Source organism: Gigantopelta aegis, chromosome 7, assembly GCF_016097555.1.
Source record: "Gigantopelta aegis isolate Gae_Host chromosome 7, Gae_host_genome, whole genome shotgun sequence".
In the NCBI taxonomy this organism is placed as follows: domain Eukaryota; kingdom Metazoa; phylum Mollusca; class Gastropoda; order Neomphalida; family Peltospiridae; genus Gigantopelta; species Gigantopelta aegis.
In genome coordinates, this window is record NC_054705.1 from 17,602,709 (window position 1) to 17,674,797 (window position 72,089).

Sequence of the window (72,089 nt, forward strand, 5' to 3'; positions counted from 1 at the left end):
ATAGCATCAATAAATTCACAGCAATCATAAACAATTCTTATACAATATCAAGGGCTGATAACTGGTTATCATATGACTACTGACAAAAGTAATCCACTATTATATCTATATATATATATATATATATATCTATCTATATCTATATATCTATAAATATATATACATATATACATACATACATGTTTTAATCATGCATTATAATATATTTGGAAATTCAAATTTTCATTCAGACATTGTTAAAACCACTTAAACGTGAACATTAAATTAAACCAGCACTTATGACTCGAAAATCGAAGGTCCGGAATAAATTGCTTTTCTAAAATTGTGTTAACAGTAATTTCGACCAAAATAAATTAGCAATATCAACATGTGATGAGGCGAGCAGTTTTTCACCCACGCAAAAATTGTTTTGTGCGATCACACGCGAGTGAGAGCAATGGCTTGCATCAAACCATACACTGTTTAAAACAATAAATAAATGTATTAAGTCCGAACCAAATTGTTAACTACAATAAATTACTCTTGTACTGTTAATTACCGTTAGATTTCCCCCAAACATTACAGTGACACAGATTTCACATACGAGACTTTAACGATGTCACGGATATCGACTTCGAATAGGGCAAAATACATGCAGTTTTTTGCTGTCTGCCATTTTGCTTGTTTTTGGAATACTAATCAAGAGGGGTGGATTGACATGACGTAATCTAACAATGTCATGACATGTGCTAAGTTATAACGTAGTCATCATAACATCAGATTAATTAAGTCACATACTTCGGAGGCGTCGACCTTTCTTGAAGAGTATTTTTAAAAAAAGCAAAATGGTAGACAGCGGAAAAATCGCATGTGTTTTGTCCATTTCTGTCCCATACTCGATCACTAACCATGCCAGAGATTGGGTGCGGGAGAGACGTGTCTGAACCTTAACTGGATAGAGGCACATTAATAGAGTTTACAATTACAAGTGTTTTGTCCCAGTAGATTTGTAAAAAGTTGATATGGTTTCAGTCTAATATGTGGAATCCATGTCAATGCAATGTGGGTTTTTTCATAATTTATTTTGGAACAAAAAGTGGATAAAATCTAACAGTAATTAAAGGTAGGATAGTAATTTATCGTAGCTGTAAAAAATATGGTTCGGACTTTAGATGAAAATATTAACGTTGAGTAAAACCTAAAAATTACGACTGTTACAACTCTGTGTGTTGGTGTTGATGGACGTCGGGTACTTTCCCTGTGTTCGGGTCGGGTGAGGGTTTGATGAATATTCCTTCGGCAGCTTGCCAGTAGTTCATCTCAGTTGGAGAAGGATATCCGCTTATCTCCCTTTGACCATGGATCGGACGCCCAAACGAGTCACCAGAAACGTGTAGATAGCTGTATATAAAAAAAAAAGAAGAGTAAATTTGTGACACGTGAAGAACAAACTTGCCGTTACATGTATATGAAACAGTGTTTGAGATTAAAAAATTTGGGCAGTATCCCATTTGGATACTAACATTTAAAAATCTGGTATCCCACCTGAGAATTTAGTATTCCACTTAAATGAAATTCATAAATAACATCGTAACAAATTTGGATGACAGTGTCCTTGTTCCCAGTCTATTGCTATGCCGCAATCGAAATCGCGGAATTCAAGAAATTCGCAAGCAAACAGAATTGGCAAAAAGATTTGCTGCATCTATTTTTGCGTAATACTGACGTAAATTAATATTTAGCAGTAATCTATAAGTGTTTCTGACATTACTAATGATAAACCTGCCTGCATCAATTTTCTGCAGATGTGGAATCAATATCCCAAATAAAATTTGAAGGGAGGAAATATCCAACAAAAACAATAGCGACGTAGCAGTTCTCAATCTATTGCTACGCCGCTATTGTTCCAGTGTAGCATTAGACTGGGTACGAGTTAGGGGAGCTGAAAAATACCAACAGTAAATGAGGACTTCAATTGTTTCAGCGAAAAATAAAAATGCAGGATTAAAATAGCAACAACAGCATTACATGGTATCCTGCTGGTATACTGAGTTCTTGAAGTCTAGTATCCAAAATTAATTCTGGTATCCCCGGGATATCAGGAAACCATTAATCTCGAACACTGTGAAAGGTCAGGTCTATTTATAATCTTGAACAATTTTTCATGACACATTGCGGAAGTGCCAATGGAGATCAATCCTGCTAATAAAAAATATATGAACTACTGGAAATAAGACAGCGTGGAGTGAAGGGATGATTTGGTATATGAACTACTGGAAATAAGACAGCGTGGAGTGAAGGGATGATTTGGTATATGAACTACTGGAAATAAGACAGCGTGGAGTGAAGGGATGATTTGGTATATGAACTACTGGAAATAAGACAGCGTGGAGTGAAGGGATGATTTGGTATATGAACTACTGGAAATAAGACAGCATGGAGTGAAGGGATGATTTGGTATAGTGTGTGAAAAATTAGGATCTCTTGAGTTTGTTTTGTTTCACACAACCACTAGAGCACATTGATTAATTAATCATCGGCTATTTAGTATTTCATTAGTGGAAACCCGCTACATTTTTCTTAATGCAGCAACGGAACTTTTATATGCACTTTTCCCACAGAAGGAAAGCACATACCACAGCCTTTGACTAGCTGTGGTGCACTGGTTGGAATGAGAAAAAAACAATAACTTGAATGGATCCATCGAGGTGGTTCGATCCTGTGACACAAGCACTTCAAGCGAGCACTCAACCGACTGAGGTAAATCCCACCTCCTAGGATATCTGAGATGTATTTCAGAGAATTATGGATTTAAAATATAACCACAAGCTAAATAGAAGATGAGATAATTGTACATAACGTGACTCTTTAAAGGCATTTTGTATACAATTTAATTTCACCTGCTAGTTCTAAATACTGAACTACGTTTTGCAGGCCACTATTACAAGCCCTGCACTTGAGCTACAATCTGACGAGAGAAACAAAAGCACTTACTGTCCAGTTACAACGTTCTTTATTCGGACTTTCTCTGATCGAAGCCAGTGCTGCCCAGGGCAAACTATAACCCAGTTGTCACCTGAAAAAAAGAACATCATAAATTTAAAATTAATCAATTGGTAACCCTGTCAAACCTGCTACTGGTCTGATCAAATTCCAAGGATGATAATATTAACAAATATCAGTTCTACACTGACAGGTTATGTTTATAATCAAATTATATATTATATTATTATTTATCCTATAACTTACCCATGATATCCATGTCATAAACCCATGTGATAATTTACTTTATTAACCCGGTTAATAATGGTATGCAAATTTGCAAGGTCTCTAGGTAATGTGTTGCTGTGGATGGGTCATTTGCTTACAAGCCAACCAGACCCGTGTACCTGAGCGTAACGTTTTCAAAGATTTGTTTAAAATGCTTGACGTCAAACTAATCTGTGCTAATCGTGATAATGTCATATTACCGATGGTTGCGACTTTAGTACTGTGATTTATAAAATTTTATTAAAATGTTAATTTAGAAGTGTTATAGGATAAATAGAATTCACTACTGGTGTTTTTTAATATGTAAAATATCAACCTCATCTAGTTAATCGGTATTTGTCGAGGCCTAATACCGATTAACATAGACTCGGTTGATATTTTCCATATTAAAAAATACTCGTGATGAATCCTCTATATATATTTTTTTAGTATCAACCAAATTTCATTACCCTTTAAGGACATTTTTTATGACCTATTTGTTAGGATTTTTCTGCGATCATCAATATAATCTAATTATGGTGCAATGTTTAGACACAAATTATATTGTTTTAAATGGGGGGGGGGGGGGGGGGGGAGGGATTATTATTACACAGCTTTCATCCTGTCCATTGTAAAATTAGCCAATTGGTAATTTTATTATAAAGTGGATACAATATTTAGTCTTTAATAATAATAATAATGTTTGTTTAATGACACCACTAGAGCATATTGATTTATTAATAATCAGCTATTAACTGTTTAACCATATGGTCATTTTGACATTAGTCTTAGAAAGGAAACCTGCCACATTTTTCCATTAGTAGCAATGGATCTTTTATATGCACCATCCCAGACAGGATAGCACATACAACGGCCTTTGATTTACCAGTTATAGTGCACTGGCTGGAACAAAAAATAGCCCAATGGCCCATCGACAGGGATCGATCCCACCCGTCTTTGTTTAATAAAATGATCTCTAAATTAACCATTTTTGAATAATTTACAAGAAAATACTCTACATACATTTGAAAATTGGCTCAAAAAATAACTTCCCTGATTAAACCAATTTTAATTTTTCATATGGCCATGACCCAAGCCAAAATGCATCGACTTTTCAGTCGTGAAAAATTACAATTTTGCAAATTGTATGACTTTTCAGGAATTCCATGACGCTCGAATGAACCCTATTTAAGGTAGACAATTTTCATTCTGACAAAGATTGTCTATTTTTCACAGTAAACCTACCTTCATCACCTTCTCCTTCTTCCCCAAATGCGCTCACCTCCAGGTTACGAGACAGCGGAGACTGGAAATGGTGGCTGTGTAAGTTACGTCGTGTGGACAGGTGCATCAGTCGAATTGTCTGACCACATTTGATCGGAACCCTACAAAAAAAAAGACACAAGAATTCTGTGGAAATTAGAACGTCCTGCCTTCCCTACATTTGTTCAGTGCACTGTGATCAACATTTGTAGGCTCAACTATGAACCAAGTTTCAATGACTTAAGATTTAAAGCAAATGTAAACCATCACCAGAAAAGTAATACATATATCTTGTGTTTTAACTACAATTTTTATTTTATCATTCATGAATATCCAGTAAACGAATGCAAATATTTATCATTTCTGCTACTTTAATATTTATTTCAAGACAGTTTTATTGCAAATTACTTTGCAGTCATTTGTTATGAGTCATTTGTTATGAATGATGACCGGCCTCGGTGGCGTCGTGGCAGGCCATCGGTCTACAGGCTGGTAGGTACTGGGTTCGGATCCCAGTCGAGGCATGGAATTTTTAATCCAGATACCGACTCCAAACCCTGAGTGAGTGCTCCGCAAGGCTCAATGGGTAGGTGTAAACCACTTGCACCGACCAGTGATCCAGAACTGGTTCAACAAAGGTCATGGTTTGTGCTATCCTGCCTGTGGGAGGCGCAAATAAAAGATCCCTTGCTGCCTGTCATAAAAGAGTAGCCTATGTGGCGACAGCAGGTTTTCCTCTAAAAAAATCTGTGTGGTCCTTAACCATATGTCTGACGCCATATAACCGTAAATAAAATGTGTTGAGTGCATCGTTAAATAAAACATTTCTTTCTTTCTTTTATTATGAATGAAGGGGCGGGATGTAACCCAGTGGTAAAGCATCCACTTGATACACGGTCGGTCTGGGATCGGTCCCCATCGGCGGGCCCACTGGGCTATTTCTCATTTCAGTGCACCACGACTGGTATATCAAAGGCCGTGGTATGTGCTATCCTGTCTGTGGGATGGTACATATAAAAGATCCTTTGCTACTAATGGAAAAATGTAGTGGATTTCCTCTCTGAGACCATATGTCAAAATTACCAAATGTTTTACCTTCTTTTTTAGCCTATGATTAATAAATCAATGTGCTCTAGTGGTGTCATCAAACAGAAACAAAGTTTAACTTCAATTCACTTCACAAAGTCTACCTACCCTCTCATACAGCTTGCTCCGGTCTTTGCCCGGATATGCCAGTAACTGTTGTGATCATCAGACGTTTCCACTCCAGTTACAGACTGAATAAAACAATAAAATAAACTCATTAAAAAGATTTATTTCCAATATACAGGCCCTAATCTAGAATTAAAAACAAAGAAGAAATAACTTCTCCCTTCCAAAAAGAAACGGGAGACATTTGATACAAATAGGCAAAGTGAACATTTATCCATACATTTCGTCATGTTCTGTCTTAATTTTGAAAAGTCTCAAATTATACCCTCTGTTTGAATCTTATTTTGCCATCAATATTCCTACTTCCAGAAATAAATTAATTAAATATTTTCAATACTAATGTGGTAGTATTAAATATCTGATAATTTTTAACATATTTCTGGGGCAATAAACTATTTATAATTAAAACAAAATAATAATAACAATACCTGATAATTAATATTGGTATGTTCTATGTTGAGATTGTTGCCGTTGACAAAATGCTGACCATTATCAATTTTGAGCCAACTTACAACACTTTTAAACCAGTAACGTTTGCAACAACTAAACAGAAAATTAAAAATTAAATAATATTACCCATTCAACCAACAATGATTAATTTTTCGTCAGCAGGGAAAAAATGCCATCGATAAAGCAACTGACCAATGGCAATTCATATTGCAGCTACTGCAATTGCAGTCTGTGGCTCCATTAAGTTCGAACAGTGTATTCATTTCTGACAAGAGGTTTTTTCCAACCTAACGTAGCCCCATAACTGGTATATCTTTTACACTATCTATGGAAAAAAACAACGTGATGCAGCCCATTAGTTTTGCATACCATAGTTTGGCACCCAGTAGCCGATGTATTTTTCGTGCTTGGGTGTCGTTAAACATCTATTCTAATCTATGTGATGCAGATTGTCATTATTTTTTAAAGGCCGATGTTTGAAAATAATGACTTGCCGATACAGAAATCATGTTTATTAATATCACCTGTTGCCCACTTCCGGATCCATATTTAACATCATGTGAGTGCAAACGAACTCGGTTGTGAGTGTTCATCAACTTCAGCACGGAATTACATGTCACATAGTCATACTGGAACTCTATAAAATAAAATATCTATAAGTACACAGTGACTGCCATGATTAAATATTTATAATAAAACTCAACTAAAGTAATGAAAAACAAATGGTTTAAAAAGTACATGTAATGAATAGCCCTAGAAACTGACAGATGTGCAACAGTGCATGACCAGTAATCATTATAAGCTCCTCTAAGGATTGATTTTCTTGAGACTTGTATCAGAAAAACCATGTACAAAAGGAAGGAAGGAAATGTTTTATTTAACGACACACTCAACACATTTTATTTACGGTTATATGGTGTCAAACATATATGGTGAAGAACCACACAGATAATGAGAGAGGAAACCTGCTGTCACCACTCCATGGGCTACTCTTTTCGATTAGCAGCAAGGGATCTTTTATATGCACCATCCCACAGACAGGGTAGTGTACATGCCATGGCCTTTTATATATCAGTCGTGGTGCACTGGCTGGACCGAGAAATAGCCCAATGGGCCCACCGACGGGGATCGATCCCATACCAACCACGCATCGAGTGAGTGCTTTACCACTGGGCTACATCCCGCCCTTTTTAAGGTATCAATGCTTTTTTAAAAATGACAATAAATTTAACACGTGCAGAAAAAACCCAAAAGCCATTTATTTCAACTTATTTTCGTGCTTATATCCAATTAAGGTTCAAGAATGCTGTCCTGGGCACACAACTCGGCTATCTTGGCTGTCTGTCCAGGACAGAGGGTTAGTTGTTAGTGGTTAGTGAGAGAGAAGAGGGTGTAGTGGTTTGGGAACCAGACGATTCGCCCCCCCAGCCAGTTCGCCCCACTTTGTGCCAGTTCGCCCCCACCCCAAATGCATAGATATATTTAGATATGACAGGAAATCGAAACTGATATTTTTTAAAGAGAAAGAACAGCTATGACAGATTTCGCAAAGACAAATAAAAAAAACTAAATCAGGTAAGTATAATTGGTTTAAACACGTTCTTAAAATGAAAGGTGAAACATAATTTAACTTACGTGGGGGAGGTGAGTTTGAGGTGGGCAGGATTTAAAATAAACCCAATCAGTAAATACGTAAGAGAAGAAGGAACGGTATTCACAAGTTATCGCGCTATACATATATCAGCGTAATCATGGCAGTGTTTGAGATTAACGGTATCCCGATATCCTGGGGATACCAGAATTTGATTTTGGATACCCGACTTCAAGAACCCAGTATCCCACCAGGTTGCCATATAATACTAAATTCTCAGGTGGGATACCAGATTTTGAAATGTTAGTATCCAACTGGGATACTGGCCAAACATTTTAATCTCGAACACTGCATGGTACTTTGATGTCGGTTGAAGGTGTTTGTCGCTTTGATTCGTAATGACAATGTGGCCTCATCTTGGTATTCACTGTAGCCTTTGTTCTACCTGTAATTGTCATAACAAGTTTGAAACACACACACACCTGCGGTCAAGTGAACCGTAATAGTGCATTAATTACTTAATCCTTCGAAAACAAGGATGAACTTAGGTTATATTTAAACAAACCCAAGCCAATTGAGTAATTGAGATTAAGTTTCTTAACGATGCGAAATGGCATAAAACCCGTATCCCTGGCGAATGTAATTCATTAGCACTAGTGAATTTTATTGCAAAATGGCGGAATCTTGCATCACATGCCTTTGCACTGTGCGCCCACGCCAGGAAGCTCTTCAATGTGACACTTGCAACAGATGGAATCACCGAGTTTGCGGGACAGGTAAACTTTCTTTTTATTTACATGTCTTGTGATCAATATATATATTAATATATATATTTATTTATTATTTTAATGTTAGAATATATTAATAATTAAATGCTGAAATGCTCCATAACATAACATAATTTTTCCTACATATAAACAGATATCTGTATACATGCGGTTTTAATAAATAAAATGCCGCATCAAATTCGCTATAATGGTTCTGTATCGTTAGCTAATACAACATATTACTAAATGTTACAATATACAATTTATGTTATTTTATTTGATCAATTCCATCATTTCCATAGGAGTGTCAAGGATTATATACAGAGAGGTAGTCCGTGGAATACACCAGACAGACTGGTGGTGTAATGAATGCGGTGTTCCCGACGATGCTTCCCGCGATGACGGTGACAACAAGCAATGGCGCTGAATTTCCTTCCCGCGGAACACATCCGCCCTGCATTCAGGAAGCTCCGCGAGAGAGTGGGTACGGCTCCAGCCCTGAATAATCTTCTCGAATACATACAAGGGACATGGCTGAACAGTGAGATGTGTTTCAGCAGCCCATAAGAACTAATAACGACGTGGAGGGGTGGCACAGATGCCTGAACGTAAAGTCTGGCGATACAAAGGTAACTATTGGATTCAATGACAGTTACACAAGTTTGTCCATATATTGCTAGCTATATTATTATTATTATTATTGTTGTTTAACGACACCCCAGAACAAGGTAACATTATTGATAAAACTACTCTTTTGTAGTGGACTCTTGTTATACACCTTTTTATTTTATTTTTTCAGCAATCACTGTACACATTGATTGAGCTGCTACATAAGGAGGCAGCTCTCTTGCCACTACACGCAAGGATGGTTTCTGGGGGAAACAAAAATGCAGAATAAGAAAGGCGGGAAACAGTTTGGAGGGGAAATTATTCCAGCTTTGGGATGACTACGAGCAGGAGATCATGTCGGCCAGTCGTCTTCTCAAGGAATGTGCAAAACTCTAAGGATTATGAAAACAATATCTGTGATGAACTTCAAAAACGTTTCTAGTGTGGTTCTCTCCTTTGTTCTGTTAATGTAGTGCTCAATATGTTTAACGTCATTTTTATGTCAAGTAATGACGTCATTGTTGTCTCCTATTCAGTGCCTCCACATCTGTATTGTTTGTAATAAATATTATATTTGAAGTTAGTGCTGAAAGGAAAGAAAGGTGCAATTATTTTAATAAAGAAAATTTATTTATATTAATATTATTGCGTTATGTTTTTTTTTTTACCTATAGTCTGTTCCAGCCCCCTCAAAAAAACGTGGTTAAACTTAAAAACAAAAGTAACTGTTTTGAAAAATATATGCTGGAAACAATTTGGGGGTGAACTGGCACATCGTGGGGGCGAACTGACAGATTATTCGGGGGCGAACTGACTGGGGGCGAAATGGCTGGGGGGGGGGGGGGGGGGGGGGCGAAACGTCAAGGATCCTAGTGGTTTTACACCTACCCACCGAGTCATTAAAACTTGCTGTACCTACTAGCCTTATGTCTGAAAGCTTAACCACGTCAACACCGAGACTGGTCCCCAAATAACAACAAGGCCCACGGAAAAAAAAAACATAATAAAGAAAGAAAAACAATACCACAAGAAATACTAATATTGTTTTTCCAGGTTATGCCATTTTCAATTTTTCCAGGTTTCAGGGGTGGATTATGGGGGGGGGGGGCCTGTTGCACGGACCCCCTACAGACCCCTCCCCCCCTTACCTAAAGCATAATCTACCCCTGGGTTTGATTTATATCTCAAAACTGCCATAACGGTTTGAAAGTCAGCCATAAACATTTGTAACTAGTTCATATTTTAAGTTAACAAAACAAAGATTATCAGTTTATTTTCAAATTTTTTATAAGCAACAGTTCTTGTAGCGTTGCTGAGCTAGTTCTGGGTGTGAAAAGAAAAACTTTCACCAAATTATCGATTAATTCCAAAAATTGCACAAACCAAACATGATTTTCAACAAATTATAAACCATTACATGCATTTCTTTTGCTAAATTGAAATAAAATTCACAGAAAGAGTTCTGAATTCCCCCCCCCCCCCCTTATTAATGTGTTATATTCATAAGCCTAACCCTAACCTTGTATATTTTTTAGTGTGTGTGTGTGTGGGAGGGAGGGGGGGGGGTAAGGAATTATTGCCAACACTGCTCCTCCAGCCTTCCCCTACAACATATCAATAAGGGGAGGGCTGGAGGTGACTCGAGGGCCACTGACTGGGTGTGGGATACATATACTAACCCAAACCCTGCCCTCACCAAGTGCCGTCTTTATTTCAAGAAAGTCATATTTTGTTCTCATCAGGATAAATATGTGACTTCCTATTTGGAGCTTAAATAAGCGATTTGTCTTTATACCAGGAAGACATTTTCCTATTTCGATAAAGAGATAATATCGAAAACAAGTAAAATCAGATACACAAGTGAACAACATATGACTCTGCAAGGAAAAAATGACAAATTGTCAATGGCTTAAAAGTGACTGTTGATAAATAATGGGACACTTAAACAATATTAAAACCTTTTGTAGAAATCTGTGCTAGCATTCCCAAGAAGAGAAGAAAAGAAAAAACTTGATGCAGACGCTCCATCACAAACGACGCCATGCTTTCTCGACACGTCAGTGATAAAGCCCGTTCGGCATTCTTCGGCAAATTTACGAACCATACCGGAGTGCTCGTAATTGGCCGAGCTATCCCGAATGTCACAAAAACAAAATAGTCCGGGAGCAGTGCGAGTACAAAAGGTCTCAGATATGAAATATGTAGGTGTGGGCTGTGGTACCCCTAAACGTTATGGACAATCTTAAGTGGCATCTCCTGTACACATCCGAGGGGCTGCCCCTCAAAATACCCCAAATTTTGAGTTTAATTAGCATGGTTGAGTACACCAATGGATGTTGGTACACCTGCCAAAAAATAACCGCAGATATATCAATATAACCGCTATTTACCAGATACTTGGCCCTCAGATATGTGCAGTACTACCAGGATTCCATGCATTCACCGATAGTGACTACACTGGATCATTTGTTCGCAAGAGAAAGTTGAGACCATTTGCTAAGATGGAAAAGAATAGAGAGGTACATAAAGCATTTGAAGATATGGCGATTGAAGCAGAACTCAGTCATATCACAAAATACCCTCCAAACATTTACCGCTAGCATCTATGGAACAGTCGGTCTGGGATTGTTTCCCCGTCGGTGGGCCCATTGGGCTATTTCCCGTTCCAGACAGTGCACCACGACTGGTATAGCAAAGGCCGTGGTATGTACTACCCTGTCTGTGGGATAGTGCATATAAAAGATCCCTTGCTGCTAATCGAAAAGAGTAGCCCATGGAGTGGCGACAGCGCGTTTCCTCTGAAAATCTGTGTGGTCCTTAGCCATATGTCTGACGCCATATAACCGTAAATAAAATTTGTTGAGTGCGTCGTTAAATAAAACATTTCTTTCTTTCTTTCTTTCTTTTTTTCTTCTATGGAGCAAAGGATACAAGCAAGACAACACTCAATGCCTTTCGATACAAGACATTTGAAAAGGATTATGGCCTTTGTAAAACCTTTATTACATTATTTATTGCTAAACCTGTGAACTGATATTCAAAAGTTTGAACATTTGTGAATACTAGTATATTTCATTTTTAAAATGGAAAGAAGGAAATATTTTATTTAACTGATGATGATGTTACTATTTTACTATACATGAAAGGGAAGAGCACGCTGGCAAACCAGGTGGGGTACCACGACATTTTTCTTGCCGTCAACAAGGTCTGATTTTCGAGCCACAACGACAAATAAAGATGGCAACTGCGGCACTCGGGCGGGATTTAGCTTAGGAAATGTTTTATTTAACGACGCACTCAACACATTTTATTTACGGTTATATGGCGTCTTTTAAAATGGTGTAGAGAGATAAAATGCTACATGTATTAATATATATGTATATTTAAAATTATTTGCTTTATATATCGGTTTAAAATACAGTATATGAATTTATTTGCACACAATTACAGGCCTAAACCGTTACACAATTATTACCAAGCGATCAGATTTTGCAGTTGTTTGATTTCTTATGGACGTTCATGTGCACCTCGAAGTTTGCGATGTGTGAGAAGCGGTATCCAACTCGGTAGAACTCCCTCGGTGGACCCCTTGGTTTTCACCCGTCCCAACCAGTGACCACGACTGTAAATCAAAGGTAGGCCTATGCGCTGTCTTATTTGGGAGAACGTGCATATGAAAGGTCCTTACTGCGAATGGAAAGTGTAGAGGGTTTCCATGGAAGACATTGATTGTGTCAGAATGATCAAATGTTTGACATTCAATAGCCGATATAATTAATCAGTGTGCTCTAGTCAGTGGATTAGGTGTTTGGTATTACTATTTACATACTATGATAATACCATTAAATAAAGTGTGTACACATTCTATAATAATCAATTTGTTCTAAGTTGTAGCGTTAAACACGATGTATAGCAATACCGGCTGGAATATCGCATTTATCTCTAATACGAATTAAAGCGGTCATGAAACCTAACATGTAGCCTATATAACCAACAAATTATAAAACATAATAAAAGCACATTAAGTAGGTGATGAAAGGAAAGTTATTTCATAAGCGTCGGAAAATAACCAGCAACTAGGGGGGAGGGGGTATATATTAATTTTGAACTGGTTTCACCCCCGCCCACATTTCCAGCCACTTACTCCGCTTACAGAACCTAGTATACTTTGTTTTTCCAATCTGAATGCCATTTGTAATACTAATAACTCGTTTTAGTTATAGTCTTCTAATTCACATCCATTGAGTGCTTTCGATATAAGCAAAGAATGTTAGTTGATATATTGCTTTATATACTCTTCAAAAAAGAAAAGAAAAAAAGACCCACTTGACATTGATTTTCAAAGTTTAATTAAAAAAAAAAACCTGGCAGACCTGATACAAGCAACCAAAGATCAAGACGCCATGGGAAGGGGATTACTCTGTACATGTCCGAAACAGTATCTCTGGGAATATGAAACATGTAAGCAGGCATATGTGTGACATAGGGGTGGGCAAAATGTCAGTATCGGTTATGACCACCACGAGCTCTGACGACAGCTTGACAACGGCGACGCATGGAACCAATCAAACGTTGCACAACACGTTGTGGAATATTCTGCCACTCATGCTGCAGTGCCGTAAGAAGTTCAATTTGTACATACAATAATGGCGACTGTAATTTTCAATAAATAAATAAAGTGCACTTTTGTAAAAAAAAAAACCGATTGAATAAACTAAAATGTTTGCAAAGAAAAAGAAATAGCAGTAATCGATGATTTAACAGTATTCATTATTAACATTTGGGACAGCCCAACTGGTTAGTAATAACAATATAATAGTAAAACTAACCACGAGATAAAGTTTTCTTAGTCAAGTTGTTGTGTCTGTGACCAACCTCGGTGGCGTCATGGTTAGGCCATCGATCTACAGGCTGGTAGGTAATGGGTTCGGATCCCAGTCGAGGCATGAGATTTTTAATCCAGATACCGACTGCAAACCCCGAGTGAGTGCTCCGCAAGGCTCAATGGGTAGGTGTAAACCACTTGCACCGACCAGCGATCCATAACTTGTTCAACAAAGGCCATGGTTTGTGCTATCCTGCCTGTGGGAAACGCAAATAAAAGATCCCTTGCAGCCTGTCGTAAAAGAGTAGCCTATGTGGCGATAGCGGGTTTCCTCTAAAAAAAACCAGTGTCAGAATGACCATATGTTTGACGTTCAATAGCCGATGATAAGATAAAAAAATCAATGTGCTCTAGTGGCGTCGTTAAATAAAACAAACGTTTTTGGGTTTTTTGTTGTGTCTGTTTAATGTATTTGTGAACATGCACACATACACACACATACACACACACAAATATACATACACACATACACACACACACACACACATACACACACACACACACACACACACAGACGCGCACACACACACACACACACATACACATATACACACACGCACACACGCGCACACAGAGACGCGCACAGACACATACACACACACAGAGACGCACACACACACACACACACACACACAGACGCACACACAGACATACATACACACATACACACACACATACACATATACACACGCACACACACACGCACACACAGACGCGAACAGACACACACACACAGAGACGCACACACACACACACAGACGCACACACAGACGCACACATACACATACATACACACATACACACACACACACACACACACACACACACAGACACACACACACACACACACACACACACACACACACACACACACACACACACACACACACACAGACACAGACACACACACACACTTCGGTTATCTAGGGCTGTCTAGGACAGTGGGGGTAGTGGTGGGGTGAGAGAGATTCTCTGCTCTGTCACTAATCCAATAGTCCATTAAGGTTTAAGCACGCTATACTGGACACATGTCAGCTATCTGGGGCTATATAGCACAGTGGGAGGTAGTACTTTGGTGTTAGTGAGATTCTCCGCTCTAACAATAGTCCATTAAGGTTTAAGCACGCTATCCTGGACAATAGTCCTATATTGGGAAGGTGTTAAGCTCCGCTATCCTAAGGTTTAAGCACACTGGACACACACTACTGGGGCCACACACACACACACACACACAACACACAGGTTTAACACGCACACACATGTCAGCTATCTGGGGCTATCTAGGACAGTGGGAGGTAGTAGTGTTAGTTGATTTAGTGAGAATCTCCATTAAGGTTTAAGCACGCTATCCTCCCACCCACACACACAATCCAATAGTCACATTAAGAGCTATCAAGCACTAGGCAGTGAGAGGTAGTCTAGGACACACACATCTAACAATATCTAGGGCTGTCTAGGACAGTGTGGATAGTACTTAGTTGTTACTGAGATTCTCCGCTCTAACACTAGTCCAATAGTCCATTAAGGTTTAAGCACACTCTCCTGGACATACACGCACGCGCGCACGCACTTAAGCTATCTGGGGTTATCTGTCCAGGATAGTGGGAGGTAGTAGTTAGTGAAAAGGCTGAATACCTTACACCAGTTGATACCCGGATACGAACCCAATACCTACCAGTCTTAAGTCTTAACCACTACACCACTGAGGTCGATAATAATGTGGGTTTATTAATTTAAATACAGTCATGTCTCGGGCATTTCTTGTGACGTCACACCCCACGCCATCCATAGCGTACCCACGCTAAGTGAGGTCATTATGTGTCTGAACATGATTTGGGATGACTCATGGCCATCGCCGTATATGGGCACGTTTCAAACCTTTCCCTCCCCGGATGTACAGAGTTGTCAAACCCATTAACCCAGTCCTCCACGTCGTGTAATTTCCCCCCGGATGTTCGCCAGCTGTCGACTTCGGCACCGTTTCCCATTATAGACCCCCAACAGCTAGCAAACCCAGTAAACCCACGCTATCTTGCCATCTGATAGTCATTAACGACTTCCGCATCATATGTTTCCTATATCCACAGCTGCAAAGCTCACAAGTCTGACCAACATCCGGTGTGTCCTGACAGAGAGGCCGGGTTCCCACGCCCATCCCACAGCTGCCAAAGTCATTAACCTAGTTAGGTCAGCGTCATGACGCTTCGAGAGGTCAGCTTTCCCACGTGACGTCACACCCCACGCTTAGAGGTCAACGTCCTGTTGGAATTTTCCTCTCATATTTTTGTGTGCAGCTGCCAAAACCATAGCGTAACCACGCTACCTCGGGGATCGTCATCATATATGGTCATGTCTCAATGCGTCCTGAGTTTTGTCCCCTGGAATTTTCCACCCTGAAGCTCCCCGTTACTAAGGCTCACATCTGGTTCTCATTATACACATAAAGAGAGGCCCTACTCAACCAGTTCCTGTCAAAAACCATTAACCCCGTTAGCAAACTTAGAGGTCAGGGCCCATATTTTCGAAGCTATCTTAGTCGTACGAAATCCTATAATCATAGTAGGGTGTGACGTCACTACAGCGCACGCCATAGTGACGTCATAGCTTACGACGATTTTACGATTTCGTAGGCTAAGATTGCTTCGTAAATATGGACCCAGGTTTCTACGCACGCACCTGCCTCTTTTATCGTAACCCGATACCCCCTCTTTGAGTCATTAACGACATCTGCGCCATCTGTTTCCTGTACATCAAAGGACACCCCCCCCCCCCCCCCCCGACAGCTGCATAATCAGATAACACCTCCATAAGTCATGGGCCATTAACGACTCCAGTTTCCTGTATAGACCATGACAGCTGCCAAATCCATTCACTCCGGTCACCGAGGTCAGTTGACAGCTCCCAAAGTCATTAACCCCGTTAGAGTAGCGTCCCCACGCTAAAAGGTCACCCCACTGCCATAGCCATTAACCCAGAGGTCCATGTCAAGGTTTGCGTCTCCATGCCATGACGTCATTAGGCCACGCCTGCCCCACGCTTAGAGGTCAGTATCCCCAAGTGACCCGGGCTCAACAGACCCACCTACTACTAAGGGAAAGCGGACTCTTTCCATGGTACCACGAATAAGAGCGGTCTCCTCTTGGTAACAAGAATGGGACCTATCCCATTGTCATTCAAACTGCACAATGTGTAATGATCGACCCCTGAAAACATGTGCCGACCAAACCTGTGATCCACCCTCACCTCCCAGATCCCGCCAAATGAGGGTCTCTATAGCCACTCACCTCTAAGTTATTACACCACTCACATATTTAAATTATTAGGCTCTATAGCCACTCACCTCCAAATTATAACACCACTGACATATTTAAATTATTAGGCTCTATAGCCACTCACCACTGAATTTATGAAAACATTAAAATGGAAATACATTTCCCGAATCACATCAAACATCACGAAAGTCGCACGAATGGAATTAAAACATGCTGCATTCCCCAAGTCAGATAAGAGGGTGCCATCGTAGCGAAACAGATTGCTCAGAAAACGTAATGTTAGGATATGTAATAAAATAACCCCCATTACTGAATACACACTTATCTATCACCTTGTTGACACGTTTTCGAACTTGTCAGTTGTAACAGCAGAAACGGTACCATGCCAATAAAGGCGGGGTGGGTGGGGCGGGGTGGGGGGGTGGGGGGTTGGCATGTGGCACCAGATGATACGCACCCCCGGGAGTAGAGCTATTAGGCGGTAAAATGAACATTTGATATTGTCAATCAACTCTGCTGCTTTGACTGAGGTTACATCCTTGGAGCCTAAATGTACAAGAACGTACTCTGGCGTAGGATGATAATAAACTAAATTTTGGACATAGCTATCAAATTTCCTGTCAACGCATACCTCTCTTACATTTCCAGAACACCTTGATCAAACTGTGACAGCGAAGCAGCAAAGCGACCTGCCCAGTCAGTTATTGAGGACCCTACAATCCATATGTTCGATTCATTCCCTGTAAACCTTAAATGAATAGTAAACAAACAAATGATCCAATTCAAGGGTTAAGTGAAAACAGTAATCAACAGGCAATACGTACCTTATTGCCCCTGCCTAGGCGTTACATGGTGAACTATAGATGTACATTGATAATGTTGGGTAATATGTTAAATAATAGTCATGTATTTATCATAGTTGTTTAACCTTCACTGAATCATTTACTTTGGTATGTAACGCGTTGGAAAGTGGCAATCTAATGTACCTTTAAAAAGATTAACCTTTCCAACGACCCCATGTTTTAATTGTTTCACCGAGAATTCCCCGCAATGCGCACTCAGTTGCTGCACCAAGTTTTTGAATGTGTGTGATCTGAAATTTCCCGTGTGAATTCGGCAAAATTTTAATACTTTTTGCAGAGCTGCGGAAAACTGGTACCTTGTAAGTGGTGATCTATCAAAATGGACATAAAGCTGTGGATTTTCAGCCCCTTTGCGCTTCCCAAGGAAGCTATGCAAGGCTAAAGCCGGGCACACCAAAGTATTTTCTCCAGTGTCTATTTTGAGGGTGGTGGAATATCTCCTTTGGTCCATTTTTGATTCCATTACACGGCTTAGAATCAAATTTATGTATATATGGTGATGGCCTTTAATTGAAATGTCACTTAATTTTAATGGTCTTGTGTATATATGAGTTTTTGCTTCTTATAGTTAATTACCCCACCGTTAGAAATCCATGAAACGCCAATGTAAACCCGATTTGAATAAAGCTGCTTTGTAAACTGATGAGCAAACTTTGGGAAGGACTGTTGTCAACTGTTGTAATATAGCAAGAGTTATGGGGGATTTAACATCTTTTTGGTGTGACTGTCGCCGTAAACCCTCTGAGAGTGTTGTAATAACAAAAACGTTAGTATGGAATATTTGTAAAAGTTAGATAACCCAGATATATATGTTGTAATTAACTGTGGCAGGCGAGAAACCTTGTAAGGAAAGGTATGCAATGTAATTCACTAAGCAATCGACAGGAGCAGGCAAAAAATCTGTAACTTATAACATTTCACAAATGCCTGAAAATGTTTCAGTGCAGTGTTATAAGTTTTTCATGTTGTATCAGCCATAGAAAGTCTGAGTAATCGCTCAGCCTCTGATTTCAAATGTTCCATACTTCACATGTAATTGGTGTTGGTAAAAATCCTGTGTGTGGGGCAATTTCCTTGAATTTCTTGAACTGTGAACGAGAAAAAGAATCCGGTAATAAGTTCTGTTTCCCCGGAATATGTATCGCCGTAAACAAAATATTATGTTTAAGGGTAAGCAAGACAAAGCGACGGACTAGTGACATTGTCTGAGGGGCATAATATGTGTCTTGTTTATTATACAGCCCACTGCTTTATTATCAGTGTTAAAGGCAATTCTCTTATTATCAGATATGGAATGCCAACAAAACTGGAAATAATTCTAGAAATGCAAAATCACGCAAAATTCAGGACTACCAAAATTCAGGTCACTTACTATGAGCCCAGGACCTGGGGTAATAAATGCCAAAACCACCAGATGCATCACCTGCATTATCAGTAAAAAAAAATATCTATCATTTTATTATCAACCCAAAGTGGATCCATCATGATTATAGCTTTCCACAAAATGGAGCCACATCTCCAAATCACTTTTTATATTAGCTGTAATCCTAATTATATGGTGATGTTTCTTAATACCCTTTGTTGCATCAATTAGGCATCTACAAAAAGACCTACTAGGAGAAACAACTTGACATGTAAAATTCAACAGTCCTAACAAAGATTGGATTTCTTTTAAAGACATTTTTTTTCTTGTATAAATGTAACTTAATTCTTGTTGTAGTTGTTCCAAGTTTAACTTAGGAAGCCTCAATACTGAGTGTATCGCGTCAATTTCTGTGCCAAGAAAAACAAGGTATGTCGTTGGGCCAAATGTTTTTTCAAATGCTAGCAGCACTCCCAGATCTTGACAGGTGACAATAAATGATTCTACGCCGTTTGACATTGGGCTGTGTTTGCCTGGCCAAGCAAAAAGGAAGTCATCGAGATAATGCTGAATGTCCTTGCTGTTAGATCGCTGTTCAACACACCAATGGATAGCGGTTGAAACGTTTTCAAAAAGGGCACAACAAATAGCTGCACCCATGGTCAGACACTTGTCAAAATAATATTCATTCTGAAATTTAAAACCAAATAAATCAAAGTCCCCTGGCCAAATAGGAAGAAGTCTAAATGCAGATTTTATGTCTGATTTTGCGAGCAATGTGCTTGGACCTAATGCCTGAATCATGCGTACTACTTAATCGATGGTAGAATAGGTAACTGAACAATAACTGTTAGGGGCCGTCCATAATTTTCAACATTTTCACAAGTGTACAAAGAGTACACTTTGACCCCTCCCCCTCCTAAAAGTGTACATCCCCAAAATGAAAAATGTTGATCGACATTTTTCATTTTCAAAAAAGGTCTACGCTGGCCCCTTATCGACCCCCCCCCCCCCCCCCCCCGTACGGTTTGTGGACGGCCCCTTAATAATAAGTGAATCTAATTTAAACACTAGTGAGCGTATCAGTTTGGAGAGAAGAACAATGTATAGTCTCATAAATACTGGCCTACATGGTACAAATGGTTTCAACCCAAAAATATCATATAAGATGTATCAAGCATATGTTCTACCGAGACTTCTATTTGGCCTGGAAATAATACAGCTGAGTATCTCAGACTGGAGTGTTTAAGGAGATGATTCCATTACAACAGTCTACGAATGTTCCAGTATCTACCACATCGGACTGCGATTGGTGTACTCCATCTCCTCCTTGGAGCATTACGCATGTCTGCAGAGCTTCACAGAAGGCAACTATTAACCTGTTCAATTATTTAGACCCAAAGTTTTTTGCAAATGTTACGTTTATCCTATGTTACGTTCTCCTATAAATAACTATGGTCATTTGCATATTAAAAGCACCATTCTATAGGGCGTTTCAAACTAATGTTCGGTTCTATCGTCCTATCCACACAAATCGTAGTATGACCTATATTTAAGAAAATATCTGTAAACATGAAGCAGGCGCGGATTCAGGTGGGGAGTTCAAGTGACAAAACCTCAGTTTGAAAAAAAAAATATGTATCAAATATTATAATTATATTGTGGAATACACAAGCGCGCGCGCTGAAGAGAGAGAGAGAGAGAGAGAGAGAGAGAGAGAGAGAGAGAGAGAGAGAGAGAGAGAGAGAGAGAGAGAGAGAGACGTCATTTATGTAACGACGCACTCAACATATTTTAATCCATGGTTATATGGTTATAGGGGGAGAGAGAGAAGAATATGGTATGCATGCGATTGGTGGAGGTGTGACCCTCTGCACAACCCCAACCCCACTTAAGGCTTCTTTTGTATATGGAGCGGGACGTAGCTCAGAGGTAAAGCGTTCGCTCATGGTAGGTCGACTGATCGATCCCACATGGTGGACCCATTGGGTTGTGTCTAGTTCCAGCCTGTGCACCACAACTGATGTATAAAGGCTGTGGTATGTGCTATCCTGTCTATGGGATGGTGCATATAAAACGTCCCTTAATGCTTATTAAAATTGCTTATCGGAAACAGTGGCCCATGTGGCGGTAGCGAGTTTCTTTCTCACTGTCATAATGCTCCTTAACCGTTTTGTCTGACGCCACATAAACGTATATCAAATGCGTTGAGTGCGTCGTTAAATAAACATTTATCTCGTATGTATGTGTAGTCTATATGCATTTCTAGTCGATTAGTTTATAGGTTGTTAGGTTGTTTGATAGTGAATGATATGGAAATAAATTGTTTTTGGTGTTCAAGAGTTCATGCATACATTAAAGTAATACTCCTGATGGGTATGGAGAAATAACGTAATCAGTCGACGAACTCATTTCTTCATCACTATCTTCGTTAAGGGGGACTATCACAGGGGGTATTTTATTTCTTATAAAACTATTTTGTTTTCTAAAATCTTCTTCGATCTTTATTACATGTTTAACTGCGTCAGAGAAGTGTGTAGGTGTGACAGAGTTCAATGCATGTGCAAGTTCTCTCCGCACCGTGGTCATTTTACCATCATTATGACGAGCTATGTGCCCTTTGACTTGACTCCAGATGAGTTCTATCGGATTGAGTTCAGAATGTCTTGGCAGCAGTCTTAGACGCAAGTGCCCATGGCGTTCAGCAATACCATCAGTAACAAATTGCTTTGCACATTTGTTACTTTTCACAAGTTCATAAAGAACTGGCTTTGTCATGTTACTCTCAAAAGGTATATTTTTGTTTCGTAGCCACGGCTGAATTTCTTCCTTTTTAGCGTTTAGTGCAGGACATCGTGTAATCTCAGTTAATTTGTTGTGGTAGCTTGCGTTATCCATGACGATAACAGAAGGTTCTGGTAGAGAAGGCATAAGTTGTTATTCAAACCATTTGATGAAATTGTCATGATTCATCTCACCATGATAGTCTCCGTCTGTTTTTTTAGCCTCAAAGATCAATTCACAGCCATCTATCAATCCATATTTATCACAGCCAGCATGACAAATAATAAGTCTTTTTCCCTTCCCAGTCACCGAACAAAGTTTAGGAACTCGATCAGCAGCGTCTGATTTCGGCAGGTGATTGGCAGTACTTGTGCCCGGGTGGATATCTGTCCAGTGGTGGGATGTTGTGTGGCTGACATTCACCCAGGTCTCATCTTGATACACTATTAAATACCCCTGTTCTCGTAAACTGGATATTTCATGGAGATAGGACAGTCTCCTGTGTGATATATTGGCGTCCTCAAAAATCACTTTTCCGGTTGTAGACATATGTTGGTATTTAAAATCGAGGTCATGGAGTGTTCTTTGTAAAGTTGATATGGATATGTTGATTCCACATTCCTCCCTTAAAGCCACGTTAATCTTATGTAATGTAGGTAATTCGCCCTCTCTATAAAATCTGTATACTCGTCGTTTAATAACATGTTTATCAAATAAATCGATGAGTTTTCGGTCGCGTTTTTTAACAGTGATTTCTGTGCTTGGATTCGTAGAGCTTGGATTTTTCACAGTTCTTTTTACTGTTGAAACCGAAACTTTAAGTGCAGCGGCAACTCGATCGACAATTCGATAAGAAGCATACCGAGGTCTACTGTGCTGATATTCATCTTCAAAATAATCGAAAACGTACTTAATACACAATTTTACATCAACTGAAGTGTTTTTCTATTTACCCATATTTTTCCTCAAATAACAATAGCAAGAATGTCGACTACTACATTTTCAATGAATTTATATACCCTACCTAACTTGTATTTTACGTGGTTTACACATTGCTACAATAGCACGTGTGTTGAGGCCCATTTTGTAATAAACGACCAATTTTGTAATAAGTACCCATTTTGTAATAAAAAACGACCCATTCTGTAATAAACGTAGGTACCCATTTTGTAATAAAATCGGACCCATTTTGTAATAAAATCGGACCCATTTTGTGATAAAAATAGGTACCCATTTTGTAATTAAAAACATGCCCATTCTGTAATAAAGGCTTAAAACGTCAGAATAAGACATAGATGTTAAATATATACAAATTGAAATAAATTTAAACTTTGTGTTTAGATTTTATTCAGTGGTTGGAAGTTCGTCAGGAATACGAATATGTCTTAAGGTTGATTCTGTAAGTGAACCTATTCAGTTTTTCCGTTCATCCATTACTCCAGACCGCTCGCTTGAGGTGCTTGTGTCGCAGGATCGAACTTCTGTGGACACACAAATTGGGGTTTTTGTCTGTTCCAACCAGTACCCTAAAACTGGTATACTAAAAGCCCTGGTATGTACTATCCTGACTATGGAAAAGTGCATATAAAATATCCTTGCTGTTTTTCGTAACCCATCGTGTGGTATTATCTATCATGATCGGGGCGGGATCTAGCTTAATCGGTTGAACGTTCGCCTGGGGGACTTGGGTAACAGGATAGAACCTCCTCGGTGAACACATCAATTGGGATTTTTGCCGTTCCAACCAGTTCCCCCCCCCCCCCCCCCCCCCCCCCCATTACGCCACGGCTGTTACATTATAATCTAAGTGTAGATATGTGTAAGAGAAAGTAACCTACATGAATGTGTTGTAAAACCGTAGCAGCTGATTAAAAACAGTGGGTTTAATCAACAACTACTTAAGCTGAAATACACTCAAACTAGTATCCGTCAAAAGTGATTTCCCACTGACACTCCCTCCGCACACCCCCCAGCCGCCCTACCCCATCCCCCACCCACCACGAGAAAGTGAACAATACACATAAAACACATGTGATCATTCAGCCGATGGTTGTGGAAGTTAATTCTACAATTATTGTGTACAGGTACTGTCCCTTAACCGATTTACCGCTTACACTGTACTTTAGTTTGCCGCCTGACTATGTGCTCATATGCGGTCTTGAATGCACATATATATATATATATAACTACACACACTTGCCTTTCTTATTCTTATTCTTCTTTTGTTATGGTTACCGGCAATATTAGGTATATATATATATTTCTTTCTAAACTTCTATATACATTTGCTAATAATCCCATAAATATGAACATTTTAAATATATACACTGTAATAATATTACAGAATTTTTGAATAAGATTTGATGTATTTGAATAAATTGCTGCACAACTAATTGAACGATCCCATAGATTAAAAATATACCATGTGAGACACTAGAAGTGTCAGGAAATGTTAAATCGTAGTAACTGAACATGAACTATCCCTTATGCATGACAATAGGAAACTATTTAAGTTAATTCATAAATGTGCTAATAATATTTCGATAAGGAACATTGTGTATCAAAACCGGTTTATTTTTTACATAAATTATAAGCATGTACAGGTACTTCCTCCTGAAGTCAACACAAAAATATTATTATAAATGTATGAATTCACTGAAAAATAAACATATATTTTGAAAAGAACTGGAAAAAAAACCTTGTTTTCAAAACTATATATTTACAGAGACACACACAGATAAATACAACGATGGACACACAGACACACAGAGAGAGAGAGAGAGACAGACAGACAGACAGACAGACTGACAGACTGACAGACAGACAGACAGACAGACAAGCAGAGAGAAAAACAGACAGATAAGCAGAGAGAAACAGAGACAGAGATACAGATATAATGAGACATACAGAGAAACAGTGAGGGAGAGAGAGAAACAGACAGACAGACCTGTATTGCAAAAAGAACTGAAAGTTGTTGGCCAAACCGTCATCGTTTCTAACAAAGGAAAGTTCTCCTTGAATAATGAAAATGTTCATGAAAAAAAAAACGTTATCCAAACTATATATTCACAGAGACACACACAGATAAATACAAAGATGGACACACAGACACACACACAGAGAGAGATAGAGAGAGAGAGAGAGAGAGAGAGAGAGAGAGAGAGAGAGAGAGAGAGAGAGAGAGAGAGAGAGAGAGGACTGACAGACAGACAGACAGACACAGGCAGGCAGGCAGACATATATGCAGAGAAAGCAATAGAGACAGAGATACAGATAGAATGAGACATACAGAGAACCAGTGAGGGAGAGAGAGAAACAGACAGACCTGTGTTGCGAAAACTTAACCAAACTGTCATCGTTTCTAACAAAGAAAAGTTCTCCTTGAATAATGAAACTTTTCATGGGAAAAAAAACCTGTTTTCAAAAATATATATTCACAGAGACACACACGGATAGACAAAACAACAGACACACAAACACAGAGAGAGAGAGGAGGAGGGAGGGAGGGAGAGAGAGAGAGAGAGAGAGAGAGAGAGAGAGAGAGAGAGAGAGAGAGAGAGAGAGAGAGAGAGAGAGAGAGAGAGAGAGAGAGAGCGTCCGTTTGGTTGCGTAACATTTATAATTTTCTTTTCCCAATACAACTTATTCTAACATTATTATTATGCAGAAGCAGGATGTCGTTAGAGGACTGCCGAAATAGAATAATGATTAGTGATCGTAACCACCATATGATGAATAATATGAATTTAAAAATGTAAGAAATTCGATCATTTCCAAAATATATCGTTTATGATAAATTTCCCAAAATATAACGCGGAAACAACCAACCAGGCACTGTACGATCTGCGGTTTTGTGAGAATAACTGTCGTATTCTCAGGCCAAGCCCACTGTTTTTACCCGCAATTCTAATTAATTTCTGAACACATAACTTTTTCAAGTGCGCCACATAAATGCAGTTGTTCAGCTGAGAAATCGTCAATATGTATTTCTGGTAAGAAAGATTCTGTCAGTTTTCTAAGTCCTGTGGATACCCTATTAAACGTTCCGAGCATGTGACAGTCATCATACATACACCATCTAATGATTTCCTTAAAAATCTCGTTTGGTAAAGCCTGTCCGTCACCGCACTCCCCTTTGTTAGATGCATTAATTATACCGGTGTTGCTAATTAGACATTCCGTATCACTGTCAGTTACTGGTGTGGAATGTGTTACAAGAGAAGGATACTCGTGATCATCATCTAATATAGAATCATCGTCAGACTGTAAACGATGTATAGTGTCATGAACTATTTCGGCTGAATTACTTAAACTGACGTAATGTTCCCCGTGACCTTCAGCAATATGACCAAGAACGAGTGTTGGCAATGCTGGATTAAAATGATTTGAGGGAGATAGTAAGGTTGTTGCATGAGGTCCGAGACTAGAAAATATAAAAATGTTCACAAAGAACAATTGCGCAGCTCGCTGCAGGGTGATATGATCACCGAAAGTACCACTATTCTCCATATTAGTAAGCTTATCAGCACAGCATATATACACAGTATGTATAAACGCACAAGAGAATTCAATTATTATATTCATCAATTACACGCTTTTGGTTTTCATGTTAGGTAATAATACAATGAAATATATAAAATAAAAAATTACCTACATGCATAAAAGTATTACATTCACAAACAGTATAAAAGAAAAGTGACAACTAGTATGCTTTTAGACAAGAGAGTGCCTTAACTTATAATTTTTATGCCAAACTAATACACTTATCAATATTAATTAAATCTTTAATGTATGCTTCTTTAACATCACAAAGTATTTTAATCAGCTGTTGCTGTTCCGATAATTTTTTTTATTACAAAATGGGTACATATTACAAAATGGGTCGTTTATTACAAAATGGGCCTCAACACACGTGCAGTCATAGATCGAAATAATGATGTTATTGACCAAGCCATGCTATCGTATTTTGAACATTCAGGGCTGTGTCTGCGGGATGAAAAAGTGGTTGAACCCATACAAGTCCGAACAATAGCCCTTTGGTTTTTCGCATTACAAATGTAACACCCTACCCCCAAACCCCAGCCCCTAGCACCACCCTAAATACTATATATACGTATGAGTTCCCAATTTAGAGGCAAATTAAATAACGTTTTTATTATTATTTGATGTTGGTGGCCTTTGACATTTTATCCCCCCCCCCCCCCCCCCCCCCCCCCCCCCGGTCTTCTGGGTCCGGCCCTGCATTAAATTTATTTATAAATTTGGAAAGCACATTCCTGCGGTGTGTGAGGTGATTTGTGTTTATTACTGTGCTACACCTCAGTTGTGATAACATTAGCTAAATTTATTAAATATAATGCACCTACAAGAAAGGGTTACATGTTCTGTTTGTTTACATCTATGTTTAACGGAATGATTAGACAATGCTGTTACACACTGCAAAACAATAATAACCTTGATTTAGTGAAACAAGCTATAATGGCCTTCACGTAGCCTCAGATCCCAATGTTTTGATATGCAAATGACCTTAGTTATTTATAGGAGAAATAACGTGCATTCAAACGACACAGAGATTTTTAAAAAGTGGAATTAAGTCAACTTCGTGCATTTTATATGATGATTTGTATATAAAACCTGTCGGGGTTTGGGTTTGTTTTCATGTAAATGCAAAGAAAACAAATATCGAATAGGAAATAAACGTAACATTTGCAAAAAACTTTGGGTCTAAATAATTGAAAAGGATAATAGTTTCCCATATCTTGTGTTAAGCTGTAACAATACTACAATACAAGAATTAGCGATCAGACAAACTGCTGTTAATATGAATAATCCTTGATCTTTTCCTCTGTTTTTTTGGCCGAGTTGTTGGTACATTGGAACTCTATCAGTTACCCAATTTGAATGAACTGTTTGACCATCTACCAACAAAATTGGTGTGAAAAAGAATTTAGTCACTAAACAAATCAATCTTTTTTTGACAAATAAATGTATTACTGAACTAACAGAAAAATCTACTTTAAATATGATGAATTTGACCTCTCTGTGTATTGGCAGTATAATTTGGGACTCAGCAGAATCAACAGTGACTGAAGCTCGGAAAGAGGTCACCAGAGGGCGAATGATAACAGGAACATATATGCTTCAAACAAACAAAAGCAAATTCAGTCACTATCATATAGATCCAACCTGCCCACTATGTTGTATTGAAGATGAAGACATTGTTCATGTACTAACCCGGTGTCCAGAATACCATTCATTAAGAACACTTTATATGCAAAAAAGTAATAGAGAGCTAATAAAGTTATTAGGTATCACCACTTGGAATTAAAAATGTAAAGACAAAACTCGTTTAACAAATCATCCTGGACAGCATAAATCTGTATCAGTATAAGTAAAATTTGAGCTTAGACCGGTTAAATCGCCTGTCTATAGAACTATGTGATAAAATACATTTGAAAAGAATCACTGCATTAAAGGGACATTCCCGAGTTTGCTTCAATTTTTAAGATGTTATCGACTAACAGAGACTTTTTTAACGACTGTAATTACATATCAAATATATTTTTCTGCATAAAATATTAGTGGCTGTATATTAAACGTGTTTCTGATCGTCCTAATATATGTACTAGGTTAAATTTCATTTTATTTCCTAAAAACTATTTTTTTCGTACATATGAAATTATTTGAAGACAAAATCCAGTTTGGGCTTCCTACAAATATTATGACGACCAGAAACACATTGAATATACAGACACTGATATTCTAAACAAGAAAATATATTTAATATATAAGTTTAATCGTAGAAATATTTTATTAGTCAGAAACATCTTACAATGCAGCAAACTCAGGAATGTCCCTTTAAGAGTGCAGTGGCTGCTTGTACTTTAATCTCAATCTAAATCTCATTCCAAATGGAAAATCTACTGAAATATTTATACACATTCCAATAAAATTGCTTACTATCCTAAACTATCGAATTCCGTACCCCATCGAATTCCGTCCCATAACACTTCCGCACTCTTTCTAATCACACAGCGCAAGCACAAACTTTATTACCACTGCATATGTATTAACTAACCAAGGCTCGATCGATCAAAATTGAAAATGAGGGTGGAAAAGGGTAAAATTTAATTTCACCCTTGTACAGTATCGGCAATTCTGTTATCCATATCCAAAGGTTATAATATATTAAAACCTTTATAAATGAAGATACTAGATTTGACAGATCGGTAATGACTGTCGTCTGCATGAGTTTTGTCTATATTTAGTAACAAGTCACATGACTGACACTCTTAAAGTGGACGTGGGGGGGGGGGGGGGGGGTATGGAAGGCCGTTTGTGTCAGATTTGAAAAACAACATCAGTAGATTGTGTAATGTTTGTAGAAGAAAGCTTTTTCTTCTTTTTTCAGTCACCTACAAAAGTTGTTAGCACAAGAAAACCATTTTTCCTATTAAATATTCATGAGAATTTATTGAATACTCAAAAGCGGCTAAGTGTGGCGTGACTGTTTACAAAGCATCTAAAACAATTCAAATTCTAAAACAAACTCTAAAGAACAAAAAAAAACAAGAGAAACTTTCTGATCTCGAACACTTTGGTGCTGGTCGACAACCATTGTTCACCAAAAACGTGTATATATGTCCATAATTAATTTACATTTGCTTCGTTAACAATCTGTTGTGTTGTTGTTCCCTCAATTTTATGACGGGTGTTGTCTTTTATACATTCTGCGTTTGTGACGTTCACATGGGACGGATTTCGATAGTGTTAAAACATGACAAAATTCACTTTCTGGTGGGAATTTTACATTTTTTGACAACAAAGGTAAGTAATTACAAAAATTTTATTATTATTTTACTTTGTATTGGACAAGGTAAACAATGATGTCGTTAAATTTATCCGGTTGTTGGATTGAACATGCGCAGTAGCGTTTTTCTGTTAATGGGACGGAATTCGATAGGTCCAGAATGTTCAATATATCTACAAGGACATAGTCCTTGGTGTATCTGTGACAGCCGGAGTGAATCGGTTAATGAACCACCTGTTCGGACAGGTACTACAGCCAGATGCGGTCATATAGCAAAAAACTGAGACGGAAATGTTCTCAATTTTGGAGTGAAAATAAATGCTTATATAATGTATGTTCGCAATGGTGGATGTTGTTAGTGCCAACGAGAACCCGTTCTATGGGCAATCTTCGCTTGAAGTTGGGCAGTTTAACATAGGTTTCAATGGCAGATGACATCTGTGTAGTGAGAAATCGGCGAACATCCTGCTGGCAAAATGGAAAAAGAGATTTTGGAGAAAAATACTTGATCTATGTCCACAAAATAAAATCTTGTTGTTCTTTACCGGAAGTCCTCCCAACGAAAACCGGAAGGTCAAGGACAGTCAAAGTTACGTTCGACGTCAGGACATGGCTGATTTACAACGGAAACCTTTAACGCAAACGCCGGAATGGCAAGCGTTGCAAGAATATTATAACAAGAATGGGACATCTATTAATATGCCTCAAATGTTCAAGGATGATCCAAAGCGTTTTGACAAATATAGGTAAAAAAGTGCATACTAGATTTGGGGCTGTTCAAATATTACGTAACACTATTTTTGCCAAAATGAGACACCCACCCATCCACCCACTTGTAACGCCCCGTAACGCTAGACCATACGCCCCCAAAATATTACTTAACGCTCGGAGATACCCCCCCCCCCCCCCCCCCCCGCAACACAGACAAAGCAACGTGGCAATGTTTATCCCCATGTGTACTACGATGACGTCATTAAAGTGACGTATTGCTGTACGATGGGAAAAAACCCGCGGGTTTTTACTTGCCATTTTAATTGATCACCATCATGGTTAACAAAGAAAAATTATACCAGACCCTAATTGGAGGGTACGGACGAGCTCACACAGAGTTGTCCAAAAAGACGGTTCAACTTGAAAACTACAAAAACGTATTTGTGGTCGGTTTGGTCTATATCACGCCTCCATCAAATCGACGACATCCAATTCACGAATGTGCCGAAATACAGATCCGACTTTGAACCACGAAGCTCAAGCAGCCGTGCATCGTATCCGCCCTAAACGGTTGGCTACCAAACGTCAGCGAGAACTGATGTGCGTCATACAATATTTGGAAAACGAAGCATTTGAATGGCTTGACGAGGACAACGTTGACGTCGATGAATTACATCGATTGTCAACGGCACACCTCTGCTTTCACCTGAATCCCGAGAATCTCTTTGGGAAAACATATAAATATAATATTAAAATGTCTGGTGTATTAAAGCATTTCAGCTTGATTTATAATTGTTTTGGGTTTATCCTGAGGGTATACGACATGTTTCGTGTGAATTACGAATGCCTTAAAACATGTTTTATTTTATAAAATAAATAATTTGTAATGTAAAACTGAAGACTGATTTAGTTTGGGTTTTTTTATAAATAAATAAATAATTTTTAATGTAAAATTGAAGACTGATAACCCACCCCGTACGTATTGGTATGGTTCGCTGTACTGCGGCCACTAAAATAGACTCGCCCGATATTTTTAGAATTTGTATGCTCCCAAATAACGTTATAAAAGGCGAAGTGTGATTGGTCAATATTTAAATTATTATTTACAGACGAAATGTTACCTGGACATTGGGGACTACGCAGTGATAGCAATCCGATTAAAATTAGTTCTACTGGTCTAAATAAGGCATTCGTAATTCACATGAAACATATCGTATACCCTCAGGATAATTCGGAATGTTTTCAAATTATTTTTAAATCACTGGCAGGATTCTGCAAGTAAGGTTTTGATTGGTGGACATGAGCTCCTACTGGCTGGTGTTAGATCCACATGTAATAGTGGAGCTAACTTTAATTAGATTGTAGTTGCTAATCAATTTTCAATTGACTATGGTCAACGACAGTCACTTTTCGGACCCTTGTTTTGGCTTCTTCCACAATAAATCGAACATATCCAACCGTAATTTTTTTGATATGATATATTATTATTATATTTGACAAAAGGTACTTTTTATTTCTTTCATATTCTAAAACTTAAAATTAATATTTCGTCCAGAATTATGAAAAAGCGCATAAACCAGTCTAGCGTACGTTTTTTCCGCTCGGTCTGGCTGAACGCAGCCCAGATGGGGGTTTTTTCTTCTTATGTAGCCTAGATATATAGAGCTAACATTTTGTGTATAGCTTTATCATGGTGTGTTACAGATCAAGTTTGACTTTCATGGCAGTGTACCCATTTTTCACAGTGTTGGCCCTTAACTTAGGAGATATGAAAATTTGTTTCCTGGATTTTTGTGTGTGTAACGCCTGAAGATATTGAGATAGAATGTTGCATATATACTCTTCACAAAAGTAGGGGAACCTGAAATATTAATGTTAATATCAACTATTAGGACGAACATACGTTTTGACCACAGACATCCTAGCAAAGAACGTTTAGGTCTGTTTATCAACACACCGAAACACATTCCATAGTTTGCACATGCATCACGCAGTTGCCCCGTACACGTGCGTGGGGTGTCATTGTCGATTTTGACAATTTCCAGGAAGGTCCATTAATCACTGTGGAACATTATTTCTGTCAATCTTTTTCATTCTGTTGATCATACAGTTGTTATTGTTTTGTTTTAGTCATTTTTATTGTTTGAATTTGCGATTTACTGATAACAAAAACGTCAACTTTCAAATTTCACTTCTGACCACAGTCGTCAAGATCTTTGGTGGTCATAAAAACTACTGTAATACTGAACTACTGGTTGTAATGTTTGCCCAATTAATTCACTATTATCTACCTGCCTCGGTGGCGTCGTGGCAGGTCATCGGTCTACAGACTGGAAAGGTACTGGGTTCGGATCCCAGTCGAGGCATGGAATTTTTAATCCAGATACCGACTCCAAACCCTGAGTGAGTCTCCGCAAGGCTCAGTGGGTAGGTGTAAACCACTTGCACCGACCAGTGATCCATAACTGGTTCAACAAAGGCCATGGTTTGTGCTATCCTGCCTGTGGGAAGCGCAAATAAAAGATCCCTTGCTGCCTGTCGTAAAAGAGTAGCCTATGTGACGACAGCGGGTTTCCTCTAAAAAAACCTGTGTGGTCCTTAACCATATGTCTGACGCCATACAACCGTAAATAAAATGTGTTGAGTGCGTCGTTAAATAAAACACTTCTTTCTTTCACTATTATCATATAACCATTCCCCACATCTGATATACCTTACAATTTTGCCAATTGTAAATTCTTATTAGAGTTCCCATACTTTTTTTTGAAGAGTATATATAGTTTTATCATGTACTGTTACAGACTAAGTTTAACGTTCATAATAATTTACCCATTTTTCAGTTATGGCCCTTGAACTTTGAAGATACTAACATTTGTTGGGCTTCGTAAAGGACACGTATTTCTTTAGCAGTACTACCAGAATGCTTGTTATTGCACATAAAAAAAAACACTTTTATTTTTCTTCAGTAAAATACTGAAGTACAAGGATGGCAGTATGCTGTTTGACTTTTCAAAAAACCTGATAAATGACGAGGTGATGAAACTGCTGTTTAATGTGGTGAGTACCTTCCCTTCTACAAATAATATTGTTGATGTCTGTTAATTATAATCATACTGCTATTGGTGTAATTGTAGGTATGTTCACCAATTAAAAGGACATTCCTGAGTTTGCTGCATTGTAAGATGTTTCCGATTAATAAAACATTTCTACGATTAAACCTACATATTAAATATATTTTCTTGTTTAGAATATCAGAGTCTGTATATTCAATGTGTTTCTGGTCGTCTTAATATTTGTAAGTAGCCCAAACTAGATTCTGTCTTCAAATAATTTCGTACGTACGAAAACATAATATTTTAGGAAATAAAATGAAATTTAACCTAGTAAAAATATTAGAACGATCAGAAACACGTTTAATATACAACCACTAATATTTTATGCAGAAAAATATATTTGATATGTGAATACAATCGTTAAAACGTCTGTTAGTCGACAACATCTTAAAAATTGTAGCAAACTCAGGAATGTCCCTTTAATTATTAATACACGTAGGACCAATTTTGCTAGCATTTGAAATTATGTATAATAAGATTAATTATACCTGTAGTTTTATGCTGCATTTTTAATTTAAAATTCCAGTTATAAACCTGTTTAGAGTTTGGGGCTTGTTGGGGATGAGGCAGTCATTAAAGGGACATTCCTGAGTTTGCTGCATTGTAAGATGTTTCTGACTAATAAAATATTTCTACGATTAAACTTATATATTAAATATATTTTCTTGTTTAGAATATCAGTGTCTGTATATTCAATGTGTTTCTGGTCGTCATAATATTTGTAGGAAGCCCAAACTGGATTTTGTCTTCAAATAATTTCATATGTACGAAAAAATAGTTTTTAGGAAATAAAATGAAATTTAACCTAGTACATATATTAGAACGAGCAGAAACACGTTTAATATACAGCCACTAATATTTTATGCAGAAAAATATATTTGATATGTAATTACAGTCGTTAACAAGTCTCTGTTAGTCGATAACATCTTAAAAATTGAAGCAAACTCGGGAATGTCCCTTTAATATCCACAACAAAAGGCTGCAGGCTACTTGGGCAAGCTGGAGTCATATGGTCATGTTCTTAAATTATACACGCTCTTGGTTGCATTCTGGCTTTATTTTCATTTGTAAATTAAGATGAAGTTTGAAACACCATGCTACCGTTTGAGACCATAGTGTAATAGGTGACTAATTATGGATATTAATTTGTGTTGTATATAGGCAAAGGAACGACAAGTGGAGAAGATGAGAGATGCTATGTTTGCTGGAGAAAAAATCAATGTCACTGAAATGCGACCTATGCTAGATATTGCCCTGCGAAATCGATCGAATACACCAATAAAGGTGGAAGGCAAAGATGTAAGTATTATAGCGGGAAACAAAATGAATTAAAGGGACAGACCCTAGTTTCAACCTGTGAAAATTAACACTAAGTTTAGTTAATCTACAAACCTGTAACACATTTGGATAAAGTTGCAATTGAGTGAAACATGAGTTTGTGACTCTGAAATGGTGAAATATCCTCTAAAAATAGACTAAAATTCGACTCCATAACTGTTACTTCTCAGACGCACGTGCGTTTTTAAAAATATGAGAAATGCATTTTGTGATATTAAAAACACCAGGATGGCCAAAAACACTTCGAATGTACGGAAATGAATAATCTAAACAATAAAATCTAAGTAAAGTATGATTTCAGTTATCAAAAACGGCTGAAATAGTAAAAAATATTCCTTAATGTTTCAAAACTAGGGTATGTCCCTTTAAAGAAACAGAATTACAATGTAGATGTGATTGACATCTAGTCGAATTTGTTAAAGGCATACTGTCACAGACCACTGACCTATTTAATGGTCTAACGAAGTATTACCCAAAACAAAAATAATTTGTTTTGTCCCTAAATGTACTTTATTCAACCATCTTCATAACCACCATACTCCATTTATTAATGACATTTTGTTAAAATAATTGAATTATGGCAATGGTCCATAATTTACAAACACAAATTGCCGAGAGGGATGACATGGATTTCATTCCATCATGGTTCAGTTAAGGTGATGCGATTGCTAGATTTGGTTTCCAACAATTAATGTAATTTTTATTTATTATCCATTTTTAGAGAAATAATGTCCTTAAATCCGTGACAGTATGCCTTTAACTTTCACGGAAGTAAAGAGTTACAATATGTACAGTGTGAGATTTTGGTTTAAAACATTTAAGTGTCATAAAGACTCCCTGTTGGAACTTCTTGAGATCCCGCCACCAACCCAGGAAACCCTGCCGTGTGTCTCCAGTAGAACAGAAGATACAAGAAATGTTTTACATGAAATCATGGAAAAGATCGCTATTTAAGACTGTGGTTTCGTAAGTTTTTAATATATAAGTTGACTGTGTCATTTCAAAGAATCGATGTAATTTGTACAAATAATATTTTCGAGCCACGCGGACTCGCCAGGATAGAGAGTCTTGTATGATGTTTGCGAGTCTCGGGTTCCCGGGCTCTCCTTAAAATCACACACTGTATGTAGTAATATAAATAATGAACTTGTATCAATCATGATTTTTGTTGTCTTCCTTATACCTAAGTCAAATACATTTAAATCAGAAAGTACCACTTTTAGTCATTTAGGTTAGCAATTTTATTTCATCTAGTACCACTGTGTTATGTAGCCTTGTGCTTGAAACGTGTGGGTACCTGTAAAAAAAGTACTCGAATTTTGTGCGGAACTAGGACAGTCATAGACGCTACCCGTTATCTCAGAAATGAGCAGCTTGACCACCAATTGTTTTCTGATTAACCTTAAGGGAGAGGAGTAGTAGTATTTATATTTGTGGCGTTTATGTTAATTGATACGCTGCAGGTAGGAGTTTTAGCCACATATGTTACTATTGTCGTCTGGGAGATTTGATTTGGTAGTATACACCCTACTACCACCCAGCAGCAGAAGTGTATATATAGAGATTATTATACGAGCTTGTGTGTCGTACTGATTTTACGCAACGAGTGTCAGGATTTTTGTATTACCCGAGCGAGAGCGAGGGTAATACATGAATCCTGGCACGAGTTTCGTAAAATCAGTACGACACACACGCGAGTGTAATAATTTCTTTATTATTCATATTATTATTGTTTGTATTTTTTTATGAATAAGAAGACCCAATGCAAAATGTGTCAGCCACAACTAGAAGGAGACGACGAAATGACGTCATATTTCAAATGCACAGTCTGAGCTAGGACTGGAGAAGCAAAGTCATGTTCTGAGGTCGCTTCCCAAAATGACGCCATTACACTTGTTATTACACGTGTGCTTCGTATGATTATTATTAACCCGGTTATGTTGAACCATGTGAATAATAAATACTGTTTCACAGATCTGTAGGGCAGAACATACCATGGAGTTTATGGTCTAGTTATGAAGCCATTCAACAATTACATAGTGTAAAATCTGACATTTGTTTATCCTCTATTAACAAATTTACTTTAATGTGATGGATACTGATTTTCAGTTGTTAACTGTCCAGGTTATGCCACGTGTTAACAAAGTTCTCCAACACATGCGCGAGTTCACGGAGTCGGTTCGGTCCGGTGCTTGGAAAGGCTATAGTCGCAAAGCCATCACAGATATTATCAACATTGGCATTGGAGGATCTTATATGGTACGTTACGTATTACTATCTAATTAGCATGATAGAATCAATTTAAAATGCATATATATTTACAATTCATTTGTCCATTGGTTCATTCATTCATCCATCCATTCATCCATCCATCTATCCATCCATCTAATCATCCATCCATCCATTTATCTGTCCATCCATTTATTTATTTGTCTATCCATCCATTTAATCATCCATCCATCCATCTATCCATCCATCAATCTATCCATTTATGTCCATCCATTTATTCATTTATCTGTCCATCCATCTAATCATCCATCCATCCCTCCATCCATTTATCTGTCCGTCCATTCATTTATTCGTCCATTTATTCGTCCATCCATCCACCCATCTATTCATTCAGTTCATGTACTAAATAATACTTTTGAAAAGTCCAATGAATGAAAACAGTTTAGACACAGCTACTTTTTTTGTTGTTGCCAAAAATACTAGACTGAGAGGCATAAATAACGCAATGGGTATTTCGCTGATATTTTCTAATAGAAATATTATGTCATCTGTATTAGGCATGCAGACAAATGACATATTGGTAACAACTGTAATTGAAAGAAGATATTGTTAAAATTCGAATTAAAAAAATAAATTAAAATGAGTTTTTTAAAAAAAAAGCACAACTTGGTTTCTTGATAATAAAACAGCAATTTCTAAACATTACTTACTATTAAAAAAGACAAACAAAAAAAGGTTACTTTTATAGGGAGACGAAAGCCGGCAATGCACACGCAAAAATATTTTCATATATGCAATGCTTTGTTGCTGCAATAAACACCCAAGTTATGCTTTTTGCTGAAAACTAATTTTATTCCATTTTTGTTCTGATTTGAACAAAATCCTCTTTCACTTACAGTTGTTACCAATATGTCATTTGTCCGCATACTTAATACATATGATTTGACATTTCTATAAGAGATTATTCAGCGAAATACTCATTGCGTTACTTATGCCTCTCAGTATATTTCCATTTTTTCAAATGTTTATTAAGGCCCCAGCAATGGCGACAGAAGCTCTACGGCCGTTCCCGTGTGGTCCCACTGTTCACTTCATTGCCAATATCGACGGAAGCCATTTGACCGAAATTTTGAAGAAAGTGAATCCTGAAACGAGTCTGTTTGTTATAGCATCAAAGGTGAGTTCTGTGTGTAATTACAATCCAGGGGCGTAGGCTGGGTGGTTCGGGGGGTTCGGACGAACCCCCCACCCCCCAGGTCCAGATCACGCTACGCCCCTACACTCAGACAGGTCCCAGCATTGGCAGGATTGTATTAACAATGCAGTTACAGTGTAATTATTATGGAATACTTCTGGTCATTCTTAAAAGCATTGTCTGCCGTACCTCAACTTTGAATCAGTTTTATATAAATCTACAGTTTCTGCTTCTTCTTTTTTTAATAATTATATTTCAAAGCTAATAATTAAAAAGGTATAGACGTATTAAAATTTGGGACACTGGTGAAAACAGAAGGTAAAATAAACTCTTTTTTTACCTATTCAGGTATTGAGTAGAAGAAAAAGGTGGGGTTTTCAATAGTGATGGGTAACTGATTTCACTGACATTTTTCAACATTTCACTATGTCCCGTTTACGAAGTTATCTTAATGCTAAAATCACCTTAAATTACTAAGTTCGACAATGGAAATCGATGACTTAAGGTGATTTTAGCACTAAGACCCAGAGACCCATATTTTCGAAGTAATCTTAGCCTATGAAACCGTAAAACCGTCGTAAGTTATGACATCACTATGGCGTGGGCTTTAGTGACATCACAACCTACAACAGTTTTATGATTTCGTGGTGATAAGATGGCTTCGAAAATATGGGCCGAGGGCCCTGTTACATGAAGCGATTTTAGCGCTAAGATCATCTTAAGCGCACAAGGTAGTTATGTACTTAAGGTGATCTTAGGGCTATAAGATCGCTCCGTGGAATGGGGCTCTGGTGAGTAGGGTTACAATGTATCTTGGCCTCAACAGTCGGTATCATTTTGTTGTAGCACACACTTGATGCGCAGTCTGTCCAGGATTGATCCCCGTCGGTGGGCCCATTGGGCTATTTCTTGTTCCAGCCAGCTAGTACACCACGACTGGTATATCAGTGGCCATGGTATATGCTATCCTGTGTGTGGAATGCTGCATATAAAAGATCCCTTGCTACTGTTGGGAAAACATCCAATGACCGATGATTGATAAATTAATGTGCTCTAGTGGTGTCGTTAAACAAAACAAACGTTTTTCATTTTGTTGTTTTCAGTCGTTCACAACTCGGGAGACGATAACAAATGCTACAGCAGCAAAGGCTTGGTTTCTTGATCATGCCAAAGATGTGAGTATGACCACGTTAAGCGCACTGAGTATGTCTCACCGGCCTCGGTAGCGTCGTGGTTAGGCCATCGGTCTACAGGCTGGTAGGTACTGGGTTCGGATCCCAGTCGAGGTAAGGCCCAATGGGTAGGTGTAAACCACTTGCACCGACCAGTGATCCATAACCGGTTCAACAAAGGTCATGGTTTGTGCTATCCTGCCTGTGGGAATCGCAAATAAAAGATCCCTTGCTGCCTGTCATAAAAGAGTAGCCTATGTGGCGACAGCGGGTTTCCTGTAAAAAAAAACAGTGTCAGAATGACCATATGTTTGACGTTCAATAGCCGATGACAAGATAAAAAAAATCAATCTGCTCTAATGGCGTCGTTAAATAAAACAAACTTTACTCTTTTTTTTAGTATGTCTGAATAGCTTATAGAAGTATTGCGCTATTTTAGTGAACAACAGAAGTAGATGGAAGCCATGCAAATATTAAGTTTTGCTACTTTACTTGTAAAAAATATAAAATATCTGATGCAAGACTCCATATGTTTCCTCTAAGTTGACTGAAGTCATGTAAATGCCGTTTCATTATTTTGCAGGTAAAAAATATCTGATTCTGCTTGTTACAATAACATTTTTTTTTTTTTTTCAGCCAAAAGCTGTAGCTAAGCATTTTGTTGCCCTGTCAGCCAATAAAATTCACAAGTACTTAATTTTTTAATTATTATTTTTTAATATCAACATGTTTAAAAAACACATGGTTAGCTTAATTAAATAATTCTGATTCACTGGTAGGTTTTCTGTCTTACTTCTATATTTACATAGCTGGGTTTTTTTTTAATTCATTTATTTTTACAGGCTAAAGTTAAAGATTTCGGCATTGATGAAAAAACCATATTTTAGTCCTGGGATTAAGTTTTTTTTTTTTTTAATAGTTACTATTTGTATATGAGTGATTTTCAACTGTATTTTTATATTAGTATTTTGCATAAATAACAATAATAGTACAATGTTACATATGAATGTATATACGTTTCACTACTTGAATACTGTGTCTTAATTATTTTCTTGTTGGATTGATTTTTGTACAGGAAAACTTGTGGGAAAGGACATACAAAAGATCCATTGTTGTCAATGGAAAAATGTCGCAAGCATCCTCTGAAGGTTGTGTGTCAGAATTGTCAAATGTTGAATATCCAATACAGGCCCGTAGCCAGCCGGTTTTATGGGGGGGGGGGGGGGGGGGGGGGGGGGTTGGTAATTTCGCGGAACTAACTTCATATGTCACATGAGTGTTTGTGTGTGCGTGCGAGAGAGAGAGAGAGAGAGAGAGAGAGAGAGAGAGAGAGAGAGAGAGAGAGAGAGAGAGAGAGAGTGAGTGGGGGGGGGCAGAGTGAGAGAGAGAGTGAGTGGGGGGCAGAGAGAGAGAGAGAGAGAGAGAGAGAGAGAGAGAGAGAGAGAGAGAGAGAGAGAGAGAGAGAGCAGTAGCGGAGCCTTTTTTTTTTTAAATCGACCATAACCTTTAAGGAGAAACGTGATTCTATTAACACGTCTGTGTAAAAGGAGAGATCAGTCATCACATATGGACCCCCACTCCCCCCCCCCCCCCCCTCCTTTCAGAAATCCTGCATCCGCACCTGGAGAGAGAGAGAGAGAGAGAGAGAGAGAGAGGGAGGGAGAGAGAGAGAGAGAGAGAGAGAGAGAGAGAGAAAGAGAGAGAGATAATTTTTATAAATGGACTGCAAGACGCTAATAAAAACTAACAGTAATTTGAAGTAAATTAAATGTGCAGCACGCCTGTTATAATACTGCAAACAGATTGTACACCACCATTCACTGGTGCATTTTAGTGTAAATATTATGTCAGAATAAATTCAGTAAAAATGTCACAATACATGTGTGGTGAGAACTATGTCAGTGGAACGTTTAGGTACAATTACCAGGTTACTTATACATGTATAATACAGTATATGTTGACAGTTGTTTTTACTTGCCCACCCTCAAGTCAGCGCACTTTTTCAACTTGCTGGTATAGAAGTGAAAGCGTACCATAGGGTCAATTGTTCTTAGTAATAAAAATCAGCAAAATGTAATTTAAATGCAACATAGGCAATCCTATATATAATCATTAAAGAAATATTTTGAAATCCATTTCCATGTTTTATATTATTTCTTTAATGAAGCAATATATATATATTACTTGAACCAGCTGCTGCAGGTAATAACCATTTGACAATGTTCCCAAAGAAACACTCACCAGACATTTTATCCTACTAAATGGGGAAGAGGGATTGCAGCTTTAAAACAATAACAGAATGAAAAGCCAGAGAAAGCTGCGCAAAACGTAGAGGCATTATTGGTGTTACTAATATTAATATTTGTAATGAACATGCTTATCTATCTTTTGACAGCTTTTTTGCTGCACGCTTGCAGACGTGCTGTCGTTGTTCAGGTCTGCCCATGATCACAAGTTTTAGAAACGTGCCGCCACGTCACTTCCAGAAAATTACTCACGTCTGTCGATTTGGTCTGGAATTCGGAATCTGTCACAATTCGGACGATTCCGTTATTACGAAATGCTTCGAAATCACCTAATAAAGACTTTCACGAATGGCAATGCGCTGAAGCCGAAAAGTAATATTTCTCCTTTTTCTCGAATGTATGAGGTTTGATTTTATCGGGCTATGTATCCCGAGTAGCCGGCAGGTATGAATCAGAAAAGACTTTGTTAGAAGAAAATTGAAACATAAAATTAGCGGAACTCCGATTTTCACGGGGGGGGGGGAGAGGGGGGATGGGGAGGGGTGCACCCATCGCAACCCCCCCCCCCCCCTTGGATATGGATGGGCCTGCAATATGTAATAGATGATGATTAATTAACAATATATCATTAAATAGACAAACTTTAATTTTAATTTTGAAAAGTAATTAAATGGTCTGTTTTAGATTGATAAAAACACTAGTATAGTAATGGAAAGAGAGTAGTATTTATAATATCTAGTTCAGCTGTATTGATGGGAGTGTAACTGTATTATTCGTTTGTTGAATTTGAGAATGTTTGGTGAACGTTAGACCATAATGAAATAAATGCTACATTTTCATCAAAGTTCACTGGCGTAGGAAGCGCGGGTGGGGGGCATGTGCCCCCCCCCCCCCTCACCTTTCAGTTATTTTGCTTTATATTTGCTTTATAAAAGTGCAAAAGTGTGTAAATATAAAAGTGTCCCCCTCCCCCGACACTTTTTGGTACCTTCCTACACCAATGAAGTTGATTGCAAAATGGGGCAAAAAGTTGTCAAATATAATTTATTTCCTTTAATATTTTTAGGACATTGACAATACCAATCATAAATAAATGGGGGAATGCCATTATCCTCTGGGTAAGTGTGGATGATCGTTTGGGATTTATTTTATTATAGCGTTACCTAAACGTTTGTTAATGAAATCTCAGATGTATAGGACTAGATGAGCCTGTTATTTTTTCTTAAAGAGACAGACCCAAGTTTCAACCCGTGAAAATCAACACTAAGTTTAGTTAATCTACAAACCTGTAACACATTTGGATAAAGTTACAACTGAGTGAAACACGAGTCTGTGACTTTGAAATGGTGAAATACCCTCTAAAACTGTTACTTGTCAGACGCACGTTCGTTTTAAAAAATATGACAAATGCATTTTGTGATATTAAAAACACCAGGATGACCAACAATGCCTGAGTGTTTAAAAACTAGGGTATGTCCATTTAATGAATTTCTCTTTAATGTGTTTCTGTTTGCAGTGGGTTTGTTTCTCACTTTGGTCTGCCATTGGAACGTCGATTGCTCTTAACATAGGTAATGCCCGAAATAGGAGTTTTGGGAAATAACAACTGACCAGTTAATAATCTTAAGACAACTCTTTGCATGTATGTGTAAACGGTGCAATACTTTTCAAATACTTGGCTATGAAAACTATTATTCCTTTCAATTAGTAATTTATCAAGGGTGGTGGGGCTGTCTCTGTTTATTGCTTTTCTATGGAATTGTGTTATTTAACAAAGTATGTCAAACAGATTTTTGAATTGTAATGAATCCGGTGCCTTAGACTAGATTAAAAAAAAAAAATAATAATAATAATAAAAACATCCGTCTTGTAGAAAGTAGCTAAAACAATTACAAAGACAAAAAGATGTCACACTGAATTGTGTTATTTCTTCCCAGGCATGAACAATTATGAAAGTATTTTGGAGGGAGCTCACTTCATGGATAAGCATTTCGCCACAGCACCACTGACTGAAAATGTAAGCATACCTTCGCAAGTTGATATATCTTGAATAAGTTCACGTTTTGCCTCACTGTGTTGAAGGTCAAGGTTACTAATAATAAAAATAGAAATACAGCGTCTACCATTCAGCCACGTTATTTCTTATCTGATCTTCAGGAAACTTCAAATGTAGAAATAGGATCGTGATATCGTGAACAAGTTCGCCTTTCACCTGTCTGCATTAAAGGTCAAGGTCACTATTACCATCAATAGAAATATGACGTAATTACCACTCTAGCGACTTCATTTCTCATCTGATTTTCTGGAAATAAGATCATAACATCGTGAACAAGTTTAAGTTTTGCCTGTCTTTGTCAAAGGTCAAGGTCACTATTACTAAAAATAGAAAACAAACCCGATGTCGTGAGGAGATTTGCAGCGTTTCTGATGCTTTGTTTTCTGTCGAATCCTGGTACTAATGAATACAATGTCTACGCCTAGATGCAAATGAAATTTGTTTGTCTTAAAATATAAAGTTCAGCTGATGAATTCCATGTTTAAATGTAACATTTCAAATGCATATTTTTCAGATTCCCGTCATATTGGCTATGCTTGGTGTGTGGTATCACAACTTCTACAAAGCAGAATACTTTTGACTAATTTATTCATGTTTGTTGGTGGTCCTAATCAACCTGCTGTATATTAAAGGGGCATACCCTAGTTTTTAAACACTAAGGCATATGTTTTACTATTAGAGCCGTTTTTGATAACTGAAGTCATACTTTACTTAGATTTTATTGTTTAGATTATCCATTTACGTACATTTGCAGTGTTTTTGGTCACCCTGGTGTTTTTAATATCACAATATGCATTTCTCATATTTTTAAAAACGCACGTGCGTCTGTAAAGTATCATGTATGGAATCAAGTTTTAGTCTATTTTTAGATGGTATTTCACCATTTCAAAGTCACAGACTCATGTTTCACTCAGTTGTAATCGTATGCAAATGAGTTACAGGTGTGTAGTTAAATAAACTTAGTGTTATTTTTTTCGGGTTGAAACTAATGTATGTCCCTTTAAATACATACACTATGTTGTGTTTTGCTTCTTTGAAAGGTCCGTTTTTAGCAATTTGTTTTCTTTCTCTCATTCATGTCTCTCCATCTGTTCTTCTTTGTTTCCTGTTTCTCCTTAATATGCAGTCAATTTTGTATGGTCACTGATTACTTTATATGTTCAATTATCCACTTTTGTTACTTAAAAAAAATATTTTGTTTAACGACACCACTAGAGCACATTGATTAATCAATCAAATGCAGCAAGGGATCTTTTATTTGCACGTTCCCACAGACAGGATAGCACATACCACGGCCTTTGATATGCCAGTCGTGGTGCACTGGAACGAGAAATAGCGCAATGGGCCCACTGGCGGGGATCGATCCCACACCGACCGCGCATCAAGCGAGCGATTTACCACTGGGCTACGTCCTGCCCCATTGTTGCTACTACTTCTTTCGGTTATGTATCTGCTACTATTGCTCGTTATCTTGTTTACATGAATGTATCTGTTCTAAATTTGTGGGGAAATGTACTAATATAGGCTTATGTCTGCAAACCAAACCTACCGCCATGAAAAAGACGGAATAAATATTCTTTAAAAAAAAAACAACACCCAACACTTTTTGGGGCATACCCAGAGAGGAAAAACGCTGAGGCAAACCCAAATGCTGCTTGGGGGGGGGGGGGGGGGGGGGGGGGGGGGGGGGGTGCAGGCTCTGAGCTATGCGGCGTGAAGTTCGGGGAAATTCTAGACGAGGCAAGCGCCTCGTCTGCATCATGCTGGCTACGCCCGAGATTTTATTCTGAATATGTAGAAGAACCAAATATTATGATCCACAGCATATCCCCATATGATCCCTTGATACCCCTCCCCCCCCTCCGATTCGCCTCCCTGCCACCACTTCAGTTTGTTAATTATTTCCACACACACATATATATATAAGATCCACATATTAATAGATTGGTGGTACTTTATGAAATGAAATATTTGTTGATTAATTTGGCCATTTAACGTCACAATTTAAAATTAATATGTACTCTGTGTACTCTGTGTACTGGTACAATTCCAGATTCAGCACGATAATTTTGAATATGAAAAAGTACAAGAAAAAATAACAGAGGGGAATTTTCAACCTCTACGGATAGAAATGGAATTCTTCAAGATTTCAGTTGCTGTCTCTATATGTCTCTCCTTTCCTCAAATTGTTTCTATGCATACACAATATGCAGATATTTATTTACAGACAGAGCTTTAATGTAGGTTTCATACTGATTTTAGTATATGCACAGATTTGCGGCCTACGTCCAGATGGCGGATATGGAAAGCAGTGGAAAGTTTGTCACTCGCAGTGGTCAAAGAGTTAACTACACGACTGGCCCGATCGTGTGGGGAGAACCAGGAACCAATGGGCAGCATGCTTTCTACCAGCTCATCCATCAAGGTGTTTTACTTGGAATTATCTTTTTATATTAATTATCAGCAGTAGTTTAAAGTCGCACGCCCTAGTTCCATCCAGCAAAAATAAATTATAATTTTAGTTAATCTACAAACCTGTAACACACTTAGATCACGTTTTGATAAAATGGAGTGAAAAAGCAGGTTTTATATTCGTAATTCACATGAAACATATCGTATACCCTCAGGATAATTCGGAATGTTTTCAAATTATTTTCAAATCACTGGCATGATTCTGCAAGTAAGGTTTTGATTGGTGGCCATGAGCTCCAACTGGCTGGTGTTAGATCCACATGTAATAGTGGAGCTAATTTTAATTAGATTAGGTTACATCCCGCCCTAGTTGGAAAAGATGTTTAAATTTCTTTTGAACCTTTTTTTTTTTTTTTTTTTTAATATGTATGAAACAGAATACTATATATAAGTCATAATATGTGTCATCTAAATATTAAATTCACAGCATTATCTTATTCTTTTGCAGGCACACGATTGATTCCATGTGATTTCATCATGCCAGTTGAGACACACAACCCTGTACAGAAAGGATTACATCACGAGGTAACGCCGCCTCCTTTATCTGGGTGTTACCAGTAATTAAAGACCCAGCTTTGATGGTGCAGTGGTTGAGTAACAGGATGCAGCTCAGTAATACAGCGATGTTTGTGATGATGCATTAGGGTTGATCACGCATAAAATGTTCTTTCCATCCCAACCATGACTTGTATATCAAAGGCCATGGTATGTGCTGTCCTCTCTGTGAAAAAGTGTCCTGTCTATGAAAGACCCCTTGCTTCTATTTGGTAAAAAAAAAGCCTGTGGTGACAATGTTTTTTTTTTCTTCTAACTTTCTAGATCACGTGTCAAAAGTTTGTTTTGTTTAAAGACACCACTTGAGCACATTGATTAATTAATCATTGACCATTGGATGTCAAACATTTAGTAATTCTGACTCGCAGTCATTAGAGGAAACCCACTACATTTTCCCAAATGCAGCAAGGGATCTTTTATATGCACTTTCCCACAAACAGGACAGCACATACCACGGCCTTTGACCATTTGTGGTGCACTTGTTGGAACGAGAAAAAACCCCCAATCAGTTTGAATGAATCCACTGAAGTGGTTCGATCCTGCGATGCATGTTCCTCAAGCGAGCGCTCAACCGACTGAGATCAAGTGTTGAAGTAACCGCATGTTAGACACCAACTAGCCATATATTATAGTTTTAAATGTGCTGAAGTGTCGTTAAATATTCCTTTCCTTCTTTTCGGTCAAGACGTGCTTGATGCACGGTCGGTTTGGGATCAATCCCCGTCAGTAGGCCCATTGGGTTATTTCTCGCTCCAGCCAGTGCACCACGACTGGTACATCACAGGCTGTGGTATGTGCTAGCCTGTCTATGGGATGGTGCATATAAAAGATCCCTTGTTGCTATTCGAAAAGAGTAGCCCATGAAGTGGCGTCAGCGGGTTTCCTTCCTCAATATCTGTGTGGTCCTTAACCATTTGTCCGATGCCATATTTTAAAAATAAAATGTGTTGAGTGCGTCGTTAAATAAACCATTTCCTTCTTCTTTCTTTTCTTTCCAAATAGAAAACAATATGCCAAGTGAAAGAAAAATAACAGATTTAATATGCTCGAGAGCTTTTTATAGCTTGAGGGTGCATTGCATTGGAAAGCTGCTGGCAACGCAGAATGTCAAGTCGTCATTAAACTTGTGATCATTAATCAAGAAGTTTAAAGGAGCATTCCTGAGTTTGCTGCAATTTCTAAGATGTTATCGACTAACAGACACTTTTTAACGATTGTAATTACATGTCAAAAATATTTCTCTGAATACAATATTAGTGGCTGTATATTAAACGTGTTTCTGATCGTTCTAGTATAATATTATGTACTAGGTTAAACGCGCTCTCTCACAGATGGTTGACCTAATTATTGGCCTAACAAGGTATTATATGACAATATGTACATTTGATTTGTACCTAAAAGTACTTTATTGAACCATCTATATAACCACCATATCACACTTATTATTGATATTTTATAAAAAAATAATTGAATTATGGGTATGGTCCATAATTCTGAGAAAAATAACGGCTATTTGAAGAGGAGAGGTGTGACGCATTATTTTGAGTCACGTGACGGGCATTCCCTGAATAACCGCAGTGTCAAAACGATTTACCAAACTCGTGTAACGAGAACGCTTGACCGTCCTCTGCGACGTAGGGTAAACAGAAAAACAACAACAGTGAAAATAAGTTATTAAAAAATAATAAAAAAACATGTACTGAATGATAATAAGCTGATACATTAATTTATTTTAATAACAGAAGCATGTTAAACGTCGACAGTCCCGACTAGTTAGGCCTTTGCATCTATAGGTAAATTTATCGTTAGTCGTACGCGAAAAACTCTAAACATCTGGATCATGAACATCTTCATTTTCCACCTTGTCAAATTCAATATTATGCAAAATATGCCATAACAGCTGACATGAGATAGGAATTGTTACATTTTTAAAGAATACTCTGAACTAGACGATGTGACTATATATACGAAGGCCGTGTATATAGCCTCCACTAACGAGGGCTGGCTATATTCACAGCAAAAATGTATATAGGCGGTAAATAAGTACATGTATTTGATTGATCCATATTACCAAACCATCTGGAACAGGAGGAATACATACTAAGTACTGTACGAACAGTGCATTTTCTTAACAGGGGAGGGGGTGGGCGAGTATATGAATTTAACGGACCCTTTTGTGTACGTTTTCCATATGTGAGGGATTCAACTAAAGCACCCAGCATAATGTGTTATTATACTAAACATGCATAAACACCACTAAGGCATCTGAGGTTTATTTCTCTTTGTTTAGACTTAAGGTACTTGGGAAATTCCTCCAAGACACTTGGGACATTAATATATGGTAAACACTGTCACTGAGGTTGTCTTAAGGAACCCAGGACAGTAATGGTCTGCCAGTATTGGTCAGGTGTGTGTGATGTTATCAGAGTGACTGGGGTAAAAGATAGTTCACTGAGAGACTGAGCGAGAGACAGACAGACAGAGAGAGAGAGAGAGAGAGAGAGAGAGAGAGAGAGAGAGAGAGAGAGAGAGAGAGAGAGAGAGAGAGAGAGAGAGAGAGTGTGTGTGTATCTGGCAAGAGAGAAAGACGTTTGGGGCCAACTCTCCATATCATATACTTTGGTTATATGTTATCATCATGGATTAAAGAATATAATCGAGATCGAACTTGTGTAGTTTTTGAGTGAGGGTGCTTTATGCACTCGGCCACACATAGATATATGAATAGCGTCATATTGTCCCTACAGTATTAACAAAAAATGTATAATAATAAATAAGTAAATAATAATAATAATAATAATTATGAATAAATAAATAAATAAAAATGACAATTACAAATTATCAGCTGCCAAGATAGATTAACTGAAAGAGAAACTAACTACGGACAGTACACAAACTAACAACAGGGCAGTTTTTAGGCTGCTTACGTATTTGTTTATTTTTTTACAGCAAATAAATATGACTAAAAGGTTATTTTGCTGTATTTAGTCACATTTCAAATGCTCAAAATTGCAAGGGGCAATAAAACTCAAAATACTTTTTTTTTATAGGCTACTAGTAAAGCTGAGACCACGCCCGGGTCCCCCTCTAAATTTATGTAATGTTTCTGTAACAACCACCCCACCGCGACGTGATTTTACCAACATTATAATACATGTAATAATAATAATAATAATAATAAATATAATAATAAACAATTATTATTACTATTACTACTATTACTACTACTACTACTACTACTACTACTACTACTACTACTACTATTATTATTATTAGCCTACTACTACCTTTTTGAGGTGGAGGGAAGGTATTGTATTTCGAGTTTTGGCTATAAAAATGCCAGATTAACTTGTCCCTGCACTTAGAACTGGATTCAACTGGGTTAAGTAATAAGTAGCCAACCTTTGGACGACAAAACATGCAACAGTACACTGGGGTTTTACTCTATAAATTAAAACCGAAATATCACTTCGCGAACCAGTCAAAATAATTTGCACACGCGCCTGGTAATAATAATAATAATAATAATAATAAATGGTGAGTTCATGTTCCGACTTTTTATTATTTTATTTCAGCGTATTCGCGGTTATTTTCATCATGAAATAATATATTTTTTATTATTTGCCATGTATATAGCCGGCTCTCATTTGCCAAGTCTCTATACACGGCGATCGTTTATATAAAATCCAAAAATACATTATACGGTTGTCGTATATATAGCCTCATCACTACGAGTCTGTTTTTCCGTATTTTAAATGTGTCATTTAAAGAAGAGTTCCAAATTTTAAAACTGAATCGTGTCATGGAATTCCCTCGATCATAGTTCAATTAAAATGTTTTGGATCATACAATAACTAGGTTCGGTATTCCAGATGAATGTAATTTCCATTTATAATGCATATTTAGAGAAATAAGGCCCACTAAATCCATGATTGAGCTCCTTTGAAAAAAAAAAAAATATATATATACTCACTCAAAAGAATTTAAGGGTCAGACGATATTTTCGACATTATTTTCTGAATGTCAATTATATTAGCTAGACCATAACGCATGGTATTGTTCCATTTTGACGAAAGTGGGTCTAAGCAACCCATAAATGAATTAAAATCCACTGTCATTGACACTGTCGACTAGTTCTAATGGCGAAAACATGCTTACATTTGCACGTAAATTAGGGCGAAAGCGAAAGGTCTACTAAGTGCCCATAACTTGCTTTTTCACAAAGCGCTTCATTTGCACGCTTTGCACGTGTATTCCATGTTCCCAATGCTGAATTTCCGTATAATTGGAGCTTGCGTTCGTGTACGGTGCACACTCCAAATTCGACAATGGTACGACTTCAACTGACTATCGAAGATCGAGGAAGGGCTATTGCTTGGCTTCAGGATGGCAATACGCAAAGAAATGTTGCTCTGAGACTTGGTGTCAGTCAGAGTGTCGTTGGCCGACTGTGGCAACGGTACCAAGCAACGAATTTTGTTCGAAATCGTCCACTTTCGGGAAGACTCCGAAGCACTACCAATAGAGAGGACCGCTACATCACCAATATGGCTCTACGTCAACGAACAACCACTGCACGCCGATTACGTGACAATCTGCGGACTGCGACTGGAACTCGAGTGTCTGATCAAACCATACGCAATCGCCTGAGAGCCAATAATCTACGCTGCCGTCGCCAGGCTGTTCGACCATCACTCCTACCACGTCACAGAACGGCCAGACGTCACTGGTGCACGCTTCATCTGCGGTGGCAACGTGTTCATTGGGGTCGAGTGATGTTCACTGATGAGTCCAGGTTTAGTCTTCTCCAGTTCAACGACGGTCGGGTTCGTGTCTACAGACGTCCTGGGGAGCGCTTCGCTGACGTTAACGTTAGACAACGTCACCGGTTCGGTGGTGGCAGCGTCATGGTGTGGGGCGGCATCTCTATCCACCACAGGACCCCCCTCTATGTGGTGGTTGGCAATCTGAATGGAATCCGCTATCTGAATGAGATTATCCGGCCGTTGGTTCTCCCAGGCCTTCAGCAGATTGGCGGCGGGGCAGTTCTGCAAGATGACAGTGCCAGACCCCACCGCGCCAGGGTGGTAACGGACTTTCTCAGACAACAAGGTATCGCCAGGATGGATTGGCCAGCATATTCGCCTGACTTGGCCCCAATAGAGCACGCCTGGGACGAATTAGGCAGGAGAGTTCGGGATAACCATGCCCCTCCGGCCAACCTTCATGATCTGGGTCAACTTCTTATGGCAGAGTGGCAGGCCATTCCCCAAGAGTATGTCGAGTGTATTCGCGCCAGGGGTGGATTCACACACTATTAAACGAATGTTCTAATGTGTAAAATCCATGTTTGACAACCTTCAACTTTGACAGCATGTCATGTGACTTTCTTGTATACAGTGACGTTTATTTGTGGTTTTTTGTAAATATGGAACAATAAATAAAAAATTTGGTGTAGTTTACATCATCAATCTAATACACTCTGAAACTTATTTGGTTATACATTTTTGATCCTTAAATTCTTTTGAGTAGTATATATATATTTTTATTTTTTTTCGTACGTATGAAATTAGTTTAAAACAAAGTCAAGTTTGGACTTCTTACAAATATTAAGATGACCAGAAACACATTGAATATATAGACACTAATACCCTAAACAAGAAAATATATTTAATATGTAAGTTTAATCGTAGAAATATTTTATTAGTCAGAAACATCTTACAATGCAGCAAACTCAGGACTGTCCCTTTAATTAAGACATCCATTTCTTTTCATACTGTAACCTGATCTCTCAACCTTATTATATTTCCCTATTTTACAGTGGATTTGTCCAAATGTGTCAGCAGCCAACAACTGGCAGGAATCTTCTGTTGTACGTGTTCTGTCCTAGAAACTTGTTGTATCCTACGTGTCCAGGTTGTGGTCATGCGCTCAGCTCTTAACTGTTTTCTCCATCACCCATTTGGTCTCTCTCTTCCCTTTTTTTCTTTTTTCTTCTTTTTTTTAGATCCTTCAAGCCAACTTCCTATCTCAGACTGAAGCACTTATGACTGGCAAGTCACGCAAGATAACCGAGGAAGAGTTGAAGACATCCGGAATGAGCAAAGACAATATTGCACGCATCTTACTACACAAGGTTAGCGCTATTTAATACGTTACACACAAAATCTTTACAGTGAAAAACCATGTGCACTTATTGATTGACGTTTTTAAATATGCACGGAGAAATACGCATTTTTAAGGTCAGTTATATGTGACACTTTCATTGTTTACTGAACGTCAGTTCTGCCGTGAAAGAGATAGAATGGAGTAAAAACAGTGGCGTAGGAAGGTGGCAAAAAGTGTGTGTGTGTGTGGGGGGGGGGGGGGGGGGCACTCTTTTATATGTGCACACTTTTACACTATTATAAAGCAAATATGCAAAATATCTGAAAAGTGGGAAGCACATGCCTCTCCCGCCCCCCCCCCTCCCCCCGCTTCCTACGCTAATGAAAAATATAATATTTCAGGTTATATTTAATATTTGTGGTCATGTCCTCAGTGCTTTTAATGGTGGATTTCATAATATATTAGTTTATTGTTGAATATTTTGGATTTTGGCTAGCAAATTATGACTGTTTAAATTATATTCTAGGTGTTTGAAGGAAATCGACCCACCAACTCGTTTTTGGTTCACAAGATCACTCCATTTACATTAGGAATGTTAGTTGGTAAGTTTTAGACTGACACCCCCAACCCCAAGATATCTTTAAAAAAAAGAAAAATATATATATATATATATATATATATATATATATATATATATATATATATATATATATATATATACATATATATATATATATATATATATATATATATATATATATATATATATATATACATATATACATATATATTACTCAAAAGAATTTAAGGGTCAAACATTTATAACCAAATAAGTTTCAGAGTGTATTAGATTGATGATGTAAACTACACCAATTTTTTTTTTTTATTGTTCCATATTTACAAAAAACCACAAATAAACGTCACTGTATACAAGAAAGTCACATGACATGCTGTCAAAGTTGAAGGTTGTCAAACATGGATTTTACACATTAGAACATTCGTTTAATAGGGTGTGAATCCACCCCTGGCGCGAATACACTCGACACATCGTTGCCTCATGCTGTTGATCAGACGTCTGAAGAACTCTTGGGGAATGGCCTGCCACTCTGCCATAAGAAGTTGACCCAGATCATGAAGGTTGGCCAGAGGGGCATGGTTATCCCGAACTCTCCTGCCTAATTCGTCTCAGGCGTACTCTATTGGGGCCAAGTCAGGCGAATATGCTGGCCAATCCATCCTGGCGATACCTTGTTGTCTGAGAAAGTCCGTTACCACCCTGGCGCGGTGGGGTCTGGCACTGTCATCCTGCAGAACTGCCCCGCCGCCAATCTGCTGAAGGCCTGGGAGAACCAACGGCCGAATAATCTCATTCAGATAGCGGATTCCATTCAGATTGCCATCCACCACATAGAGGGGGGTCCTGTGGTGGATAGAGATGCCGCCCCACACCATGACGCTGCCACCACCGAACCGGTGACGTTGTCTAACGTTAACGTCAGCGAAGCGCTCCCCAGGACGTCTGTAGACACGAACCCGACCGTCGTTGAACTGGAGACTAAATCTGGATTCATCAGTGAACATCACTCGACCCCACTGAACACGTTGCCACCGCAGATGAAGCGTGCACCAGTGACGTCTGGCCGTTCTGTGACGTGATAGGAGTGGTGGTCGAACAGCCTGGCGACGGCAGCGTAGATTATTGGCTCTCAGACGATTGCGTATGGTTTGATCAGACACTCGAGTTCCAGTCGCAGTCCGCAGATTGTCACGTAATCGGCGTGCAGTGGTTGTGCGTTGACGTAGAGCCATATTGGTGATGTAGCGGTCCTCTCTATTTGTAGTGCTTCGGGGTCTTCCCGAACGTGGACGATTTCGAACAGAATTCGTTGCTTGGTACCGTTGCCACAGTCGGCCAATGACACTCTGACTGACACAAAGTCTCAGAGCAAAATTTCTTTGCGTATTGCCATTCTGAAGCGAAGCAATAGCCCTTCCTCGATCTTCGATAGGCAGTTGAAGTCGTACCATTGTCGAATTTGGAGTGTGCACCGTACACGAACGCAAGCTCCAATTATACGGAAATTCAGCATTGGGAACATGGAATACACGTGCAAAGCGTGCAAATGAAGCGCTTTGTGAAAAAGAAAGTTATGGGCACTTAGCAGACCTTTCGCTTTGCCCTAATTTACGTGCAAATGTAAGCATGTTTTCGCCATTAGAACTAGTCGACAGTGTCATTGACAGTGGATTTTAATTCATTTATGGGTTGCTTAGACCCACTTTCGTCAAAATGGAACAATACCATGCGTGACATTATGGTCTAGCTAATATAATTGACATTCAGAAAATAATGTCGAAAATATCGTCTGACCCTTAAATTCTTTTGAGTAATATATATATATATATATATTGTTTGGGCATAATTTCTAGGGATATAGTACTGGTCCATACCCGGACATTATCTTTTATAGTTTATTTAATGAACATATTAATTTTGAAATAAAAAAAATATACTGGTTGTTTTTTGATGGGTTTTTTTTACAAATTGTCACTGTATTATTTTAATTTGTAATTATTTGTAAATTGTGGAGTGGATTTCTTTACTTCTTGAATGCAAAAAACAAGACTGCACATGCAATCTATGTGCTCTAGTGATGTCGTTAAACAAAAAAAACTATTACCGTATATATTTTCAATATATTTCTCCTGGAATTAACGGAAGTCACGAAATTATGTAATTTTAGTCAACTGGACGACACGTGGTATTATTGGAGAGTGTGTACCTGTCCATCCTATGATCAGTTAATTTTAATCCGCATACATCAACAAGCTGGTTTACCCATAATTTAATTTTGTCAGATTATCTCAATAACGCATTTTATTTTTCTGTTTCAGCAATGTATGAACACAAGATATTTATTCAAGGCCAGATCTGGGATATCAACTCCTATGACCTGTGGGGATATGTTTTAAGTTGGAGATGTTTCTTATAGTCACAGTTCTTATTACAGAAATACAATTGTTCAGCTTTTTCTTTCTTCTTTTTGTTTTTGCATAAAATAATTTCACAAAATAGACTAAATTTTATCTGAAATGAAAAAAAGGCTTTACCAATATATAATTATTATATGTTTTAGAATGTTTGAAACCATTACAACCAGGATGGTGTATATAAAAGATTCCTTGCTACTAATGAAAAAATGTAGTGGGTTTCCTTTCGAAGAGTATAATGTCAAAATTAACAAATGTTTGACATCCAATAGTTGATGATTCATAAAGTAATGTACTCTAGTGGTGTCGTTAAACAAAACAAACTATTACAAACCAACAACATATCGAGTTTGGCGTAATTGATCACAAAACAAGATGTTGCAAGTAATGAGTAATTCAATAGTAAAAAAGCTACAATAAATATTACGCCTTATGTTTTATTACACACCAGTGTAAGATATTGATCATGTCATAACAATCACTCATTATTTAACTAGTATAATATTGGCGTGACGTGAGCATGACGTAGATCACTTGCTGACCCAGTTCGCAGAAAAATAACGTATAGCAGGTCTCGACATCTGCTTACTTCTGCATTGTAGTTGGTTTGTAGTTGGTTTGTAATAAGTAAATTACTAAACAAACTTACTTGTCATACCATTTTCATGAAACTAGTAAACAGTGTTGGTATCCTACTCGCTTTCGTTCGTCAGATTCCAAACCTGTTCACTTATTTCATAAAAATGGTATGACAGGCCAGCTCGTTTAGTATTCGATACTATATAGAGTCATTTCCTTTAATAATTTTTAACTATGTGTTTCAGTATTGAGCTTGAAAGGCAGCTGGTCAAAGTTATTCAGCCTGAACTGAAAGATAGCAAAACAGTCAGTAGCCACGACTGTTCAACAAAAGGACTGATTAATTTTATCAAAAAAACCAGGAAGTGAATTTTTGTTTACATGTTACTGTTTTGTTAATTAACTGTTGTATTTTTACTTAAAAGGGACATACCCTAGTTTTTAAACACTAGGGCACATTTTTTACTATTATAGCCGTTTTTGATAACTGTGTTGTATTTTTACTTAAAAGGACATACCCTAGTTTTTAAACACTAAGGCATATTTTTTACTATTGTAGCCGTTTTTGATAAATGAAATCATATTTTACTTAAGATTTTATGGTTTAGATTATCAATGTCCGTACATTCGAGGTGTTTTTGGTCACCCTGTTGTTTTTAATATCACAAAATGCATTTCTCATATTTTTAAAAACGCACGTGCGTCTGAGAAGTAACTAGTTATGGAGTCGAGTGTTGGTCTATTTTAGAGGGTATTTCACCATTTTAAAGTCACAGACTCATGTTTCAGTCAATTGTAACTTTATCCAAATGTGTTACAGGTTTGTAGATTAACTAAACTTAGTGTTAATTTTCACAGGTTAATACTAGGGTTTGTCCCTTTAAACCAATGTGGTTGGCTTGTACCCATATCTGTATCCAAGCAGGGCCTTTTAGTTTAGAAGTGCCCTTTTTGTCGAGCTGGTGAAGACTTTATATATTTTAGGTATGCTGTACCATTTACACTTACAACGTGCACGTATGTACTTACACACACTTGCACGCACGGAAGACTGACAGACACACACACACACACACACACACACACACACACACACACACACACACACTCACACACACTTTGCAAGCACCCTCAAATACAGCAAATACACAAATGGCACACCAGTTTATCTACCAGAGATGTGAGAGCTACGCTGAAACGCGTAAATGCGTTTTTTCATTTCGTCTTTAAAAAACCCTAACATGATGTTCAATACTGTTGACCACACAAGGTGCATTTACATGTTTTCACGGTTTAAAGTTTTTGATGTGTGTCTTATATTCTAAGTTATAACCAGTTTAGATGTGTTATCATTGAATGCAATTTTTGGCAGTTCCAGGGGTTGCAAACCACAATTTTCCTTCAGGGGCCCTTGAGCGGTCCCTGAACCCCGGCCCCAGTATCCTTTTTTGTTCCAGCCCCTCTCACATCCCTGAGATTCTATGCAATCATTTGCATCTAAGAACAGAATGATATATGCCTTATATACAAATTAATCATTAGCCTGTTTGTGAAACTTGCTTTGTCTTTCTGTATTCCTCTCTAATGAAAAGTGTTCACCTTTAGTTTGTGTCCATCGTTCGACTGTTTTCTAAACTTCAGTAATATTTTAATAACTGTAAAATAAAAGTTACAAATGTGTGGATATATATATATTTTTACTTTACATAATTTTTTATTTAACGTCGCATTCAACACAAGCGTTGACGAATATTGAAAAATGAAAAGTCACTGGTGTGTGTGTGGGGGGGGGGGGGGGGGCCGACCCCCCGACCCCACATTGGCTACGGGCCTGTCTCTTGCATTCTTATGAGTTAAAAACTCATAAGAATTGGCAAATCAGTATTTATGATAAGCCCACTCGAATGCACCATTATTTTTCCTCCATTTTTATTCTGAATAATATCTTAGAACCTGCTCACAACGAGTTCCTCCATGCCAGGACATTCATAGGATGTGCCCAAGACATATGTGCTTGAGCCTTCAGTGGGTGTAAGCATGTGCCAAATGGATGATTGCTTTATGCCATTTATAATTTCATGGGATCAGTTTTATTGTTTTGGATTTGAATATGGTGGCCATTTTGGATGTTAAATATTTGGTTTTTAATGTTTCCTCTGTAAGTACTTGGTCAACTGATATTAAACTTTCTTTACATGGGCAGTTGGCTGGGTCAACATGTTCAAAGAAAAAATGCCTGACATTGGTGGCCATCTTGGATTTAGGTAAATGTTACTTAAACAAGTTTTGTCTACAAAAGAAACCCCAATAAGCCAGTTTCATCAAAAGCATTGGTTAATTAGTAACATATTGGAGCTCACTGGAATGCACTCATGAATTTTGAAATGGCCACCATTGACCATTCAAAAATCTATCACCTGGTATGGGGCGCCGTTTGTCACTTTATGTTTCAGCTTACTGATTTATAAATCCTTAACTTTTCAGTAATATATATATATATATATATATATATATATATATATATATATATATATATGTATGTATATATACATACCGGCCTCGGTGGCGCAGTGGTTAAGCCATCATACTACAGGCTCGTAGGTACAGGGTTTGCAGCCTGGTACCGGCTCCAACCCACAGCTAGTTTTAACGACTCAACCCAGAGTGAGTTCTTAAGGGCTCAGTTGGTAGGTGTAAGGCCACTACACCCTCTTCTCTCTCACTAACCACAAACAACTAACTCACTGTCCTGGCCAGCCAGCCAAGATAGCGGAGACGTGTGCCCGGGACAGCGTGCTTGAACCTTAATTGGATATAAGCACGAAAATAAGTTGAAATGAAATTAAATATATATATATATATATATATATATATATATATATATATATATATATATATATATATATCATGACTAAATGCACTACAAATTTGAACCTACTATCACTAAAATTAAATCCTATATCCGTGAAAAAAGAAAAGAAAACATTTATAAATATATTATAAATCTTCAAGGAAATCTTACAGACTTAGAAATCGGAAAATTTCACTTTCTGGATTTACAAATACAAAACTCATTTTCGGGAATTTAAATATTTGAAACCAGGATATATAAATCCGACGTCTTGCATGCAAATGAGATCTAATAGTTCCGCCCTTTCTTCTTTAAAACTGCCAGTCACGTTATACAAGTACATAGTCTATTCTAAAAGCGTCCAGGGTCAAAATAAGGTCAGCAGAAAACTTCTATTTCGAGAAAATTTTATATTACATGTTGTTAATTGTTAAACGAAAGCCATATGTCAACTTAAAGTAGTCGGATCGACCCGCACTTGTTGTGTCGGTCCTGTAGGTCCTGTTCTTTTGACCAGCAGTGTGAGGTCTGCGTGACGTGGTCTTCGTTTATTTGGATGAAGTTTCGTCGCCAGGTCCGGGAGGCGGACAGGAAGAGGAATGTTCGGAAAGGAAACGGAGAGAAGAACAAGGAAGCAACCTCGGGGGTTGTCCTCCAGTCGGAGGTGCCGCCGGCTTCTGAGACGAGAGGAAAGATGGTAGGTGTAAGAACGCCTTCTCTTCCCACCGCATTCATTGCTAGTAGTTCAGAGATTGTGGTGGCTTCTGCCGCCGCAGTTTCTTTGCTTTCCCATCCTGTGGATGGAAGCCAGCTGGAGTGGCTTCAGCTTGGTGAGTCGGGTGGCTCGAGAGCGCCGTCCCTCTCGTCTGTTTCGGACGGGGGTGTTTGGTTGACAGGGGAAGGTTTGGCTAGTGCCACGTCAGCCTCAGTCGTTGTGAAAGCCCAAGATGTCCCAATTGCCCAAGATGTTCCACTTAGGACATCTTGGGCAGTGCTCGGCCCAAGATGTCCTTGGGGCATCTTGGGCCGAGACATGCCATATAAAATAAAAGTTTTAACTGCCACATAAAATAAAGATATTGAACCTTACATTGTGATATTTGTTTTAACAATTTAAAAGCATATGGATTTTTTTTAACTGCACATGCATGATTATAGTACGTTTGTTTGAGATGCGAAGTTTCGTAGGGTCGATCCCCTTGTTGGGCCTATATGTTTTTCTTATTCCAACCAGTACACCACTAATCTTTTATCATAGGCTATATATATATATATATATATATATATATATATACATTTATCATATATTTATGTTTGAATATCTCTATTGTATGTATGTCGGTTTTTGACTTATACTCATATATTCAACACATATATTCACAGGCAGGCATCGATAGCAGCCACAGCAGGCACTGGTCTTCAAACTTCTCATCAGAACTTGCTCAATAATCAGGTCGGATGAAAGACCTGCCCACAGGAGATCGCTTCGTCGAATCACGTGGAACCCCTAATCGAAACGTTTTTGGACATCAGGGTTTTTAGCTTTGAGGTTGGAAATCTTCTGCAGATACACCATTGCAGATTTAATGTACAGGTTGTGGCCCGAGGCTTCCAGGTAGGGCAGCATGTCCTGGATGGCCTGTAGATGTAATGTCCAGTTTCCAGTGTGCTCTGCCCTAATGTATTTGCCTAGGATGTCTAGCATGTCCATGTACTGAATCCAGAGTGCTGAAGTTCTGGTGACATCTTCACAGACCCAGACTGCTTCTGAAGGCGGTCTTTCATTATTTTCAGGACATCTGAGAGACGAACCTCTTCAGCAGACATAGCCCTGTCCATCAGCTTCTCATAGAGGATACAAGCTTCGTCCAGATCCGGATTCTGAATAACATTTGAAGACTGTCCATCTGGTGGCCTTGCAGCTGCTTCAGCCAAGTCCAGATCGACATTCTCATTGCTGTCTGATTTGTTATGTTGGGGTTGTAGAGGGGCATTGAGCACATTTGTCAGCATCAGGGCATTGAGGGCTGCGTCAACAATGAAGTGTGCATGTACTGTCCGAGCAATGGCCTTGCCACTAAGCATATGATCTATAGCATTGGAGGCATAGATCAACTCCAGTAGTTATTGTAGCCCGGATGAAATAGAAATCAAGAAGTACATGTAGTTAGCCCCAAACACCTCATATTATCACAACTGGAAACAAAGTGGTATTATAGAGTGCCTGCACTCATAAATGTAAAAAATTTAAGTACCCATGACTTGAGCTTACTATACTCAGATTCAGGGATGGAATGGAAAAGGGACAGCAAAAGGCACATGTTCAAAGAAGAGAACGTTTAGGTTAAAATGGAGCACATGAGGACAATGATAAGCTGAGGACAATGTCCACAAATAGCACCCAGTCAGAACCAGTACCAACAGTTATATCAGAGCAAGCGCATCTAGCATATGTTATGTCTCAAGATCTACAATCAGTCTCACCAACCTGTAATGTGGATCCCACAGAAACATCTAGTATCTTCAATGAATGAGTCATTCACTGTTCCCATATATTAGGGTAACCTTAAGGGGTGACCTTGACCTCAAATCGTCAAAATAAGATCAGAATAGGATTCCTCGACCACAAAACCCCCTAAAAAAATGGTATTATTATGTATCACTTTTGGATTTTTAAGAATGATTAACACTAAGCCGGGTGGCGGCCATATTGGATTTCCCAGATTTTGGGACTTTCCTCCCAGAGGATTTCTTAGGACTTTTTATATGTCAAAGAGGATACATCCAGGGGTACAAAACAACTGAGAGAGCTTTTGTTGCAATTTGTGTGAGGTCATTGTGCATAATGCCTGTACTATACTGTTAAAGACGGATACACTAGTTTCAGCCCGTGAAAATGTACACTAAGTTTAATTAATATACAATCATGCAACACATCTGGATACGGTTATAAGAGAGAGAAACTATTTAGCGTGTGATGTTTAAACAGGTAAATACCATCAAAAACACACAAGACCTTGTCTCGATAACCATTATTTCTAAGACGAACTTGCATTTGTAGAATTATATATTTTTAAAACTGGATTTCAGGGTATTATAAAAATCTGGTTGACCAGAACCACTTCGTGTGTACGAAAATAAATATTCTAAATAATTTTTAGAATGTTAAAAATGACGTTAAAAGTAAAACAAAAAAGTCAGATTGTTTAAAAACTAGGGTTTGTCACTTTAAAACAAACGTAATACAAATATGTCAGTTGAGCAATCTACAGAACAATATTCGATAATACTTATAAAAATTGTAAATAAAAATAGAGAATAATAGTATACTGTACCTTTTTCTAGCTGTTGACACTGCTGATCTCCAGTCTCGGAATGACCAATCTTTTCTCAGCACTAAATTAAGTAAAAACATAACTCAGCAATGGCCTTCCAGTTGGTCCGATCCACGGCAATCTTCAAAAGCTGTACGTTTGATGCAACCGACAAAAGAATAGTAAAATGTCCAGGGGTGTGTATGTAGTGGAAGTGGGGGTAACACTTGTTTCATATTGCAGCCTTGGCACCAGGGGAGGTATATATTTAATTAACTTGAAAAGTCAACCAAACAATCAAATTCACCGACTAGGTTATATACTTTGGAAGTTAAAGAAATAACTGGACCCTCTCTCTCTCTCTCTCTCTCTCTCTCTCTCTCTCTCTCTCTCTCTCTCTCTCTCTCTCTCTCTCCCTCCCCTCTCTCTCTCTTTCTCTGTGTGTATGTGTGTGTATGCTAAAATCCGAACATACATACAAGAGAGATATTCAAACAGAAATATATACACATGTACATATAAGCCAGAGCCAGTTATCATATGTCCACATCTTCAGGTACAATAGGAGCGGGATCTAGCTCAGTCGGTTGAGTGGTCGTTTGAGTGCCACGGTCGCAGGATCGAACCTCCTCAGTGGATATCTTCCATTGAGCTATTTTCCGTTCCAACCAGTGGTCCACAACTGGTTTACCAAAGGCCGTGGTATGTGCTGTCCTGTCTATGGGAAGTTCATATAAAAGGCGCCTTGCTGCTTATCTTCTGCTTATCATAAGATGTAGATTTTGACCCTTAAAACATAGATTCGAACATCAATACCATTTTCAAATGACAAATAGAAGCTGAGAAACATAAGTCTATTCATTTTGGCGGCCATCTTGGATTTCATTATCAGTTGTTATCTTATGCTGTTCTAGTTTGTAGAAATCAATTCTCCGACACTCAAAACATATATTCGGACATCAAAATCTACTTCTTACGATAAGCAGAAGATAAGAAACAGGTTTCATTAATTTTGGCGGCCATCTTGAAATTCATTAAAAGTTGTTATGTTATACTAATCTAGTGTATAGAATTCAATTCTCTGACCCTCAAGACATATATTCAGAGATCAAAATCATCTTCATACATAAAGCAGAAGGTGAAAACATTATATTTTAGTAATTTTGGCGGCCACCTTGGATTTTGCCACCTGTCGGAGTTAGCCCACATTTTTGAGAGGGTCACCCACTCTAATTTTATTAAGAAGGCATTGAAGTTGTGAAAAACACCTCAAAACCTTGGTCCCCTTGAATTGGTCACGGAATCCTATTATTTTGCCTCTACTATATATGTTTCTGCTTCAACACACTATTCATCAGTTGGGACATTTTGGGCTGACTTGGCACATAATTTTTAGAATTGGAACATCTTGGGCAATTGGGACATCTTGGGCTTTCACACTAACTCCTATTACGAGATATGCTCAACCAAATGCATGCATTAAACCAGTAAAGAACAATAATAAAAAAATAATTAAAAAAATCTCGCGGCTTGTTAACTATTATCTGATAATCTTATACAGACCGCGGTTTCGACATTGTCGAGATGATCTAAATTTAAACAAGAAACACGCTACATCAGTCAGACTGGTTTTTACACTAAGTTACGTTAAACACATTGATAAGGTTGGGAACCACTTAAACCTCTTGGCTATTTTCGTTTTGAACTTTGTAATCGTTGTTTTTTTATGAATTAAAAAAAAAAATCATATAACATCGATTGACATCCGAAATATTTTCCGTCAACCATGACGCACACAGATTTTATTTGGGAGTATTTTAGGTAAATATTGCGTCAAATACGCAGGCTTTCCGTGTCATGTGGATGAAGCGCAGCAGTCGAGCAGACGACAGACGATAGGTCTCAGTGGTGGGCTCAATAGACCTCTTCACATTCCACTGCGCATGTGCCCGTTGCGGGGTAACTCGAGGATGCAAACCACGAACTCACGCGAGATCTCGCAAAAATAGACCTGTGGACAAGTTGGGGGGCATAGACAATGGGAGGTCACACAATAGGAATGTGAATATCTCCATGATTAATTATTCTATCAGTAGGGAACCCGAAAATTCTGTCGACATCCAACATGACTTATTGGAGACATTTATGAATTATTGCTTATCACGAAATAAAAAATATTTTGTTGTTAACGCTCGACAAACCATCGGTTCGGATTCGTACGCAATAAATATCGGATATGGGCTGAACTAATATTAATGTGTGCGCGCGTGTATGTATGCAGATATTTATTGTATTTAACATAATTTAAATATTTATAAAGCATTATACAGATAAATACATTCAGGATTCTTGTCGGGATTTCTTTTCACCAAGTTATTTAAAATTTTGTTCGGTATTTGGATTAAAATTAAATGATACATATGAAAGTTGAGCTATGGTATATAAAACAGAATCAGGCCCGTAGGAACGATATCTGGAGTTGGGGGAGAGGAGGGGGCATAATCTGTAGTGGAGGGACACAGTCTAGTTGGTGTGGTGTGTGTGGGGGGGGGGGGGGGGGGATCAAAAGCCATATTTTAAACCGGGTTTATAAAAGTGGGGCTATAGTCCCCCCCCCCCCTCCCCCTCCGACTTCTTGGTTGCTACCGACCTGAGAAAGATCAGAAATGTAACTGTATTGCATATACAGCTATTTAAATTCGAAGCAAGATTATTTAACCTAAGAAAGATGTACGTTTTATTTATAACAGATTAGACTTGCCTACAGCTTGATAATATAGCTACAAACTCAGGATGGTCTCTTTATTATAAACTCATGAGGGTTTATTATGCGCAGTCATAATGTAGGCCCTACTTCGTTTGAATGTTTGAAGCAAACATATTAAGTACCATGTTAGGCCCGTAGCCAGGGGGGGGGGGGGGGGGGGGGGGGGGGGGGGGATTGAGAGTTCCGTTCAAATGAAAACAAAAAATCGTATTTTATATATAAAAGTCCTTGTCCCCAAATGACCGGGATAACGTAACAAGAACGTCTGTCTGAGGTTCCATTTGCTGAAAGTTCGATCCTCCTTAGTGGGTCCGTTTGATTACCGAGGGTATTTCCCGTCCCAACCAATGATCCATCAAAGGACGTCGTGTATGCTATCCTGTTTGTGGGATGTCAGAAGTATGCCATGTATCATTTATTATAAATACATTGGTATGACTGAAAACAAACGGTTTCTTGTCGTGGCACCATTTTACATGCATACCACAACGTAATGCAACTTGTTAACGTATATTCCTCAACAAAAGTTCGTGTATTATTCTCGAGTGTAACCGGCGTCATCTCATTGTTTACATGAAATTTCGATTCCCCCTCCCCCCCCCCCCCCCCCCCCCCCCCCCCCCGCTAATCATGCTTGCTACGGGCCTGAAGTTATGTACACTATTTATAAGTTAGACCCAACATCAAATTAGGGTCGTATCGGGTTGCATGGGTCTACCACTCTGGAAAAGTTGCTGCACTTTATGTTATGTATAATCATGTACGTTATAAAAACGTGTGATACTTCATATTATATCGATATATAGTACGTGTCCCTATACTTATAAATGTCTATCAAAGTTCTCATGGTATCGCTAACGACCAATGTTCTCTGGTACAAATACAAAATAGTAACCAAACACTATTGTACATACAGATATATGTTTACTTTAAACTGATCTTCACGTAAAGAAGAACATGTCATCCTCTAAATTCGTCAAAACAAACAACGCAAACAGCATGCCAACTTTTACTTCAGCGTTTACATGTGATGTCAAACTTTGAGCCGCGTTTACTCGGTTTCTGACGTCATGCTAAGTTGTAAGTTTTCGCGTGTGACGGCTCATACATGTTTTAAAACTCCATAAATATCAGACATTATTTCAAGTGAATTTGTATGTATCTGATATAAATCATAGTGAAAATATAATAAAATAAAATAATAAATAAAACAAAGAAAGAAAGAAAGAAAGAAGTGTTTTATTTAACGACGCACTCAACACATTTTATTTACGGTTATATGGCGTCAGACATATGGTTAAGGACCACGCAGATTTGTTTTAGAGGAAACCCGCTGTCGCCACATAGGCTACTCTTTTACGACAGGCAGCAAGGGATCTTTTGTTTGCGCTCCCCACAGGCAGGATAGCACAAACCATGGCCTTTGTTGAACCAGTTATGGATCACTGGTCGGTGCAAATGGTTTACACCTACCCATTGAGCCTTGCGGAGCACTCACTCAGGGTTTGGAGTCGGTATCTGGATTAAAATTCCATGCCTCGACTGGGATCCGAACCCAGTACCTACCAGCCTGTAGACCGATGGCCTGCCACAACGCCACAGAGTCCGGTAAAATAAATAAGTAAATAAATAAATAAATACATAAATAAATAAATTGTGGATAGACATGTAACATTGATATGTAGTTGTACGACTGTCCTTTTTTTAATGAAACGATAAGGGGAAAATAGAGCTGTGATAAAGGTCTATGTGAGTTAGGAGTTTTGTTGGGGTTTTTTAGGGGGAAGGGGAGGCATATTTTAATACATTTTAAATACTGATACATGTGGAGAATTAAACATCACTGAAAATCCGGGTGAGTATTTAACTATAATTCTAATTGTTAAAAGTAAAAAACACATTCCACTAAAGTTAATTTCATGGTATGAATCTTTTAATTTTGCGTTGTTAAAATACCCTTGACAGGCGGCTCCAGAGACTTCATCTAAGTTAATGATTCCCTGATTTTGGTCTTAAACCATTTCGATGTAAACTTTAGTAGATCGTTTTTCGCAGCCATTTTAACATCTTATACGAAATATGTACGTTAGTCGCTAGAGATTCACAGCTCCTACGAAGCTACTCATGACGCTCATGACAACTGTCGATCATGCCCCCCCCCCTCCCCCTCCAATTTGCATATAGCCTCGATACTGTCCAATTTGGCAAGGGACGGTACTCTTTGCGCACATGCGCAGTGGGAATGTGAAAGAGGTCTATTCCAAGTAGGCCAGCTAGCTGTGAGATTTCAGCCTCATAAATTGAACAAAATGCCATTCATTTTAATCAAGAGACTACTTATATTCCCATGGGATTGTTCTCACATAAAGAACTTGTCTAGCGGGCCTATGCCCGCTTGTTCGTGAGATCGTTTCATGTCGTTTTATATCAGCTGGATCAGCGCATGCGCATGGAATAGCAGGTGATTGCAGCGTCACTCGCAGCCGTCTGAGATACTACAGTAAATGTAAGGCACGTGGCATAGCCGGTTATGACGCGTGTTTGTTTAAAGTTAAGCAAAGTACGTCACATGGTGAAAATAATGAATTATTTAATGCCTGGTGATAAAAGTAGTGGGGGTCGGAAAAAACACTTCTTGAGCTTAGTGATGGTCGGGCATGTCTGAGTGCCGGCAAGGCCGACCAGTGCCGACCAGCGCGGGCTGAACGCTGTATAAATGAAAATAAATCAATATCCACCTTACGTTGTCTGACGTTTTCTGTCATTGCTTACGTCATTGTGTATACGGTACTTTCTACATGTTAGTTTTTGTGTGTGTTCATTTACTAAGACAAGTATTTTTACAAAATATATGTTCATATCATGGAAGGGTAAGGTTAAGCTATCAAAATATATTTCACACATTGTAAAAAAAAGCATAATGTCAGTCCCAAGACAGCTAGGTATTTTACGTTGAAAACAAAAGTACGGAAACGTATAAGTGCCAAAATGGTTCCGATATTAAAATAGTTGTTTCAGTGTTTTTGTTATGTGTTCTGTTCTTCGAGAATACAGTACCCCACACTCATGGCTAGTATTTTATAACTAAAGGTAATTTTTAATGGTGAACGTCACTGCTGTGTGAAAATTTGTGTCAAAAACGATCTTTATGATATTAGGTGATCAACGAAAACACGAAACCAATAAGTTTTTTTTTTTTTAATGATGCATTAATCTTATTACAGGTCTAAATGATAAATGCAACATTTATTGCAATGAAGAAAAATATTACGTTGTTATCTTGATCTATTTTGATATATAGAGGTTATTACCAGAGTGTTTTTCGGTATTGTCAATATCATATATTTGGAATAAAAATTGTATTATGCGAGCCCCTGGCGAGCATAATACATTATTTGTATTCCTAATATATGATATTGATGATACCGAAATACATGAGGGTAATAATCACTTTATCATATAAGCTCAAGCTTAATAAAAACGTGTTTTTGTAAACTGTACACGCAACTTTAATCCCAGTCCGCCATTAATAGATATTCAAATGACGTAAGAATATGTGGCTCGGTGTATTTTTGAATGGAAATGACGTCAAACTCGAATAACGTCATTTTGGATGTCCTTACATCAAAATAAAGTTATGCCTAACGTTTTTTGTTTTCTGAACTGCCATTGAAATGTTTTTATTTGATGACTATGAATGCATACGTCAATGATGGAGTGTCACCAAAGTACGTTTGCTTAAATGTCAATCAACCTAATACCGAGACCTCGACTAATTTACATCTAATTTGCAAAGTTATCAAATTCTTAAAGTATGTGATCTGAAAAATATCACATACTTTGATTGCACTGAAAATGTAAGATATTATATGATAAAAATATGTATTTTAATAATAGCTAAATATTTGATTAAAAAGACCTTGACCTTGAATAGGTATTCGATTTAAAATGACAAAAAAACGTGTTGGTATTGTTGGGGGTTTTTTTTTGTTTGTTTTTTTAAATTATGAATGTTGAGGGTAAATTTTAATATTATTTACATTGCGTAAAGTATCAAATAAACACATTCCACGGCATGGGGATCATAGCAGCTGTTACTCCAGGAATCAGTTCCATGATGCCTTACAACCAGTAAAGATGTGATTGACACTGAAAGGATACAAATGCATTTCTTTAAAGTCTCTACGAGTATTATGTTGCCTCTGACTTATGCTGAAATAGAAAACCTCAGCTATGATGACCCAACTAGAAATTTGGATGTATTGTGGAAGATTGTATGACCTCTCCGATCCCCAAGGGCGGGATGGTTAGGTATGACGCAGAAAGTCACACAAGGCTTTTATCCAGGACAATCATCCATCACGTACTTTCCTATGGTAGATATGAGTGCCACTGACATGACCTATATTTATTCAACACTAAACTTTGTTTGCACTGAGGCCAGACGTCATAAGGTGCAGCTTTATCATCACTTTTGATCAGCCATTATGGTGGAAGGCTGAGATAATTATCGCCAATGAATCACCAAACAGTGATCTCCGCTCCATTGTGCTTTGCCTATGTGGATTTCATACACAAATGAGTTTTCTCGGCAGCATGGGACACATCATGAGAGGGTCAGTGCTTCAAGAACTCCTTGAAACAGTGTATGCACCAAACACTATGACTCACATGCTAAGCAGAAAGACGCTAGCAAGACCAGTTAGAGGCCACTTTCTTGTTGATGTAGCGCTCAATGCCTTACTAGTATCCAAAGCAAAACCAACTTGAGACACCCATGTTAGCAGATCATCAGACAGAACACGAGGAAGCTTAGAAGCAAATGATGAACAGCAAGAGTCACAATTATGTCAGAGCAGTACAAATAGTCAGAACACTCATATGAACGATCTAAACTGTAATGAATCGTTACAAGACAAATCAGGAGAATACCAAATCGATAAGGACTTGGACACAGCCCTATAGACCTGTATGATCAACTCATGAGTGGAACGATGTCAGCAGACGTGTTGTGTTTCGATCGATTATTTGAAAGACTGATGAAAAAGCTAACAGAAGTAAAGACATCTATGACATTTTCCCGCACTGCATGTTTATGGATGCAATACATGGACATGGTTGTTTTACTTCGTCAGTTCATTAAAGGAGAGAGAACAGGGGATTGGTTCCTTCACTTGAAGTATTAGACACAGATGCTACCATATCTAGCAGCTGCTGGGCACAACCTGTATGCTAAATCTGTGTATATCTACCTGCATCAAATGTTTCAGCTAAAACCAAACAAACCTGATGTCTTTGCTCAGTTTGCATCAGGCTACCATGTCATTTGACGGAGTGATCGTTACTGGGCTGGGTTATCCTCAAATTTTGTTATTGAACATACATTGATGAGAAATATGAAGATAACCGGATGACTAACATGAGGCCGAGGAATGGGTGAGACTCAGCATACACGGTGGCTGCTGTCTATACCTGCTTGTATTGATGTAAACAGTGCCATGCAGGACAAAGACACCAAGCAACTTTTGAGGTTCATACAAGATCGAAACCCATTTAGTCCTGATGTAACTCTTCGCAACATTGTCCCTGGTATTACTGCTGATAATACTGTGAATGCTGATGATGCCAAGGAAGTTGGAAATAAGATTCTGAAATCAATGGCTGGCTGTAATGCCCTGGATTATACTTTCAGAAGAAAACATCAGGCTGTCACTATGTGCCAAACATTATCTACTAGCGTTGATGGTGAACCGATCCATGTGGATCCTCAGCTGCTCTTGCAACGTTTAGTGATAGCTGCACCTGGTGTTAATGGAAATGTTGGAAACATCTTCAAATATGAAGTTTGTACTCTCCCATCTTCTATATTTGAAGCGTTTTGGCTTCTAAGACAGACTAATAAACCTGCTCTTGCTGAAGCAAACTGGACACTTGTAATGAATACTGACATGTTGGGCCAGCCAGTAGAAGAACCATGTTACGTACTTGATGGTGATTCACTTCTTCACCAGATTCTGTGGTCAAGAAATGCAACATTCAATGATATCTGTGGAATATACGTGGATTATGTTCAGACAAAAATTTCAAGAACAACCATTGTGTTTTATGGCTATGTGACAGGTGCAAGCACAAACGATGTTACACATCAAAGACATCCTGGTGGTGTAGCTGGTGCTCAAGTTAATTTTGTTGGTGATATGCCTCTCAAGTCAAAGAAAGAAGTGTTCGTGGCTACTCAACGAACAAGCAGAGATTTATTAATTTACTGAACAAGACATTGCAGGATACTGGTTGT

At 38.1% G+C, this 72,089-nt stretch overlaps 2 protein-coding genes across 2 annotated transcripts in view; one reads left to right on the plus strand and one right to left on the minus strand.

The window, feature by feature from the left end:
• LOC121377099 (stromal cell-derived factor 2-like) overlaps window positions 1-11,168 on the minus strand; it is a 12,232-nt gene extending 1,064 nt beyond the window's left edge. The window contains exons 1-6 of the mRNA XM_041504974.1: window positions 11,079-11,168; window positions 6,678-6,790; window positions 5,686-5,768; window positions 4,474-4,613; window positions 2,974-3,055; window positions 1-1,380 (exon numbers count right to left, since the gene is read on the minus strand). The exon at window positions 1-1,380 is cut by the window's left edge and continues 1,064 nt beyond it. Of these exons, the coding sequence (XP_041360908.1) occupies window positions 1,194-1,380; window positions 2,974-3,055; window positions 4,474-4,613; window positions 5,686-5,768; window positions 6,678-6,790; window positions 11,079-11,163 (690 nt within the window). The 5' untranslated portion in view covers window positions 11,164-11,168 and the 3' untranslated portion in view covers window positions 1-1,193. The remainder of the gene's footprint in view (window positions 1,381-2,973; window positions 3,056-4,473; window positions 4,614-5,685; window positions 5,769-6,677; window positions 6,791-11,078) is intronic.
• A 5,686-nt stretch (window positions 11,169-16,854) lies between these two features.
• LOC121377946 (glucose-6-phosphate isomerase-like) lies at window positions 16,855-57,323 on the plus strand. Its single transcript, XM_041506040.1, has 14 exons — window positions 16,855-16,891; window positions 18,418-18,439; window positions 19,861-19,932; window positions 30,649-30,843; window positions 33,775-33,865; window positions 35,083-35,220; window positions 37,369-37,518; window positions 38,522-38,665; window positions 39,787-39,858; window positions 46,420-46,582; window positions 47,078-47,154; window positions 53,192-53,320; window positions 53,819-53,894; window positions 56,188-57,323. Exons 1-14 carry the CDS (start codon window positions 16,855-16,857, stop codon window positions 56,283-56,285), a joined length of 1,464 nt encoding a protein of 487 aa, XP_041361974.1. The 3' UTR covers window positions 56,286-57,323.
• Window positions 57,324-72,089: the final 14,766 nt, after the last annotated feature.

Excerpts from the sequence above, each read along its gene's own strand:
- LOC121377946 (XM_041506040.1), top strand. The coding sequence starts at position 16,855 with ATGACAGCTGCCAAATCCATTCACTCCGGTCACCGAG. Across the intron at positions 38,666-39,786 it reads TGTTTGTTATAGCATCAAAG|TCGTTCACAACTCGGGAGAC; the intron begins GTGAGTTCTGTG and ends TGTTGTTTTCAG. Across the intron at positions 53,321-53,818 it reads CACGCATCTTACTACACAAG|GTGTTTGAAGGAAATCGACC; the intron begins GTTAGCGCTATT and ends ATTATATTCTAG.